The sequence below is a fragment of the Limanda limanda genome, chromosome 10, assembly GCF_963576545.1.
Source record: "Limanda limanda chromosome 10, fLimLim1.1, whole genome shotgun sequence".
NCBI lineage: Eukaryota > Metazoa > Chordata > Actinopteri > Pleuronectiformes > Pleuronectidae > Limanda > Limanda limanda.
In genome coordinates, this window is record NC_083645.1 from 226,827 (window position 1) to 298,915 (window position 72,089).

At 40.4% G+C, this 72,089-nt stretch overlaps 1 protein-coding gene across 1 annotated transcript; it reads right to left on the reverse strand.

Moving 5' to 3' along the window:
- Positions 1–1,934: 1,934 nt before the first annotated feature.
- Positions 1,935–57,412, reverse strand: LOC133011872 (storkhead-box protein 2-like). Its single transcript, XM_061079791.1, has 4 exons — positions 56,426–57,412; positions 18,641–18,793; positions 4,422–6,786; positions 1,935–3,291 (listed from the first exon to the last, which is right to left on the reverse strand). Exons 1-4 carry the CDS (start codon positions 56,763–56,765, stop codon positions 3,087–3,089), a joined length of 3,063 nt encoding a protein of 1,020 aa, XP_060935774.1. The 5' UTR covers positions 56,766–57,412; the 3' UTR covers positions 1,935–3,086.
- Positions 57,413–72,089: the final 14,677 nt, after the last annotated feature.

Sequence of the window (72,089 nt, forward strand, 5' to 3'; positions counted from 1 at the left end):
TCTGTGTTCATATGGAATAAAACACCTGCACGTATAAAAAAGGCAAGCCTGGAGAGAGTGAAATCTGATGGTGGTTTGGGTTTACCTAATTTTTTATTTTACTATTGGGCAGCTAATATTGTCAAGCTGACATATTGGATCACCATGTTCGCAGATAAGGAGGGTCCGGTCTGGACTGATATGGAACTGGGAGCTACACTCCCAGTTTCCCCGATTTCGGTCCTAACTGCCCCTCTCACAGTAAATATCAAAGCACCTGGACTGAACTCAAATTTGGTGGTCCAAAATTCGATTAAGATCTGGCGTCAGTTCAGAAAACATTTTAATTTGACAAATATATGTAGCTTCTCTCCAATAATGTTTAATTATCTTTTTGCACCATCTCAAATAGATCAGGCATTTGCAGTTTGGCACAGAAGGGGCTTGGTCTACTTTCAAGATCTCTTTACCGATGATGGCTTTGCATCATTTAAATTTTTATGTGAAGATCATAATCTACCAAAGTCTCATTACTTCAGGTATCTTCAGGTTCGAAGTTTTGCCTCTAAATTTTTCCCAGGGTACCCATCCCCACCCTCTAAAGATTTACTGTATTCAGTGCTCAATGTTAATCCACTCAATAAAGGAGCAATATCAAAAATATATGCTTTAATTCTGGATAACTGCCCTCATTCGTGGGACAAAATTAAGGCAGCATGGGAGGGAGAGGTTGGAGAAGTAATACCAGAAGACACCTGGAAAAATACCATACAGCGTATACACACATCTTCTTTCTGTATCAGACATGGCTTGATTCAGTTTAAGGTTGTCCACAGGTTGCATTATTCTAACGACAGACTGTCTAAATTATACCCTAATGTTGCACCAGACTGTCCTGGATGTCAATATTCTCCTGTCTCTTTGGGACACATGTTTTGGTCATGTCCATCATTGTATGGCTTCTGGTCCTCAGTCTTCCAATCACTCTCAGCAATACCTGGCAAAACACTGCAGCCTGACCCTTTGATAGCTATCTTCGGTGTAGTAAGGGATGAGCTAAAGCTGTCCCGTCTCCACAAAAATGCAATTGCCTTTGCATCATTGCATGCCCGATGTCTGATTCTGCTGAATTGGAAGGGGAGAATCCTCCTGCCTATGTACATTGGATTAGAGAGGTGATGTTGGGATTGGCTCTGGAGAAAATTAGATATACAGTACATGGGGTGGAGGTTAAATACGACAGAACCTGGTCACAGTTCATGACACATATCAAGAGCTTGCCTTTTGCCTGAATCCTTGTTCTTACTTGTTCTTATGTATTTATTTTTTCTTCTCTCCTTCTCTGACTGCCGTCTTAGTCTTCTCAATGCTTGTATTCTGACTATTGGGACTTTTTTTTTTCTTATGTTAACGGTCCAGAATGTTGGTGTTATGGCCATAATGATCAACACAGATTGGTTTGAGTCTTTTTTTGTTTTTTTCCTTTGAGCTGTCTCTTTTTTGTATTTGTCTATATTTGCTTTCTTCTTTTGGTGTTCTGTCTGTCAATGTGATTCGTGAGTGTTTTTGTGGATATGTTTGTGGGATGCCACCTGGCTGGGGTGGGGGGTGGGGGGCGGGTGCACAACTTTTGTAAGAAATGCTTAACTAATGATGTCACTGTTTTCAGTATGGAAAAATTATAAATAAAGTTGAAAAAAAAAAAAAAGAAAAAAAGATTGTGTTAAATCCACATATTAATCATCACGCAGTTATTTTGACAGCCCTAGATATAACACAAACATTTTGATGCATATAAACGATTTATCACTATATCTTTGATCACTATAACCGGTTTCCAATGTATATTGAATATAGATGTTTATTACAATTCCTATAGTTATTTAATGTCAAATTCACCCTATGAATTAATTAAGTTGCATCTCTGCACTGCTGTAACACAGGAATTTCCAGAGTAATCAATAAAGTATCTTTTATTAAAACCACACCTGGCCTGCTACAATAGTACAGTAGAGAAAACATCTGTCAGTGAACATTAGAAACACTCGCTTGAATGGCAGAGATTATTTCTGGCAACCAACAGAAAGCTGAAACATGATATATCTTCATCTGTTGAATGAGCAGTCAAGTGGGGGGCCAGAAATGTGGAAAATATTAAATAATTTCAAATCAAAATCTTATCCCTGGAGCTGGTCCTCAGGTTTCCTGTAAAGATGGAGGAGATTTAAAGTTAAAACTGGAAAGTATGTTGACACAGTTCCGATGGGCATCGGCACATTAATGTTACAGAGGGTTAAGCCTGGGTGACAGGTTATTAATTTGAAAGTCTAAGCACCAAAACCTTGCATTTTGGGAGGGATGATTCATTCAATGTGTATTTGTTTGCTACACTTTACAGGGTACCTCTTAGTGGAGAATGCTAGAGTTGGATTAGTGTCAGTGTGTGTACCATTAGTAACAGAAGAGCAGCATCTTTTAAATGTGTATACCTAGTCACACATAGTTAGATGTACTGATCTGGAGCAGCTAGAATGGGAGTGGAAAAAACATGACCTGAGATTACAGATTATACAAATATCACACACACACACACGTTTGTACAGCTATTTAAGTGTGGACACTCATTGGCATGGTGCATTCCCTAGCCCCTTACCTTAACTATCCAAACTAAATGCCTAATCCTAGGGGTTACTTTAACCTACACCTAACTCTAACCCTAACACTGAGACCAGTCTTAACCCCCAGCCCATTATAGGGGCAACAAAGTGAGGACCGGCCAAAATGTTTCCACTTTCCCAAAATATTTTCACTCCATTGGTTTTAAACTCAAACTGGTCCTCACAAAGATAGCTGTACAAGAGAGTGCGCCCACACACACGGACACACCAATGTATGTGAAGGAACATAACAGCAGTGTAAACAAGAGGCTGTACAATGACTGCCCAGTGGCCTGTTAATTGTGTGAGTATGTGTGTTTTAACAGCTATAGTTCCACTGGCTAAATCCATTTGTTCTTCTTAAGGTGTAACAGTCCTCGGGTTGGAACTTAAATTTTCTGGCCCTTGTCCATTGGATTTCAGCATCCCACCCAGCCTTTAGTTCTGTCCCTAGACGCTGGTGATTGATGCAAGGCAGGCGCTGGGCTTCTGGAGTTTCTCTGGTTGGGTGCTGGTAGGTTCTGTGATGTTACGGAAGGAGAAGGGGGGACCGTTGCCAGGAGTGATGCTGAGGTGTCCAGGACTCAATGCCATGTTCTGACGACGGTTACTCTCCACTATGGAAGAGGTGTTAGATGCTAGACTCTCCCTTGTTCTGTTAAGAGACAGAGAAACTCAGTGACAAATTGTACAACACTGAAAAAAGCACTAAAAGCTTCCCCTTCTGCTGGAAATAAAGCATATGGAAATTAAAATAGGAGTCTAGATCTCCTAACCCTAACTACTATGTAGAAGCTGGATGGAACACTTTTCCACAGCTTCAAAACAACTGTAAAAAGTATGGCCATCATTGAATGCTTTATCCAATTTTTGCTTGTGGTTTCCATGTTTTATAATGCTGCATATTTTTTGGATGTACAAGAGGATGTAACAGGCAAAGATAAGATAAGATACTAAACTCAAGTCGAAGTAAGAAATGATAATAGGAGTTAGTAATATGGAATAAGGCACATGATATCAAACATTATACAAAAAACTGTAGCATCACATGAATATTAATTTTGCTGTGTGTATTGTTTCTCAGTGTCCGATAATCAGGGGTCCTCCCTGCAGAAGGGGAATGAGTTACACAAGACAGACATAAAAAAAACATATAAGGATATAAACTTTAGGAAGACATACCCACCATCCCCACTTGGGGTGAGGGTGACACTTTTTAATATACATAAAAAATATTAGGCAGTTTTTCACATCGAACACAACAATGTCAACACAATTATTATTATTTCTAGTACTGGTGCTATCATTAATAACATAATTACATATATAAGTAACAGAAGTTTAATTTTCATTATAACCACAATTCTGACAGAGCTTAAATATGACTGTTACACCACTGTTCCTGGCCTCTCTCTCGTCTCTCTCTCCCACTTTTCTCCAATCACCACAACTAGTTTAGGCAGATGTCCGATTACATTGAATCTAGCTACTCCCTGTTAAAAGTTTTTTCCCTACTGCAAAGAACGGGACATGATGCTTTTCTTGCAAAACCCAATGCAGTTTTGTCTGGGGCTAAACATCATCAGCTTACCTTAAAACAGATAAAACAATTTAATGCTGACAGTGACAAAAATTAACCAACTTTTGCTCAAAACCAATTAGTGAAGTCCCTTTAAATGAATACATGAAAAACTACAGTGATAAATGTGCATGTTCAGTGCAGGTTACAAAAACTACAGTATCAGTTCTAAATGTGTGTGTGTGTGTGTATCTACAAGTTCTCACCGTGGAGAATTGAATCCACTGTCAACTGTGATGGAGCTTGAGTCCATACTGTCCAGTCTAGCAGAGTGGGCTGACTGCTGGTTCTGACTGGACTCTGGAAGCCTCTCTTTAGCACTGGCGAAGGTGAGGGTTCTTTCAAACCGCCTCTGTAGGTCCCTCTCCTTCTCTCTCTCCAAGAGCCACTGCATGGTACCTGCTGCACCCCCTCCCATCCCAACAATGCCTCCTCCAGCCTTCTCATCCTCTCCTCGACTTTTGGTCCCACTCTCCTCAAGTTCATCGTCATCTGAGACATTGTAATAGTCGAATGATGCCTCTGCAGTACTGGTCGTGGGTGCAAGCCCCTGTGGGGGGGTAGATGTTGTGGCCACCAAAGGTCTGGGCGCATCAAAGGCCTCCTGGGAATCGAGTACATTGCAGGATGAGGACAGGGTAGAAGAGACAAGGGCAGGTGTTTTTCTCAGGGAGCTGTAGCCAGGCAAATGTAGGCCAGGAGGAGGTTTGAAGAGAGTGTCTTTACTAAAGATCTCTTTACGTTTCTCCTGACCAAAGGAGGCACTGTGGGGAGGCCGTCCATTCGGAAGGGCCGGGTCAGGGTTAGTGAGAGGTATAGGAGGCAGGCTGCCACCTTTAGGTCCCACCCATTTGTCCTCCTTATGGTCTGTAAGGTTGGGTGTCTGTCTGTCTGTCTTCCTGTTAGAGTTACCTACTTTGAATCCATCATGGCAACTTTTGCCCAGAGTTCCCAGTGGATTTGCTGTTTTGAGAACAGCATCAGAGGAACCAGAGCACTGAAAGTAATCATCAGGAGCAACAGAAGTGGGCAGGGGTTTCGGTGAGTATGCTGGAAGGTTGTCCCTGCTCTTATTCCTCTCTAAACTCCTACCAGCATCCAACCCCAGAGAATCCCCAGCAAGCTTAGCTGAGGTGGGTGTGGAACGAGAGTAGTGAGAAGAGCTCTGATTGGCTCGCAGGGTACCATCATCAGTATAGTAACGGTTCCGGTCATCATAATAATCAGGTGGTGCGATCAACCCTGCTCCGAGCTGTCCCTTGGAATTGTCCATGGATCTGGAACGTTCCTTGGCCTTGTCACTCCTTTCATTCCTGGATTTTCTCTCCTGGGTGTGCGAGTGTGAGCGGTGGACTTTGGAGTGGTGGGCTGATGGGCCATGGCTTGGCTCTGGGAAAGGCATTTCCGTTCTTCGCTTAGCAAGCTCTCCAGACACATCCCATTCCGGTGTGACAGGCAGGTGAGAGGCGTCAAGAATGTTGGGGTTGCTGTGTGCAAGGTGAAGACGAGCCCGCTGTCGCTCCATGGCCAGACCGTGTTCCCTTGGTGACCGAGCCAGTGAGGATGAGTAGGCTCTATAGTCCCTGTCAGCCAGCTCAAGGTGGGATGCATCACTTGGCTCACCATGCAATGCCCTTGTTTTACTATGTGAGCGGCTAAATTTGGTCTGTGACTGCTTCCTGTGTCTACCTCCACTTCTCCTACTCCTAGAGCTCTGATTGGCTGAAGAGGCTTTACTTCTTTGAGCACGCTCTTCTTCAAGACGCTTCATGACGGCTGTGTGCCTGGCAAGATTCTCCACAGTAAGGTCAGGGTTGATTCTGCGGATAATCTCCATCTCTACATGACGTGGCAGCTGGCTGGGAACCTCCTCATCATGGAGTGGCCACTCATCAGGGGGGAACTGTGCCGAGAAGGTCGCAAATTGCTTGGTCTTATCCTTCTTAAAGCTCAGACGGAACAGCTTCAGACCAAATTTACGACTGCCTGTAACACTTCCTCCACTGGCTTGTTTCTCTATCTCTGCAGTTCCTCCTCCTCCTCCCCCATTGCCCCCCCCCCTGTGCTTGGTTAGAGTGTCCGTCTTGAAGGTGAACCCGAGGGTGCTGCGGCTTCTTTCTGTGCTGCCTCCTGTTTGCTGGGGAGGTGTTTGTGGAGAGTACACTTCCCGGTGGTCTATGGGGAATCGGCACTGTAGGCTGGTGTGTTGGCTTGGAGGGTCGTCTCCACGGTAAGGGTTGCTGTAAAAAGAATCTCCACCTGCGCCACCTCCTGCACTATGGTTTTGGCTAGTCTTAATCTGTGTTTTATCACACACGCCTCCAGAAGTGGATGGGGTGACGGTGCCAAAGAGAGGTGAGGTGCACTGTGTCTGCTGGTGTTGCTGGTGTCGGTCAATGGATCTCTCGTCTAAGTGGTACCACTTGGAGCTGGTTCGGATTAGGCTGGGTGTGATAAAGTAAGTCTGTGGGGTTACAATAAAATATCCGTCTGTTGTTGGGTAGATCTTCCTCTCATGGACCAGCATGCTTAGTGTGTGGTGCAAAACCTCCTCTGTTGGCGTAGGAACACCTAAGAACAAGAGATAATAACAGGCATTTAGAGCAGAGGCATTTCTCACAGGTTATTAGATTAAACTGAAAGCAGTCATACCTCAGAAGATTTTTAACTGATAAAATTATTAACATATGTAAATTTCAAAGATTTTGTAAAACCTGTGCTGCCAAAGGTACACATTGCAATACCAACATACAACCAGCTTAGATGTATTCTACATTTGTTTTGTCACTCATCAAGTGGTGACAGGTGCCACACACAAATAAATGTATGTGCACTAAGAAGTATAAAAACAAGTTAGATTCATTGTTAAACAATGAATGTCAGAGGACATCAGCTGATTCGGTGGTCCATCATGTGGCCCAGGACACAATTGTGTTCACTCAGCAAAGTAGTGTGGCCACATGCATATCAGATCACCTTTAAATGTGGTCTGAGTGATCAGAACTCAGGACGCATTGAGGATACATTTTGGTGCATTCACATTAGGGATGGGAATAATTAATCGACGATCGATTAATTGATCATTAAGAATTTCGTCGATGACATTATTTTTTCCTCGGTAAAACTGATGCATGTGGCAGGAGGTCGGAATATCCGAGTTGCCCTGAACGCAGCACAGCGAGGATGTTAACAGCTGGAGGAAGCAGCCTGGAGCTAGCCTCCGCTGCTCGGCTTCATGTCCGCACACGGACCATCAGTCCACGGGGAAGGGAACCCGGACAGACCCGGGTCTGGGTGAGGGGTTCCAGGAGTGAGGACGTGACAACAACCGGACTGAGAGAACAGCAGCGCATATTTTCAAGTGTAACCATTGAATGGATCCCGTTTAACTGCTACAAGAGTTGTTCATCTTGTTATAAAGATCTCAGTGAGGAAACACGCTGTGTTTTTTCTTTTCACTGCATTTTAATATAGCCTATAAATAGTGAATTTTAATATAAAAATATTAATGATTAATCGAAAATCGATCGTTAATTCTCCCGACGATCGATTAAGACAATTTAATCGAATGCCCATCCCTAATTCACATATTGACTAAGAGCTGTCCACTTGTGATTAGATCAATCAGCTATTAATACCAAGTCTGAATGGGGATTTCAGCATCTGAAAATCAATTTCTGATCGCAGAATTAGGGGACTGTTTCCAACCATTTGTGTAACTTTCTGAAAATAGTCTCAGATGCCGCAATTGGTCAGTTGTGTAGTATGGCTGAATGATGAATTGCATTTGCGATTAAAACGCGATATGATAAAACGCGATTTTCTAACCGCAACTTGCGCGATTACAACGTTCGAAAGAGAGTAGGGCACTGGGCTGCTGTCCTCACCCGCAGGCAGAATGCCGCGGGACAACAAAACTCCTCTGCCCCAGAAGATAGCGAAGCAGGCCTGCATCCCCTACAGGGATCTCAAGTCTTCGGTCAACGTGGCGGACACACAGAGCGAGCTCATCTCGCTGGTAACCGTGGTGCGGGCGGCTGACCTGAAAATCGCTCCCCGGAAAAGCAAGCCGAACTCCGGGGCGGCGGGGCTCCAAAGCCCCCTGGTCACCTACATGCACATCTGCGAGACGGAGATGTTCAGCATGGGGATGTTCCTGCTGAGGCCCGGCGCCTCCATACCGCTGCACGACCACCCGGACATGAACAAGATGCTCAAGGTCTTTACACCGCCTCATGTCTGCTGTGTTGTGGCTCAACACACACTCGGTCTGTTAGGTGACATGTGTTCGAAAGGGTTGAAAACCAAAGTCTGAAGAGTGGGACCATTTCATTAGCTTCAGGAAACTGTTCATTCATGCAGTTGTACCTGTGCATTTCTCCGTTTTATATTTATAATTTAATTTACTTTTACAAAATATTTGCATATTAGTAGAGGCAATTTCTATGTTTCAGTTGTGTGAAATGTTACTGACTTGGGAGCAGCAAGACACCTATAATTTAAAATTATTTTTTTCTTAAGATGGTAAATTTTGCACACAGTGTTTAAAAAGTGCATGCCTTGTACTTATACTTACAATGACATTTTAAATGTCTTAAATGCAGAGTGGCAAAGGCACCGATTTGTTGTTCTTGTTTCTGTAATGAGCAGTTCAATAAAATTGTAAAATGTGGGAAAGAATAGTTTACACTAAATGTATCAAATATTGTGTTGGTCATATTTAAATCATTCATTACGTTTTGTTGGGAAAAAAAAGAGCATATTAAATCACAATTTTAATATTGCAATTAGATTATTTTTCCCAAATTGTTCAGCCCTATTGTGTAGTGTGAAAGTAGGCAGGATGTGAGCTCACTCTCTTGCTGCACACAATTACCTCAGTCATTTCCATATACTGTAGCACCTTAACCATGAATATGGAAAAAGAACAAATAAATGTCTTGTCCCTATCTATTACCTCATTCAAACTCAGTATATTTACATGCACACTAATATTCCACTATTATTCCTAAAATGAGTAATTGTGTTCAGAATTATATATGGTTGATGTAAACAACTAATTCAGTTGTCATCTCAATAAGTAAAACTTTTCCGATTCACTGACATTGTTTGGGTTTTAGGAGTAGTCTTTGGACATGAATGCAGTGAATTCAGGATATGTCTTATTTTAGAAATTTGTAACAGTTTGCAGCACACAGACTCACCTCTTGACGGTAAGCTCTATGAGTTATACACAAAATAACCAGACAAAAGTTTGCAAGGTTGGGGTGGAGATAAATACCAAAAAGAAAAGCCCATATTTCTTTACAGACGGAGAGACACACCAATTATGTAAAATTATGAATTGTATTGTGAGAAATGTCAGAATGCGATAATTTCAATTAAGTGGTTGAAGGAATGTATGACTCAGTATACAATTAATATAATAATAATATAAAGTAACAAAGGGTGTATCCATGGGACATAAGTAATCGGAGTTTATCCAAGTATGCCCAGCAACAGGTTTCTTAACTGGAATATTACAGAATAGTTCATGTCATTCTCCTTGTTAACGGTTTCTTAGAAATCATTTTGAAGGATAAAAAATAATATTTTGTGCATACAACTGTTGGGTTATAGCATTTTCTGAGCAGGTACACAGGCACTGATTAGCTGATTTATGAACCAGTGAGGAGTACATTCTTTGACAAACTTCAATTCTCATCGTATCTTGTCCCTAGGGTCGGTTTCTTCGCATTTTGTTCTGCTCTCTCCTCCTTTGTCTCCACTTTACAACCCCCTCTCTGTCTCTTCCAAATCTCCAGCTGTCTCTCTCTTTATCAGTCTGGAGGTGTTACTAGTAGTTACATCATAACAGCCTTTCAGCCCAGACAGAATGATGCAATGCCATGCAGACAGACTGACAATCTGCACACATGTTTGTGTGCATGCCTGCATATGTATATACACACACACAAAGTGTTTGCCTATACCTCTTGATCCCCAATTTGTTGATTAGAACAGGGGTTTTCAACTGGTTTTCAACCACCGTTCTGACTAGAAAGTAATCCGCGGCCCACTGATGTGCCTACGCGCGCGTGCCTACCTGTGTGTGTGCGTGCGTGCATGGGGATAGAAGGAAGTTTTAAAGGAGACATATCATGAAAATTCCACTTGTAGTGCTTCTACACATTAATATGGGTATCTGGCATGTCTACAGTCCCCAAAACTCTGGAAAAAAACAACTCCTGCGATTTGTTATGGTTCCTCTATGTCAGAAACGATACGCTTGAGTGCGTGCAATGGGATTACGACCGATAAGTACGTCATTGTCGAACCATGCCCATGTAGGGAGTCTCGCTACATGGCCTTGGACCGCCCCCCCACCATCATCTCACCGGCTCCGGGGAGAGACGGCCCGGCTCCGTCGGCGCCGTCTCCCCCCGAGAGATGGTGGAGCTAGCATTAGCATTAGCCGGGGCTCCGTCGGACAAGGAGACGGCGCTCCACCGGAGCTGGGCTGGTGGAGCCCGGGCTCCATCGTCTCACTGGCTCAGAGTGATGGAAAAGCGACCCTCAGACAGGCGTAGCTCTGGGAGGAACCCGGTGCTTACCGCGGCACACACCAACAGACTTTTGCCTATTCTTTCCGTGACATTGCCTTCAAATATGAATTCAATCCATTTCGCTCCTGTGTCTTCTGAGGCTGGGACGTTACGTACAGATCTGTGCGGATCTGTGCAGCCGACCACAGCGCATGTTGTGTGCTTCCCCAGCGAGGCTTTTGTGCACCTTGGGAAACCGGCTTCCCCAGCAGGCTTTGACCCGCCTGACTCTGGTTCAAAATGATATGGTTGCAAGATTGTATCTTCGTCTCCATATTTCTACAAAGGTAACGGATGGCAAAAATCAGGGCGCGGGCACGTAATTTACCCTCGACACTCCACATTGAACGGAGCAAACAGCGGAGAAGTTCTTGAAGATGGATGACATTAAATTATAAATTGAAGTGGATAAGTACAGTGAGCTCTATGATCCTCGGCACATGTTGTATAAAGACAACACCAAAAAGGACAAATGTTTGGACGCTGTTGCAGTTAATGTTGGAGCAACAAGTGACTATATGCTTTTATACTACTGGGTCAACGGGTGAAATTATTAAGCTGCCCGGCGCTTCAGCGTCCGGTGTGAACAGCCAAACGCCGGCGCTAGGGATTAGCGCAGCGCGGCGCTTCGGCGTTGCTTCCGCGTCCAGTGTGAACCCGACGTAAGCAGGTGGCAGTTGGCATGTGCTCTCCCCTCCTCCACCACCCCTGAACTGTTGACCTTTGTGCTTCAGAGACATTGGTTCTGAACTAAATACTGCAGGACTGAATAGGCAGAACAATTGCATTTTTATATTACTTCAGAAAAACATAATATATAACTATTCAAGATGTAGAGATAATTTTCACAGTATAAATTCCGGTTGAAGATATGCCCAGTGTTGTGCAATTTCAAACCTCCCATGAACTAGTTCAAAGTTCAGTTCATACAAGTAAACCTGAATAGTTCACATTCATAGTTCAGCATTTAAATTCTGAACTAGTTCATAGTTCAGTTCATTTCATAGTTTTAAGGTGGAAAGTGAGAATGAAAAACTTTACTTTACTTTTGAATTTAAAGAAAACTTTATCCATCACTACTCCTTGCCTTTTTTGTCAGAATCTTTATCAGACAGTGTGTAAAAATCCCTCAGATAATAATAAGGTGCATCAGATGTAGTTGCTGAGTCTGCGTCTCTGCTTTCACTTGCCATTTTTATATGAGACCGAGAGCTGTTGTCTTCAGTGTTGCCAACTCCTCAGTAAGGAAAGTAGCTATTGGCTGTCCTAAAAGTCGCTAGATGACGTCATCGCCTAATTTGCATAATTGTAATGGTCGCTGTAGGACGTACAAAAAGTGAGAAAAAACACCCTAAATATGTTTAGAACTACAAATGAGCTTTCTTCTAAGGAGTCGTATTGCCTTCACTTGAAAAACAAATTCTGTTTTTTTGAGATAATTATCTAGGAAATTCCAAGATAAGTTCTCCAAAAAATAAAATACAAAACTTCTGTTGATTCTTGTTTTTTTGATTTTTGATCTTGCCATTGAAATAGGCCATCACTTCCCAAAATAACTTCATGACTTTAATGCTGTATCTAGTTCCACATACATAAATCAATGTTCTCCTGTATTGTTAAATCTTAGAATATGAAATTGAATCAAAAGGCTGTTGGGGTGGAATTGCTAGCTCTACGTCCAACCCGCCTCCTTTATCCGGGCTTGGGAACGGCAAAGTGATCCAAAAGAGAGACTCTGGCAGAGAATTTTTTTCTTTTTTCTTAAGTTTGGTTTAGTTTTCAGGGCCCTGAAAGGGTTCAGTTTCACCACGTTCCACACTAGAGGTGTGGAAATGTCTTGATTCTAAGATGCATCACGATGTGGACACTGCATCGATGAAGAGACTGAACTCAATGACTACTGTTTTCCAGTGACAGTGAAGATACATTGACACTTACATCTCGCTCTGTAAGCCAGGGCAGGATCAGCGGCGACTTTGCGCATGCGCGATTAATTTTTGGTCTGGAGGACGCGTAGCGTGGCTCTCCTCACTGCTCTGACTGCAGCTGGGACTGCTACACAAGGCTACTGAGAGACTGAGGCTACTAGGAGACTGACCGGCTGTGAGTGCTTTAGGACGGCGGAGGGGCTCACGGCAGCACCCGCTGCGCGTTGAGGACAGTAACTGCAGAACGATACGTGGTTTCACGTCAGTCTCCAAAACACCAGAAAGTCTCCTATAACAACAGAAAAAGTCGCTAGATTTGTTGCTAGTAGCTGTTGACAAAAAAAGTTGCCATGAGGATTTGGAAAGTCGCCAGATTTAGCAACAAAGTCACCAAGTTGGCAACACTGGTTGTCTTGTGTTGCAGGTATGGCCTGCCCCTTTAAGGAAAGTTTGTAGTGTGTGACGTAGTGCACCTGGGTATTGTGGGAAAAGGTGCTGAAAGTGTGTGTATAACGTCTAACCCGACCACCTAGAGGTGATGAGTGTTCTCCTGCTGTATAACCGTCTCCTCCTCCTTACTCAAGGAGTGGTCCGGACGGCTGGTTACCGGCCAGACAGCGAGCCAAAATAACCCGTGAGCTGAGCTCCCACCTACGGTTCGGCTCCGAGACACTGGCCAGAGAAGAAAACACTTGGAATATGTTGCTTGTTTGGTCTGCATTTGTGTGCGATGAATCATGGGTAACGTAGTGCGAAATCCAGTTAGTTGGTTTAGGTTAGGCTACATTGCGGACATTTTAGGGGTACTGAGCAACGACATGGTGCAAGCATTCGATTTAGACAGCGTCTCTCGTCACGAGAAGTAAAACATTCCAAAACGTTTTAGCTAGACCTCAGATAATATTGTAACGGACTGGTAGTTAGGTTTATGTTCTGTTTGACTGCTATGTGTTTGTTCTGACTTATGTTCAGCCAAGTACACTGTGTTAAGTATATTTAAGTATTGAGATGTCCTGAGGGTCAGTGAATAGGTCGGGGTGGGGCACGTGACAGTTCTAGACCAATGGCTGTGGAGTTTTGTTAGATGGCAGACTGTCATTGGCTGATGAGTTGGCGGGTCAAGGGTGAATGAGGAAGCGGAGTTGAGAATACGGTGGTGGATGTTAGGAATGTCGGAGTTACGAACAAGAACTGTGTCGTGTTTGTTGGACCTTAATAAAGTTACACATAAAGAAAGAAGTTTCCTGTCGTCTATAATCGAGGACGCTACAATATTAACGTGTTCACCATTCAAATTCATTGAAAGAAGCTTTACTCTGTCTGTTTTACAGGCTAGAATAATTTAAAAAAAAAACAGAATCATTACACATTTACCACAATATTTACCTGCTCAACAAGAATGTTAAGATTAGAATCCCTCTCTTAAAAGCCAGGACCTATAAGTGGGCGGGCAAACTTCTACTCTGCAACCATACACGTGCACACATCGACATCATAGGGGCCTGGCTCGTTTCTACCTCGAGATTAAGTGGCCTTTTTCTGGGGTGCTATTAATTTTTTTTATTTTTTATAAATGAATATCATACTCCTTTTTTTGCACAGCTTCCCTGTCAACACATATACAGTTGCTATCAGAAATATTCAACCCCCTCACCTCAAAAGACATATGATGTGATGATGAAAGATAATTACAATAAATGACCTCTCATTTATTGATAAATATTTGAGTTATTTTGACAACAGAAGTTGACTTAACTTTGAAGTTCAAATGAAAAATTTAACTCTTTTAACACATGTGCATGTGCAGTATTATTCAACACCCAGCTCCAGTACTCTGTGGAGCATCCTTTAGATTTTATAACTTCTAACAAACGTTTTCGGTAGGTGCTGACAAGCTTCTTACACCTCTTGGTCGGAATCCTTGCCCATTTTCACTTACAAAAGCCTCTAGCTCAGTGATGTTTGATGGCTTTCGTGTTGCAACTGTCTTTATTAAATCCCACCAAAGATTTTCAATCGGATTTAAATCTGGTGACTGAAAAAGCCCCTCCAGGATCTTTTTCTCAACCAAGCTTTGGTTGACTTGGAGGTGTACTTGGAATCATTGTCTTGCTGAAATATCCAATGATCCCCAAGGTTTAATTTGTCAAAAGAAGGCATAACTTCCTCTTTAAAATGGCCTGGTATTTCTGGGAATCCATGATGCCAAGTACACGATCAAGATTGCCAGTTCCTGCCGCAGCAAAAAACAGCCCAACATCATCAATGACCCACCATCAGGTTTGACCTTGGGGATGGTATTCTTCTGGTCATAAGCCTGGCCTTTCGCACGCCAGACATAACGCTGGTCTATATGTCAAAAAAGTTGCAGTTTGGTTTCATCAGTCCATAGAACTGTCACCCAAAACTCAGTAGTGTTATCCAAATTCCTCCTGGCATATTGTAGTTGACTTTTGATGGAAATCTTCTTATACCCAAGGCCGAAATTCGTATTAAATAATCTCCTCTCAGCTTTTGTGGAAGCTCCTTTGTCTTTCCCATGATTGCAAGTAGGGGTGCAACGTTTAGTCGACGTCGTCGACAAAAATCGATGACAAAAATAGTCGCCGACAAATTTACTCGTCGATGAATCGTTGGTGACGTCAAAGCGCGTGTTTCTCGTGCCGCGCAGCGGAACTAAACATTGTTTTACCGGAGGTGCTGATGGAAGCACCTGAGGAGTGAGGCATCTTGCTCCCTTCCTATCTCTGAAAGTCGCGCATGTGCAATAGCGACAAATCATGGGCGAAAGGCGGCGTCTGCTGCCTCGCGCAACACAAAGTAAAAAGTTCGGGAAAACTCCACTCTTAACAGCCCGAAAAAAACTACCTGCAATATCTGTGCGGCGGACCTGCTCTCCATGGAAGCAGGACACGCGCATGTGAGGAGGAGGCACGTGTGACATCGTAACGGAGATGATGCGGACTCGCCTGTCAGATGTTACATATAAACGTATATACCTGTGCACAGGATTCTAGAATCCATTACAAAAATATGGTTTAAACTTTTTTTTAACGGGTTTAAAAGCGAAAAGTTATCCTATTGCCTGACAAACGTCTTTTTTTAATCACAATTATTTAGTCCGAAGAAGACTGTAGTTTTGTTTGTTGATGTTTTTATTAATGTTATTATCCCTGTCCTTTTTTGTTGACACGAAAAATGGATACTTGATTTTTAATTTATTTTTAGTATCAGTATTTGGCCTGTTCTTAGTTCACAGTAAAAAGGGAAATTTGAATTTAAATTATTTTTTTTAATTAGCACTTTACTTTGCCTGTCCTTGGTTTTAAATGGACAAAAACTTGATGTCTTTGCTTTTGTGTCAACAGTACCCTTATATGCAGCAAAGTTTATTAAAAGACATTTTTTTGAATGAAGTAATGATATTTATTTGCAGTCATCACATGCCTCGAACAACCTCAAGCTAAATTTAAAAGCTGCTGGCTAAATAATTGCAATTGAGAATTTGTGTCATTCATAATCCGATTAGTCGATTAATCGTTTCAATAATCGGTGACTAATCGACTATCAGAATAGTCGTTAGTTGCAGCCCTAATTGCAACTCACCTTGAATACCTTCATGGTTGGGGTTTATATATGCATCACAGCTGAAGCAAATAAAGGATCATTATGGAGTTCACAAAGGCTTAATTATGTTTCCACTTTACTTTAGGCCTTAAAAACAACAATATTATATAGGGGTTCAATAATTGTGACATCTTAACAAAATATACTGTTACACACAAATACTACATCATGCATTTTCTCTGTTGATTTTATGTATCACTCAACTCATAAAGAAGTCATCTGAAGCAGAATCTCACTCTTTATTTGATAAATCCTTAAAATCGTTGGGGGGTTGAATATTTCTGATTGCAACTGTACATACATATGTATATGTATGTACACATCGGAAAATTAGACTTAGTCTCTACCCTCCCTCCCACCCTCCACGTCTCCTGCAAAGTGATGAGCACAGAGTTTTGGACATTTCTTGAGTCTTAGATGCATCGCCACATGGACGACTCTGCAACAATGCAGAAACAGAAAATAATGATTCATGTTGTTTTTAGTGATGTCCCGTCGCTGCATAATTATAACACCGCTGCTTCAGGACCAGGACAGACTTTCATTATAGATCCAGTCGTTCTGAGTCAGCGTCTGTCAGAGTATCCTTCCTCCTCACTACTCTAACCTGTGCTCATTTTACACCTTAACAAACGCCACCGCTGATTACAAGTTATTAGGACACATATAGGAGTGACGTTTACTTTGTGTTTGTTTGAATTGCTCTTGAGTTTAGAGACACGTTTCAACCTGCTAACCGCTTTAGACACAGCGCATGTTTGAACTCCATTGTTGCAGAAGAAGCAATGCCCCGTTTATCCAGGAACATAAATATGAATTCATAAGGTATTTATAGAAATCAGTTCTAAGTGTGATGATTAGAAAACATCTGAGGAGCAGAGTCAATCAATCAATCAATCAAATTTTATTTGTATAGCCCACATTCACAAATCACAATTCGTGAATTTTGTATTTGACTGATATTATTAACTAATATTAACTGATAAAAAAGCAGCCATGTGCAGTGATATAGGAATTTGTGGATGTGATACATTTAAATACATCAAGATGCATCATTGGTTGCTTTGTTTTTGTCTGCTCTTGTGATAAACCTAGTGAATACCAGAAAAAAAAATTGTCTCTGTGTGAACTGTTGAGTATTTATCAATTGCTTGAGTGCGAGTCAACTTATTCTGCTCTTTATTTCGTTGCCCGATCAGAATTTCCGGATTTCTGAATTGTTGGTTGGACATATGGCTGAGTTCTAAAAAACTATCCTCTGATTAAAATTGATCTTAATTTTAATGATCCAATACCGATTAATAAAAAGGATGGATTGACCTGTTAATATAAACCCTTTCCCATTGTTTACATAAAATAACAATATTTTGGTGAGTTGTGTCTCATCTCCTCTCCCAGAGTGAGGCGGAATGCACTCTCACACACTCAGGTCCCTGGGGCAAAATAATTTTAGTCAGTCACTTCAGTTACTGTCGAAAAACCAAAACACTACACAGTGGACAACCTAGCCAAAGTCTCCTGGTGTAAACAGTTTGCCCTTTCACTGAAGCAAACACGTATCTTAATTAATCTTAAGTGTTGTGTTTAATTGCAGCGTTTAATCACAGCTCCCTTACTGGAACTCATCCCTTGCATGTGTGCTTCCGCACAGGTGTAAATAGGTTTTGTGGCGATTGTCTGTGTATGACAGGTTGCACCCACCAATCTGTTGAAGGACTGGGAGGGGGCAAAACGTTCCAAATGTTAAATATTTATTCAAGAGCAGTTTTGTTGACAGAGCCAGATAGTCCATTTTATTCATCATTTTGGTGGTGTGTGGTTTTTGTATTTATGTTTAATTTATTTAGGATATTAAAATAGCACTACTTATCCATCTATTCTTCTAAATCTGAGGAGCAATGCCTTCAAGAGATCTTTGCAAATAAAATTATAACAATCATAACTACTAGTCTGTCAGAGCTGAAACCTGAGGGAACACAACTGTGCCTGGTGTCTCTCTCCTCCCCCTCCCCCCATATCTCTCTCTTCTCTCCCTTCTTGTCCACCCATCCCTCCTCTCCTCCCCATTTTTCTCTTCTCACCCCAACCGGTCGAGGCAGATGTCTTGACCTGCTTTTATGTGCCTTAAGTTAATGTATATTATGATTTAGCGCTATACAAATAAAATGTAATTGAAATTAATTTCTTAATAATCATAATTGGCATATCCAGGGCCATTCTCAAGCATCAGTAAGCATAAGCTGGTGGCTGGCTGTTGCTTGATGGTGGTGTGTAAACTGGTGTTACCTGGAAAACATGTCTGCAGGTGTTCAGTTAGGGCCTCCTGAGTGACAGGCCTATGGGCAGAGTTCATCGCAGAGACAGCCAATAGCAACACCTCTCCCAAAGGAAAGAACTGCGATTGGCTGATGGGGGACATACTGATGGGTGACACATCACCTGTGAAAAGACAGAAGCCAGACAGTTAAGCTTAATGTTGCACTTCAACTTGATACCTGACCCTGTTGCATGATGAGGCATCCTCCATATGTCATGTCATCACTCTAATTCGCAATTTCCTGTCACATCCCTACTTTTATCTAACCAATGATCTCTGAGCAGCTGTGACCAGAGAAACTCTGTGTTTTCACTGTTCACGTGAACGGGGGTGGAGCCCCGCAGCCTGTGTGTGCTGTCTGGGAATGATCACACACACACTCCTGGTATTTCAAAGGACGTGAACGTGACGTTCATCATATGAAAAGTGATTCGTTACAGAAAATAATTGCGCCATTCACAACACTGTACAGGGAGATTACGAAGGGACTGAAGAGCCCTATGATGTCTGCTAATAAAGCTTATAGAAAACTATTGCATAACATGTGACGTGCTTTGCCAGCATTAATACTTAATATTCAGCATAAAAGAAATATACACCCATAGGTGTTTTGCAATTAGAAAAATAAAACTCTCAGTCCTCGAGTTTTAAAGAAGTTTTTATAGTAGGACACTGTGCATGACAATTTACCCATGAGCCTTAAATGTACCGCCCGCAAATTTAATACTTTTTAGCGCTGGTACTGTGTGGCTGGGTTCACACATCGAATTCTCCTGAATTTCCACGGACTATATGTACTAGGAAGCCAGGCGGAGAAAGTCCGTAGAAACTACGGAGTCTCTCACTCTGACATTTGCGTTTACACATAAAAAATAGATTTTAACTATAAGGGCAGACGCCAGTATATTGTATAAGAAAGCATGTAATCTCCGCAGCAGAATTACTATGATACGTCCTGCCGCTGCCTGCCGGTCCACCCCTCACTTGAATGCTGCATAGAGTTCCCATGTTGTGAACGTGTCTAAGCGGAGTATCTCCTGTTTGTTCATGTGTGACAGATATAGTCCGGACCCATTTGTGAGGACATATCCAGAATTCATGTTTGAAAATGGCTATAGACCGATCATACTGTAGTACGTCATCACAAACACTTGGCATGAAAACTCAACAAAAGGCATCAACTGTGGACTTTGAGAGTTGCTTGTCAGAACGCATCAGCACAAGTATATCTGCTCGACGTAAAGAGGAGACATTTTGTGGCAGAAGCAGCCGTTAGATTAAAGCCATGATCCCTCCATTTCCACTACACTAGCCACTCCAGACAGACAAGAGCTTACAGGACGGGGAAAATAGTGCGGAGGAAGAGACAGGCTGGCAAAAAACACCTGTGATGCAGAGAAAAGAAACATAGAGATGAGATAATAACAAGAGCAAGAATGATGAAGCATCCATCTTCCATGTCTCTCTGTAAGCAGTGGTAGTAAACAATTAGCAAGGAGCCTTTGTCTACCGTGTTAAACCACACCCTCCCCCTTTTTGTCATGCTCGCCCTTCACTGGCTGCCTCCCTCGCTCTCACCCTCCATTTAGTTCTCCTACCTTTCTTCAACACCTCATTCTTTTTCTAAACCTGTTTTCTCTCTGCTATAGCACATTTCCATCTATCCCTCTCACACACTGTCTCGCTATGTTAAGCTAAGACGATAAACTGCCACTACATTCTCGCCAATGAAGACAGACAGACATACAGACTCATACCTTGGCTGTTAGTATCCACTCCTATACTAAAACAAAAGTCCACGGGTGAGCTTTTCAGTGTAGCTTCCGATGGCAGCGTTGCTCTGTCTGTCTCACAGACGTACTCTGCCCCCCCCACCCCCTTCCTCACTTTTTCTCACACACGTATTCTGTACCCTCTCTCTCTCATACACACACGCGCGTGCACACACGTCGTCATTCTCGGTTCTCACCCTCTCACACAAAAATATGCATTCAGTATAGGGATACCCATAATCCTTTGCGCCACACAAAGACATGGGGGTGTGACCAATCAAACACTGCCTTACTGTGACCGTGTTTTTTTTTTTTCCTCCCTCACTGTGCAATGACCACTGACTTACATGCTGGTGGGTGGGCTGCCAAGAAGGCTACCATGACAAAGCAACCCCAGCTGCCTTTTGCTGCAAATCAGCAACCAGGTTTTGATAAGGGATTTTTTTTCTAGAATGAGAAATAATGGAGAGAGGGAGCCAGTAATTGGTCTTTGCCTATAATTTTGTATTCCTTTAGAACCCACTTCTTGTGGCTTTTTTGGAAAGGATGGAATATTTCTGTACAGGTAACAGTTGGGTCACTGACAAATTTAAGGAAGAGTTCACCTATAATGGAAAATTCCTTCATTATCTAACTCACCACTGTCGATTGGGGGATGGGTGAAGTGTTTGAGCATAAAACACCTTTGGAGTCTCAGGGGTGAACAGTGCTGTAGTCAAATCCAATACAGTTGAAATAACTGGGGACTCCTTATTCAGACATAATAAAACAGAAAAAAACACAATATGCCTCCATACTGCTTGTTTGGTTTCATCCAAGTATCCTGAAGCCCCAACATTCAAATTCGACTCAAAACGGCATCATTTACACCATATTTTAAGCCTAAAAGTCCTATATGAAAGTGTCGATGCTAGCGAATGTAGCGATGCTTACGTGCACCTCACGTGTGCCCTTCGGTAAGGGCTTGTGTGCAGTGTCTGCGTGTGTTTCCGGTGTGTATGTATGAACATTAATACGGTCCCAGAGGATGATATCAGATGACATTTAACCCAAAATGACACCCTTTCAACTGGAATTTGAATGTTGGGGCTTACAGACACTTGGATGACACCACACAAGCAGTATGGAGGCATTTTATGTTTTCTTCGGTTTTATTACTTCTGAAGAAGTTGTCACAGTTACTTCACTTGTATTGGATTTGGCTGCAACACTGCTTACCCCTGAGATTCCAAAAATGTTTTGTGGACTCAAACGCTTAACCTACCCCTCCATCAGCATAATAGTGAGTATGAGAGCATTTTTATTTTCTCCTTTAAGCTTTCCAAAATATATTTTTTAAAAACCTTTTTAATATAGATGTAGTACATGTTTTTGAAGCCAGACAAATGGGTTTAATCAAGTATCCTTTGTTAAATAAGTTTTAAAATTGCTTATATTAATTAATTTACATTATTTTTAACTTCACCAGGTGGCGCAACCATGTTTGTAAAGATATATATATTTTCAAACAATTTAAGTGAAATTGTTGACAAGTATCCCTTAGTGTCTACACTACCTTACCCATTATTATTTTTTTGTATTCACATTATTTTAAGGTTTTTGCTTATTTGCCAGGTATTCAGTATTAATTATCAAAATTTACATTTAAATGTTAAATGGTCTGTATTTATATAGCACTTTTCTAGTCTTGATAACCCCTTAAAACGCTTTATAATACTGTTTGCCATTCACACAGACATTCATACAATGCATATACAGTCCTGCTCACCATTATTGGCACCCCTTCTTTTTTTACATAACCTGTACAATATCTTCAGAAATAAATGGAAATGTACCAAATTTATATCGGCAGGATCTTTTTGATTATTTTTTTCAACTTGCATATTGTAATTTCAAAGAAGAAACAGAAAAAAATTCATATGCAGCAACAACGGCAACCCTCTTTAATATTTGGTTGCACACCCTTTGGCAGTGATGACAGCCTCCAAACGTTTCTTGTAGCCATCTATAAGCTTCTTCCCCTTCTCAGCTGGTATTTTCTCCGTCTCTTCCTTTGCAATTTGTTCAAGCTCTTGAACGTTTGCAGGGTTCTTTTCCCCAATAGCAGATTTCAGCTTGCCCAAAGATTTTCAATCGGATTGAGATCAGGACTCATTGCTGGCCATTTTAAAACAGTACATTTTTTTCCTTTTCAACCATTCCTGCGTACTTTCGGATGTGTGCTTTGGATCTTTGTCTTGCTGGAGGACCCATGATCTTCGACTCAAACCAAGTTTTCTTACACTGGGAAGGACATTTCACTCTAAAATCTCTTGATAATTCCCTGATTTCATGATTCCTGTGATACGGTCAAGGCCTCCAGTACCAGATGCAGCAAAGCAGCCCCACAGCAATATAGATCCTCCACCATGCTTAACTGTTGGTAGGGTGATCTTTTCCTTGTAGGCTTCATTGCGCCGTCTGTAAAAAAACTGTTGTTCATTGCCAAAAAGCTCTATTTTTGTTTCATCTGTCCACAGAACATTTTCCCAGAAGGACTGCGGTTTGTCCAGGTACTCTTTGGCAAAGATGAGTTGAAACAAATATCAAGAAAACTAGAAAGGAAGTGGCACTCCAGCAACAGTGTTGAAAATCTCCTAGACTGGAAGAGTAGTGTTAAAGAATATAAAAAGGCCCTCCACAAAGCAAGAGCTGCCTATTATTCAAAACTAATAGAAGAGAATAATAACAACCCCAGGTTTCTCTTCAGCAATGTAGCCAGGCTGACAGAGAGTCACACCTCCACCAAACCCAGTATTCCTCGATCCCTAAATAGCAATATCTTTATGACCTTTTTTAATGATAAAATTCTAACTATTTGAAATAAAATCAACAATCTCCTGCCCTCAATTGGCACTAATACCCACCCAACAACAGAGATTTCAGAAATGGCGGAGAGTCCTCCCCATTACAGTATTTACACAGCTTCTCTCTGATCACCCGTGATCACTTTGCCAAAATAATCTCAGGTTCTAAACCAACAACCTGTATCTTAGATCCTATTCCTACAAAATTACTTAAAGAAATTCTGCCCCTAATAGATAGTTTGTTACTTAACACAATCAATCTGCCATTATCATCAGGTTATGTACCACAGTCTTTTAAAATAGCTGTAATCAAACCCCTACTCAAAAAACCCACCCTAGACCCAGAAGTTTTAGCCAAATACAGGCCAATATCTAATCTCCCCTTCCTGTCTAAAATCTTAGAAAAAGTTGTAGCGCATCAGCTGTGTGAGTGTGCTGCGTGAGTAATATATATATGAAGACTTTCAGTCTGGGTTAAGAGCCAATCACAGCACAGAGACAGCCTTGGCAAAAGTCACTAATGACCTTCTAATTGCTTCAGATCAGGGACTTGTGTCTGTCCTTGTTCTGTTAGATCTCAGTGCAGCATTCAACACTATTGACCATCGCATTTTATTACAGAGACTAAAAGAGTTAATTAACATTAAAGGAACCGCCCTAAACTGGTGTAAATCTTATTTTTCTGATTGCTCCCAATTCGTACAAATTAATGATGAGTCATTTGTGCGCACCAAAGTTAACCATGGTGTCCCATAGGGCTCTGTGCTCGGCCCAATTTTATTCTCATTATATATGCTTCCACTAGGAAACATTATCAGGACACAGTCGGTAAATTTTCACTGCTATGCGGATTACACCCAGTTATATTTGTCAATAAAACCTGAACAAAGTAATCAATAAACTAAACTTCGAGCATTTCTCAAGGACATAAAAACCTGGATGACCCGCAATTTTCTCTTATTAAACTCAGATAAAATGGAGGTTATAATACTTGGTCCTAAACACTTAGAGAGACATTATCTAATGATAAAGCTGCTCTAGACGACATTGCCCTTGCTTCCAATGAAACAGTCAGGAACTTGGGAGTGATCTTCGATCCTGATTTGTCCTTTAATTGTCACTTAAAACAAATTTCTAGGACCACCTTTTTCCACTTGCGTAATATCTAAAAAATCAGACATGTCCTTTCACAAAAAGATGCAAAAAAACTAGTCCACGCCTTTGTTACATCGGGACTGGACTATTGTAATTCATTATTATCAGGCTCCAGCAGTAAGTCGTTAAAGACTCTGCAGCTTGTCCAAAATGCCGCAGCACGTGTCCTGACGAAAACCAAGAAAAGAGAGCACATTTCTCCAGTATTAGCATCGCTACACTGGCTTCCTGTTGAATCTAGAATAGAATTTAAAATTCTCCTCCTCACCTTCAAGGTCCTTAATAATATGGCGCCTTTTTACCTTAAAGAGCTGATAGTACCTTATCAACCAATTAAAGCACTTCGATCCCAGAATTTAGAAGCTCTGGCTCCTACTCTAATAGTAGAGTAGGAGCCAGAGCTTTCAGCCATCAAGCCCCACTCCTATGGAATAATCTCTCACTTTCAGTTCGGGAAGCAGACACGATCTGTTCGTTTAAGAGTAGGCTTAAAACCTGTCCGTCCTGGGAGAGGGATCCCTCACATGTGGCTCTCTCTGAGGTTTCTACGTATTTTTACCTGTTTTTAGTAGTTTTTCCTTACTCTTGCTGAGGGTTAAGGACAGAGGATGTCACACCATGTTAAAGCCCTATGAGACGAATTGTGATTTGTGAATATGGGCTATACAAATACAATTTGATTGATTGATTTAATTGAAAGATCAGTCGTTCCTTTTTATGTCTTTTCCTCAGCAAGGGTGTCTTCCTTGGCCTTCGCTCATAAAGCCGTTTGGTTTAGTGTGCGGCGTATGGTACTTGTTGAAACCATGACCCCAGACTGTTCCAGGTTGGCCCTCAGGTCTTTGGATGTTTGACATAGTGTTTTTTCCACCTTTCGCACCAACCTTAGATGACTTCACTCATCAATTTATCTCTTCCCCCCACGTCCAGGGAGGTTCTTGACAGTTCAATACTTGGCAAACTTCTTAATGACATTACGCACTGTTGAAACAGGGATACCAAGGTCTTTGGAGATGGCCTTATACCCTTTGGAGGTCTTGTGTATGCTAATAATAGCCCTTCTGATGTCCTCAGACAACTCCTTTGTCTTCACCATTTTTACAAAGGAACAGGGAATAACAGGTGGCTTTTTAAAACACGGAAGTCATCATTCATTGGCGAATTAATGTCACATGGGCACAGACAATTTACCACAGGTGATTCTCATTTGTGATTTACCACAGGTGAATGTTACCATGTGTTTCCACACTGATTTACAGCAAAGGGTGCCAATATCGGTGACACAGCAAGCTTTAAGTTTTTCTATTTTTCCCCCATTGTTTATTGTTTTAAATTGTTGTTTATCTTTTGCTCTTTTGTATCAAACACGAATTCTCTGTAGAAAAAAGTTGTTTTACTTGATTCATGTTTTTCAGGAGATATTCCACATTATGTACTTGTGTACAATAATGGTGAGCAGGACTGTATGGGCAGCACTTTTTTCTATAAGGGCCCTTCAGAGTTCAAGGACACTTCAGAATGCAGATGGGGAAGACTTGGATCGAACCGCCAACCGCTCTATTCCTGAGCCGACTGAAAAATAATAACACAAATACAAAAACTAATGCATTCATTACAATAACTATTTACATTATATTTATCAACTATTTGTTAACTTTAACCCATTATTTATTGGTTTGGATGAATATTTTACCTGGTTGCACCACCAGAAGAGTGTCAGTTGTGCCACCTGTAAAGAAATATGCTAAATAATTGGTTTTCTTTTAAAAACAGACGTGTTTAAGTCCAGACCAGACCAGAAAAACACACTTTTATAAAAATGAAAGTAGCAAATTAATCAAAAACAGGACACCTGACATCAGGTCATATAAGATACATAGCAAGTGCTGCCTTTTGTGGGAACAGACTTTAACTCTTAACAGTATTCATAGTGGAAGGCAAAGAAATTATAGCATTGTACAGGGGCTGTACATATAACAATAAATGCTTTTAATTCGAACTGTTGGGTTTCTCTGTAATATTGTAAGGGGTCTCCCTTACTACCTATAGTTCAATACAATAAAACAGAAACATGTCTAAACCCATTGGAAAAAAATACAATATCAAATATCAAAATTAATCCAAAATATTAATATTATACTTTTATACTATTTTTATCAAGTTCATACAGATACTTTTGATATATAACAAAGACACTAACCCTAACCCTTGGCACTTAAATTTAAAAACTATATATAAAATGTATTTTTTAAATACTTAAAAAGGGGATGAAACACTAATGGGATGTACTGGCAAAAAAAGACACACCAAATGTAAAAACTTATAATGCAAAGATGACAAGAGCGATGAAGGTGATTGAAAATTAGAAAGACAAAAAGACATTGAAAGATTTTGGTTTTAGCCTTCAGAGCTGAATAACCTACACTTTCTCACAGATAAAACAAACCGGTAAAGATGTTCAGAAGAATGACATTCAATTAGAGCATCATCGGGCAATATATATACAGACGTGGACAAAATTGTTGGTACCCTTCCATTGAAGAAAGAAAAACCCACAATGGTCACTGAAATAACTTGAAACTGACAAAAGTAATAATAAATAAAAATGAACTGAGAATTAACTAATGAAAATCAGAGATTGTTTTTGAATTGTGGTTCAACAGAATCATTTAAAAAAACAAACTAATGAAAATGGCCTGGACAAAAATGATGGTACCCTTAGAAAATAATTTGAAAAAATAATTTGACTACAGGGACAAGTTAAACTAAGGTGTGTCTTCTAATTAGCATTGCAGGTGTCTTCACACTTGTAATCAGTCAGTTTATTTAAAGGGTGAAAAGTAGTCACTGTGCTGTTTGGTATCATGGTGTGTACCACACTGAACATGGACCGCAGAAAGCTAAGGAGAGAGTTGTCTCAGGAGATTCAAATTTGTTTTATAGACAAGCATGTTAAAGGTCAAGGCTATGAGACCATCTCCAAGCAGCTTGATGTTCATGTGACTACAGTTCCACATATTATTCCGAAGTTTAAAGTCCACGGGACTGTAGCCAACCTCCCTGGACATGGCCACAAGAGGAAAATTTACGACAAAATGAGGAGACAGATTAATACGAATGGTAACCAAAGGGCCCAGAACAACTTCCAATGATATTAGATTATAACACCAAGGTCGAGGTCCATCAGTGTCAGATCGCACCATCCGTTGCTGTTTGAGCCAAAGCGGACTTCATGGAAGACGACCGAGGAAGACACCACTGTTGAAAGCAATTAATAAAAAACGAGACTGGAATTTGCCAAAATGCATATTGACAAGCCACAAAGCTTTTGGGAGAATGTCCTGGAGCTTTTTGGCAAGTCACATCAGCTCTATGTTCACAGACGCAAAAATTAAGCATACAAAGAAAAGAACCGGCTCGGTCATGCTCTGGGGCTGCTTTGCTGCATCGGACACAGGGTGTCATGAATCTGTGCAGGGTGCAATGAAATCTCAAGACTATCAAAGCATTCTGGAAATGTGCTGCCCAGTGTCAGAAAACTTGGTCTCAGTCGCAGGTCATGGGTCCTCCAACAGGATAATGACCCAAAACACACAGCTAAAAACACCCAAGAATGACTTAGAGCAAAACATTGGTCTATTCTGAAGTGGCCTTCTATGAGCCCTGATCTAAATCCTATTGAACATCTGTGGAATACTTCATGCAGTCTGGAGAAGAGACCCTTCAAACCTGAGACAGCTGGAGCAGTTTGCTCACGAGGAGTGGGCCAAAATACCTGTTGACAGGTGCAGAAGTCTCATTGAGTTACAGAAATCGCTTGATTGCAGTGATAGAAAATATTCAGTTAAGGGTACCATCATTTTTGTCAAGGCCATTTTCATTAGTTTGTTATTTAAAATGATTCTGTTGAACCACAATTCAAAAGTAATGTCTGATTTTAATTAGTTAATTTTCAGTACATTTTTATTCATTATTACTTTTGTCAGTTTCAAGGTATTTCAGTGACCGTTGTGGTTTTTTCTTTCTTTACGGAAGGGTATCAACAATTTTGTCCACGTGTGTATATGTATACAATTTTTTTTATATGTATGAAAAGAAATTAATAAATAAAGAACCACACACGTAACAAATGATTTTAATTGAATAAATACTCAAATTTGGAGTGAATACTGGAGACTCTCAACGAGAGCTATGAGAGTTGGAGGCATTCCTGCATAATTACCCATCTCTGAACCTGCTTTTATCTTTAGTTTTTTTAGTTACAGCATGTTCAGTTCCACATCTTCTCCTTTCACAAACTCCTCTTAAAGGGGACCTATTATGCTTTTTCTTACTTTCAGAGGTAAATAGAATGTTACAATGCTGGATTGTCAGATTAAACGTTGTCAGTTTCCAAAGATTTGAGAAATGCATGTTGGAGTAATCTCTTTGAGCCACAGGGAGCAGCGTGTTTCTTTTGTGGACCCCTGCTTTCCAACTGTTTTTTCCACCCTCTTGTTAATCTGACGTCAGATTACCTAGGACTTGCATATTTAGGCATCTGATCCAGGCAATGGGAACATAAACACACCCATCCAGCTCAGGGACGCACCTGAGCTCAGTCTGCTTAGCTCAGAGGTGTGCAACTGTTTGCCTTTCCTAAAGAAAAAAAACACCAAGCAAGAGTGGCTAATCTTTATCTTTGCGAGCCAAAAACAGGCACATGCAGCTGTCTTTATTCACGCAACTTCACAGACAACTCTTTCATCGACAACATGAACCTGGATTTAAAGTTAGCTTTCTGCTGAAAGAAAGGGCTGTTCCCTTTGTAAAAGGGTGGTGCCAGGATCCCAGAAATGCAAGTCGTAAATTAAATATCAGTTAAATGTTTGTTTTGCCCAGTCGGTCTTAATTGCTTCTGAATAAATTTTCAGAACAGAGAGTGTGAATTTTTTTTTAAGGTAATGTAGCTGTAGTTATCTCTGGGGCCTAACATTGATATGCATAAACGTAACACATTATTTTTACAACGGCGGTGAATGTAACAAAGTTTTTATTCAGCTAGTTGTTTGCATTTTGGAGCAATTAAAAAATCTGCTAAACTCGCTCTTAAGAAGCTATTGGGGAGGGTGAGGAAATAAGGGCAAATAAGGCTGTGTAGATTTCATTGTTGTCGGTGAATGGATGAAAATAATTTATTGTCTGGTGAATTCACAGTAAGATTAGGCGTGATGGCGACGCAGCAAAGTGTGGAGCTTTTTACTCTTTCAAACATGTTGTGCACACGTTTGAGAACATCTAGGATATCATCATTATTTCCAGCATGTGAGAAAGTGTCTTACACGGACAAGAGACACTTTCACACCATGTCTGGAGTTAAGATGTGAAAACAGATTCACCCTGCTCTTTAGTCAACAATGCTGCAGCTTCTGATACAGCACAGTAACAAAATTATACTACTAAAATTAGTTTATAAAATAAAACTGATGTCTACACCTGTAAAGAGTTCTCCACTTCTGCTGGATGTCTGCTAAGAAACCATAGCTTGAATTTCTGGAAGAAAAGGAGTGTTATGACGCTGAGTCATATTGTTGTTCTCCCTCCCTGCCTGGGGGTGGTGCTGTTCCCCTGCTCTGTGGTTTTCTGTGTCTGTGTTTCTGGTCCGGCAGGTGATTGGAGGATGGGCAGATGGAGCTGACTTTAAAAAGCTCATCTGCCGATGCCGGTTGCCTTTGTCTTTGTCTTTTTCATGGCTCCCAACATGTCCGTGCATTCGTTTGCTGCTCGTCTTTTTTGGATATAGGGAAGTTAGTTTGGTATTATTGATTGTTTGTTTGTTTTTTTGACTGTGTTCTTCCTGATGGTATGGTTTACTACTTGATAGATAAAAGATATCACCTATTGTTTTGGACTGCAATTCTGTTGTGGCACTGGTCATACTTGGGAGTGGGGTAAGAGGGAAGCCTACTTATGGACAGGTTGCTCCTAGGCTGGGCGTAACAAGGAGGACGTGGATGAAATTCTTTCAAATATCCCACAGCTCCCTGGTGACTCCATGACAGAGCCATCTCAAATAAGGGAAGGTGCTACTCTTACAAATTTAGTTTGTGGGTATAATTTAATTAAGCAATTATTTTTGTCCTGATCCTATAGTGCAATTGAGCCCAATTGTGACTACAAAAGATGTAAAAAAGTAAATTGTGTTTGAGATCTGCTTTAAAGACCTCTTCCAGACCTACCCAGTATGCAAGCAGGAATGTAAGCTGCAACGGTGGAGACTGGGACCCTTTGTCTCCTTTAGTCAGCTATGCCCAAACTGCCAGTAAACCAGGAAATGGCAGAGCCAGGGGAAGCACATTGTCGGAAATCTTCAGTTAATTGCTGCCATTTATTTTACTGGTGGATCCTTCATCCAAGGTAGACAGGTATTGTAGCATGCTAGGATGTTTGCCGATTACGTAAAATCTCCTTTAGTTTTGTAAATTATCTGTGTATATATGGCACTTTTCTAGTCTTGACGACCACTCAAAGTGCTCTACTGTACAGTTCACGCACACACACAAAATATAAATATCTACAGGTGAAAAATAGCGGTGACACACACGTAGAAGACAACAAACTTGACAGTTTGTGGTGATAAGAGCTCTGTAGGGTTTTGATTGAGGTTAAAGTCTACAACAAGATGAAAAAACTGCCTTGAGGTGTAAAGCATGGTGGTAGAAGGAGCATCAGACAAGCCAGGATCTTTGGTTCTCTGAATTTTGTTTATGTGAATAGAAGGGTTAAAAAAATCGTCAGAGACTGGGCAGGCCTCATTGAGCCAGGTTTAAGTCAGGGCGGTGACACAGGCGTCTCGGAAGACCCTATCCACCTGACACTTGGCATAAAATAAGTCCCTTATATTTCAGAAGGAATGGGCATTTGCCAGTATGATGGACAAGAGAGGGGCCTGAAAAGACGCTTCTTCAGTTTTGTGCATTCACGTCCAAATTTCCCTCTCTTACATGGATGGATTAGCGATGCGGAAATACCTGCCCTTTTTGTGTTTCATAGGACAGACGATAGTAATTAGAGAAGAACGTCCCAGCTTTAGGTGAGTGGGTTGTAGCCGTTAACCCCTGGTTGCAGCAGTGCTGAGCTATTAACAATGATCCAAAGGACATAAGTGTGATCCAGATAATTTTGCATTGTGATGTAAAACTAGACAAGGGTAATACTCTCGAAAACTCACAAGACATCACAAAACAAGACTTGAGATTTGGGACACGATCGGTAACAGCAAGACAAGAAGGCTGACTGCCTTATATAAGATCTGGCTATATTTGCCCAAATCACTTCTGTAATTAGGGGCAACTGGTGGTGACAATGTGAATTTTATCAATTGTACTAATTGGTTTAACATTTTAAACACTTTAATTGGAGTTAACAATTACCCACATCTTACATTAAGCCGTTTTAAAGTTGCAGTGTGTACAATTTAGTGAAGTTGCATGTTGCAGCTGAACACCCCTCACCTCATCCTCCCATGACAGAGAACATGACAGAGAACCTATGGGAACCTTCAGTTTTCATAAAAACTCAAAGGGTGTTTAGTTTGTTCAGTCTGGGCTACCACATGAAGCATGGCGGCCTCCATAGGGAGGAGCCCCCCTCATGTCAATAAAAAAGTTTTTCAATATAAAAGGCTCATTCTAGTGTTAATAAAACAACAATTTGTATAATTTAGACAAAACACACTTGTGAGAACATTAGTAGGATTATTTTATATAAAATTTCTGTCAATAGATCTGTTTCACCTAGATCTTACACTCTGGACGTTTAACAGATTTTAAGTGTATCTTTAGATGGAATGCATTGATTTTGATGGTTATTGGTTTTCTACTCTGAGTTGCTATGTAGTCAGTTCATGAACAAATATATCTGTAGTTGATGAAAGGCCAAAAAGAGGGATTTATTATAACTCCTCTGTGCATTGTCCAATCAGCCTCAACCCTCTTTCACAAAGAGTCCCGCCCTGAACAGATCCATAGGTCAATATTGACTCATCATTACAGTGCCATCTGCCTGCGACAGGAAGTGAAGCGTTTTATACTTTGATGCTCTGCTACTAGCTTCTTTACAATATACAGCTCAAATGAGCTCAGACAAGTCATAAAACCTTGAGGTGCGGTAAAGGTTGATCCTTTGCCATGGAAGAAAAAGTTCTCATAACTTCACTTTACATTGTCCAATTAGCCCCCAAATTATGTCACATGATCAGAGTCCAGGCCTGATCAGCTCCATATGTCAATATTGAGTCATAGTGCCACCTAGTAATTCACTATGAAACAGGAAGTTTTTTAAAACTCCACTGCGCATTGTCCAACCAGAATCTACCAAAATTCTGTCACATGATCACAGTCCCTGCCTGGACAGATCTATTAGTCTGTATGTAGTGATAGCTCCACCTACTAGCAACAGGAAGTAAGCCTCAGTTTATGACTTTAATTGAGGCAAAGCAACATTGCTGGAAAGCAATAGTTTGCCCTGTACAGGTTGACTGCATGGGTTTCATGCACCATCAGGTTACTCAAAGATCAGGGGATCCATGGACAAGCCCTGCACCAGACAATAAAAGAAACATCACACACTGCAGAATACTGCAGGCAATAGCTCTGGATCAGGAGGTTCCATCCCAACTGGGCCCCAAGATGCTCGGAACATGCACCTAGGTCTGGTCAACCTGTGGTGGGCCTGACTTAGAAGAGGATGTCTTGTGATTAAAAGGCTGAAACACCTGATGATATGCTAGGCATTGATTAGTGAGGTATAACGTACGAGGGAGATTCTCCATCTTGTCTTATGTTCTGTAAGGACCTAGTATTTGTGAACAATACTTGGGCCTTCAGGTCTTTGTAGTGGCCAGCTACAATTTTGAACCCCCCCTCCCTCACAAACACACACATTTACCCTTTGCCTCAGCAATCCTGCTCTTCCCATACAAAGACCTTAACAATCTAGCCTCTTAATTTATCAAAGAGATCATAACACCATATTGTCCCAATAGATCACTGAATGGTAGTCTGTCTCTCTCTCTGCAAGCGGTGAGATAGAATTAATATCAATATAATAATAGTAATAATAATAACAACAATAATACCCCTGGGATCTTTGTCTGATTACGGTCTGTCAGTTCTTGCGTCATTCTGAAAAACTGGTGAAATAGTTTGCCAAAAGTCTGAAAAACTGCGGGTAAGCCTGGACCTGGTGCATTATTTGTAGGTTATAACATTAGTACTTGGTGGAATTCCGCTATCTTAAATGGTCTGTCTAATGCATCAGCTTAGTCTTTTGTTATTGTGGGTAGGTCTATATTATTTAGGAATATATTTTTATCATTGTAAAATATTCAAAAAGTGTTTCTTATATACTCTGGAGAGTTATTTTTATAGTTGCGATTATGTTTTTTCCTTCTTTTACTTAAGATGATTTGCAAGGAATTTCCTGGATTTATTGTTGTATTCATAATGTTCATGTTTTAGTTGTTGCAAGAGAAACTGTGTTTTTTGTATTTGTTATTTCAGAGCATTCCAATGTACGATACTTGTTTGTTTAGATTTTCTTCTGTTAGAGCTATCTCTTTTCGACTTTTTTCCCCCCGATTGTTTTAATAGGCTTTCTCTGTTTTGTTCTTATAGTATGAATACAAAATTATTTCCCCTCGCATTACTGTTTTGGTGGTTTCCCATAGTAGTGAGCAGTGAGTTACTAAAGCGCCATCTGGTGGATTGTTTTTGGGATTGAAGCACTTTGTTGAAGAACAGTGGTCACAATAACTGAAAATACATGGTTTTCACTACGATCTGCTGATAAGCGGTTGGTTTGTACCATGCTGGAGTTTCATGTTTTCTCCCTACACACTCTGACCTGACCTGCACTCACGTATCAACATGATCAACACTGAACATCACATAATGATCGATGTCAAAACATCAACATTGATCAAAAATCTCTCTCTCTCTCGCATGGTCACAGTGAAACCAAAGCGATGTGATGAGTGCTTATTAGTTAACGCCAACGTTGGGATTTATAAAAACAAACTTGACGGGAAAATGTGCGTATTTCTACGCAAACTTAGACCCACCCTTACAAGCGTTTTGGGGAGACGGGAAAACGGCGACACAGACGTGAGATGGTGAACTGCAGCAGATTATTGATCCAATTCAGAATTTACATTAAAACCAACAGTTTTTCTCGCGCGACGTATCTGCTCCACACGAGCCTTTTAATTAAAAAAATATAAAACAACTTTAAGCAAATTAGGTCCAGATTCGATTTAACAGCCGAGTTACGGTGCCGAGTCATTAATAGGTTTTAATAATATCTTCTAACACTGTGCGTGTATAATCAGATCGCTGCAGTGAACGGGACTGAGCCACAGAGCGCACAGAGCACAGAGCGCACTGGAGATTACTTATAAGAAATGAGGAAACTTTCCAAATAATATCCCAGAGGAGGTGAGGATCCACTGATGAGAGGGAATCAGTCCGATGCTCTAAATAAATAAATACTGCCGTGACACCGGTGCGGGGTTCTGCTCGATGTGTGCATGTGAATGGAAGGACGAGGAGGAAGCGAGGATTCAGCGATTTCTGATCTCACACATTGTGTTATCAACAGCAGCGGCAGAGTATCAGTGTGTTTTCTTTATAAGTGACATCACTGCTGTCCCATAAAGTCGCTCTTCACCTCCACCTCACGAACAAACACCTCAATGTCAGTGTCAGAAAGTTCCGCTTCCTTTTCACATCGCTTGATGCGGTGACTCCCTCAGGACTCACAGTGGAAACCCATTGGTCAGCAGCAAAATTGAATATTCATGCCGTGCTTTGCATTTACCATTTATGGTTGAAAGTGGGCGTGTGGAGGGTCCACGTACGAACGTTTCCAGGTGGACTTTGATTTATAAAGCAAACATTGCGTACAGGTGTGCGTGCGCACGGTTTTATAAATCTGAATTATCTTTTGCGTACGCCATTTCCGGCTTTTGTACGTACGTACACTTTTAGTATGAAACCTACGCACTCTTTTATAAATGAGACCCCTGATCGCTGAGGAGCTGCAACCTGAACATTCATGTTCATCATAAGAAAATGTATTTGTTCAGTTCATCGTTCACGAAACACTGCACACGCGTTCGCACACAACACTGTACAGAGAGCCACTGCAGAGGCGCTGGAAAGCCGCATGCAGCTCCAGAGCCGCAGGTTGCAGACCTCGGTATAGAATGTGGGGGGACACATGACACACGTAGCTTCTCTTCCCAGCTTCTCCTTCATCTTCTCCCTTCTTATCACATAAAATAAATAAATTTCTCATCAATACTTGTTACGGACTTGACCTCTTCCCCGGAGTCCCTATGCCTTATCGTTCGCAGATCCAGGGCAGCGGCTGCGGCCACATCGTGGATTATAATGGTGGATCGCTAATCAGAGATCGTGATAGTAATGGCAGATCCCGTATCGTACTGGCTGATCTTGATAGTAATGCAGATCCTGTATCATCTGGATCTTGATTGTGGCGTGGTAGCTGCTGACCGTTGACTATGATTACAACTTCTTGATATATAATATGTCTACTCTGATATCTATTAATTTACCTTCCCTAACCCTAACCCTAGGTTTGAGTTTTTCCTTACTCTTGTTGAGGGTTAAGGAGAGAGGGTGTCACATCTTGTTAAAGCCCTATGAGACAAATTGTGACTAATGAATATGGGCTATATAAAAATCTGAAATTAGACTGATTGATTGATTTATGTTTTCCTAATATCATGCAGCCCTAATCATCACAACGTATTAGGACCTGATGAGTACATGAAGAAGATGCATAGAAACATAATGAAAAATGAGTCGTCAACATTTTGTGCACACTTAGAACACGAGACATGACAAGTCTTGTTTTGGTTATGTGTTGTTTATTTTATTTATGTTTTATTTATTGAGAATATTATTCTTATTCAAATGTCAGACTGAATATTCTTGAGAATTAAAAGATCATTCATCTTTGAAAGGGTGTACTTGTAGGATTATGCTCTAATATTTTAATTGTTTCAGTGGCATGGAATTGTAAGAAAAAGATAACAATAATATAATTTATCACAATAATTTGTGGGACAATATAACATCCAACTAAATGTGTTATCGTGACAGACCTACCTTAATATCTTTTATAATGTACCAAGTTAGAAGTTTGTTTGCACAGCTTACACCTTTAATTCTCTTGAGAATTTTCTTTAATACCCAAGCAAAATTGGTATTGCAGACTGAAATATCACTGAACCGGTATTAAATTCAACTTGGAAATAAATTTGAGATCTTGTGAATCGGAATCCAATAGATTTGGGAAATCAGTGGTGTTACCCAGCCCTAATCATTATGTACTTAAAGTAACAAAAGTAAAGGGCCAGAGCAGCCAATTTCAGATTGGGATAAGTCTTGAGGGAACTAACTGTGTGTGTGTTTCTGTAAGCATGCTCAGCTACATCTCTCCTCACACACAAACTGAGATCATTATATTTATTTAGTTATCAATCAATGGTGTTGGATCTTTAATCCGTATCGATTGGGTCACTTTAACATTGATATCCTGGCTGTGCGAGTCATGTCTCGTGGCAGGTGAACTGCATGTGCACAAGTTTAGTGTTTATATACATGGCTCATAAACTCTAGAGTTAATCAACATAAACACAAAGTAAATTTGCAGGACTGTACGTGTCCTAATAAATTCTGATTAATGTTAGAGTAAAGAAAGTGCAGGTCAGTGGAGGAGTGAGATGAGACTTGCCGACTTTGTCAATGCCGGACAGTACCAACCAAATCATCCTGGTAATTATAGATTAAATGGTAGAAGAAACCCGCTGGAATTTTATCAATGTATTCCATGAAACCGTTGATCATTTCATCCTTGGCCCAGCAAATTTGAATATGGCGGGCTGCCACAGTCTAGATACTTACAGTGGAACAGCTTGGGACAGAATCATTCCTTTAAAAATGCTGTTTAAATCATTCGGTTATAGTGATCAAGTATTCTACTTACAGTGGTCATTTGGAGTCTTTCATACATGAAGTGTCAGGTGAAGACACTGTAAAAATTGGTGATACAGTGAAGGTATCTGACTCGTTTGCAGCTTCCAACACAGGGCCTTAAAGAAATGTTTAAATATGTTGAGCCCAAAAGGGTGCTTTTAGGCCGAGATTAGAATAGAATAGAAAGATTTGCATATTATGTTCCTGTGTTAGAAGAGAATTTGAGAATTTGAGAGTCAGATTTTTGGCAGGGACTCATGTTAGGCGATCTTAGTGATGTTGTCTGTGACAGCCATGATGGTAAGGTGTTTAAATCTAAAACATTTTTTCAGGGAAAACCCAACTTGTCTTAAGCTGGTTTTACACCAGGATGCATTTGAGGTGGTGAACCCTCTAGGTTCTGCAACAATGAAGTGTACTTCTCACTACTAAATTGTTCGATCAAACGTCGATCACATGCAGCTGGCTTTGTTGTGTAGAGAGAAGGACTTCAAAGACTTTGGCCAGTTGCTTGCTGACTTTAAAGTACTGGAGAAAAATGTGATAACATTGGCAGAAGAAACTGTTGTTAAAGGAAGTATTTACTGGATGGGCAAAGACAACTTGGGCTCACATTGCATTGGGGGCTTTACTGAAAATTTCAGTTCGGCAGATCGGTCACAGACTGAAGATGTGCCAGCTGTTCAAGGAATAAAGTTCAGGTCAGTGTTTAATTCTTTGACACACTTTGTTTGCCTGCCTGGTATGCCCGCCCCTCTTTGACATGACATTTTTAGGACGTTCTCTCTTACGATGTTGCACTTTACCTGAGGTATTTCATGAAGTTGATGGTGCAAATACTCTATTTGAAAAGGGGCATTAAGCAGTTCAAATATACAACCACAGATGCTTCCTCCAAGCCATGGTGTCAGTCTTAAAACACTTTTTTTAATACTATTGACTATTGATAATTGGGGGTAGAGTGCTAGATCCACAAGATGATGTGTGGCAATTAACCCTACAACTGAAAACCATATTTGACTTGATTTGTGCTTCCAAGCCTCAGGTTACTTACTGTACCTGGATGCTCTCATTCAGGAATAGAGCTTTGATTCCAGGAAAGAACTGTTTCATGTGACTTGAGACCGAAGCACCATTACTTATGCCAATATCAAGGATTGATTCTGAAATTTGGCCCAAGTATCACATTATGGACTATGCGCTTTAAAACCAAACATAGTAACTTTAAAGATGTGCAAGGCAGTTGAAGAAATTTAAAAACCTGTCTGACACTCTTTCAGAAAGACATCACATGTATCAGGCCTATCTTTCAGCTGGGTCAGTGAGTCCACCGGTCTTACAAATAAAAGACAGCTTGCCATTTGACTCAGAGCTTTACAGTGAACAACTTAAAGATGCAGTCTCACAATTAACTTCACTGAAATAAATACAAAGATTCCTGTAGATGTGCAATATAATGGGATAACATACAAGAAGGGCTGTATCAACTAGGAGCCGAAATATCTACCCCTCTCTGAGATTGTGGATAGTCAGCAAGAAAAAAAGAGAAGATGAATAAGATGTTTGAAGAGAGGAACTACAATAAAGATGACGGGAAAAAATTGGTTCAGACAACCTATTACATGCAGCGAAAAGAAATCAACAAGGGGACAAGCATCCAGAAACTCAGCCAAGAGTGGCCACTTTTGTTAAAGGAAGCTGGCATATCATAACACTTTCAGGAACTTGGTGGGAGTCTAATGGAGTCCGTCCTTGCCAATGTAGACAAAAGGGGGAGATGCCTATGAAACTTCCTTTAAAATTGTTGATGCACAAAACCAAGTCCTGGATGCTCTTCTCACGTTTCAGATTGAGAGAGGCCATTTGGATGGTTGCTCGGAAGAAATCAATCAGATAGTTCTTCTTTTACTGTCTCATTTCTGGTAAGAAAGAGGAGAACCTGTTCCATTGTTTTGTTATAAATTAAGCTACCCACCAGTTAAAACAAGTCCAGCTGAAATAATTAATGTATTAATCAATTAGTCGACAGAAATGGCAGAATTAAAACAGCAACTATTTAGATAACTGCTTTTTCATGGTTCACGCTTCGCAAATGTGAGGTTTTGCTGCTTTTCCTTTGATTGATTTTAATAATTTGTATGCATTTGTAATAATTTGGAAGTTTCGACTGTTGGTTGGACAAAACAAGCATTGTTAAGGCTTCACTTTGGACTCTGGGTAATTGTGATGACATTTCTGAATATTTTCAGATTTTTTACAAACCAATTAACTGATTGTTTAATGGGAAAAATAATCATTAGTTGTACTCCCATACAAAATAGTTCTAAATGAGCTTCACCTCAATCAACAACAACAATAAGATCAAGCTTTTACCAGCATGACTAATAATAATTTAGTGATATATTGTATAATAGTATTAGGCTGACGTTGTCATTCACAATTCTAGTCAGAATATGAGTCTGAGACCGCTCCATTGGGCTGTGATTATGGGGCGTGTTTCAACCAAACCAGGGAAAAAAATGCCTCTTCGCTCCATTGGATAGACCTACAACCAATCAGAGCAACGTAGTATGTGACGTATGTTTAGCGACATTGTGAGTTATTTACTAAGTCAGACAGTCAAGACTTTTATCTTACCATAAAAAAACAACACAGCGTGTTTCCTCATTGAGATCTTTATTACAAGATGAACAACTCTTGTGGCAGCTAAACGGGATCAGTTCAATGGTTACACTTGTAAATAAGCGCTGCTGTGCTCCTAAGCCCTGATGAGAGCAGCAGCTAGCCGCTGAGAGCTAGCTTGATTTGACGGCTCTCGACCTCTCAGTCCGGTTGTTGTCAAGCCCTCACTTTCAGAACTCCTCACCCAGACCCGGGTCTGTCCAGGTTCCCCTCCCCGTGAACTGACTGTCCGTGTACAGACATGAAGCCAAGCAGCGGACGCTAGCTCCGGGCTGCTTCCTCCAGATGCTAACATCCTCACTGTGCTGCGTTCAGGGCAACCTCGTTCAGGGAAACCTCCTGCCACATAGCGAACATGCAATAGTTTTATCGATGAAAAAATAATGTCCACCTCGTCATGCACGCCGAGTTGCATCGCCATGCCTTGATCGCGTTTCTCTGTTCCTCTTTCAAAATTAATGCGCTATCGATGTCTTCTAAAACAGACTCAATGGCAGCACCTACACATCTCAGCTCTCCAGCGGCAGGCATGTTTGTGGAAGTCAACCCAAGCGCTGTTTGATGACGTAGTTTATTACGTAACTGCTGATCACATATCTATGGTTGATCATCTGTCCATCATCGTATAAAGCCAGCCCTGACAATGTGATTGGTCCGCACAGCTTCTGTTCGGAGCATAATTTCTCCTCAATGGAGCGACTCCAGACCGAACTTCCTGACCAAAACATGTTGTGGGCGGGGCTAAGTTTGTTTGGCACCCAGGCTATAATAGTATCACAGTCATGGGGACATTTTTCTGCATCAAGGAACTTTTATTTTTAATACTTTAAGAACATTTGATTGATTATACTTACATAATTCCAGAGTATCTTTACAGTGTGGTATTGCTTATTTTACTTAGGTAAAGGATCTGAAAACTTCCTTTACCAACAGAGAGAAAGTACATTAAATTGTTAAAAAAATAATGATACAATTGTAAAACTTTCTTTTCTCATGTGTTAGGGCATGAGCTGGACCCTGTCAAAGACTACCAAGTTCCAATCAGAGTTGTCCTGCTGGTGGAAGTTCTCCTACCTGATCATTCAATATTTGAAGGATCAACTGTTTTTGCATTCAGTCGAGACATTTAACGGTTTAACAGGTTTTTTATCGTATATTCTTTCAATAAATATTGACTTTAGCGTAGTGTTATATATTGTGCACTTTTAGAAATTTGTCTACCAGAGTTTTAGTAATACCGTTTCTACTGTACCTAAACAAAATGGAACATCAAATAACCAGAAAATAACTTTTTTTTCCAATTTTGTTTATGTAGAATGTTCTTCTCATGTACAAATGTTATTTCTTATGCACAAGAGATTTTACACACCCTCCTGTCTCTGCACTTTACTTATAACATTTCATACAAACAACTACAGTGAAAAGGTGTATATAATGTACATTATATGTACATTTTTTATTAAATTAATTGGTCAACAAGCGACTCTGCTCCTCTGATGTTTTCTAATCACTCACAATTAGAGCTCATCTTTGTAGAACCTGCTGAATTCATATTTATGTTACTGGATAAACAGGGCGTTGCTGCCTCTGCGACGATGAAGTTTAAACACAAGGCTGCTTCGTAATTTGCTGGAAGAACTTCAGTCTGAAGAATTGTGTGTGTGTGTCTCCTTTCTACAGCAGATATATTTGTGCTGATGCGTTCTGACAAGCAACTCTCAAAGTCCACAGTTAATGCTTTTATTGAGTTTTCATACCAAGTGTTTGTGATGACGTACTACAGTATGATCTGTCTATAGCTAGCAAGGTCGGGGCTGCTTCCTCCAGCTGCTAACATCCTCACTGTGCTGCGTTCAGGGCAACTCGGATATTCCGACCTCCTGCCAAATGAATTAGTTTTATCGATGAAAAAATAATGTCATCGACAAAATTCTTAATGATCAATTAATCGATTAATTATTCCCATCCCTAGTAACAACAATGGTCATAACAATAATTGAAAACTAGAAGCAAATTCCTCCTGCCGAGAAATTTGGAATGGGTGCCTTCTGCGGCCGGGTCGGAAAGTGACTTTTGTTTTTTTTCTGGGGGAAGAGACACATAGACCCAGAAAGGGAGAAAGAAAATGTACCAGTTAGAAAGAGGGAGAGAAAATGTACCAGTTAGTGAGACAGAGAGAGAGGCCGAGAGAGTGATACCCAGAGAGAGAGAAAGAGAGAGTGAGAGACTGGCTGGTATAAATGAGAGAGAGAGAGTGAGAGACTGACTGGTACGAGAGAGAGAGAGAGAGAGAGAGAGAGAGAGAGAATGTACCAGTTAGAGAGAGAGGGAGAGAGACAGACTTGCTGCTTTAAGAGAGAGAGACAGACCCAGAGAGAGAGAGAGAGACTTGTTCCAGAAGGTGGCGCTATCACTAACACTGCATACACACTCATAGATCTGTTCAGGTCTGGAATCTGATGAAGTGTGTGCGATTTGGGACCGATTGCTCAAACTGCATTTTCACACTTACCACTAGATGGCGCTATCACTTTCACTTCATACACACTTAAACAGGAATCTGATGAAGAACCAATCACATTGCCTTTCAAAATCGATGACAGTTGTTTATTTAAAGACATAAAAAAATTAATGTCTAAGCAATGCCCTCATCGAGACTTGACCTCTTGACCTTTGGGTCACTGTCCCTCTGCTATACCCACTGCACCACTATAAATAAATAATTACACACTAATATATCTGTTCAGGTCAAGAATCTGATGAAGTGTGTGCGATTTGGGACCGATTGCTCAAACTGCATTTTCACACTTACCACTAGGGGGCGCTATCACTGTCAATAAATACACACTCATAGATCTGTTCAGGCCTTGACTCTGATCATGTGGCCTGATTTTGGGGTTGATTGCTCAAACTGCATTTTCACACTGACCACTAGGGGCGCTCTCAGTAATACAGGAATGTGTTTTAAAAAATCATTGACAGTTGTTTACTAAAAGAGTACTCCCCCCCCCCCCCACTGAAAGACAAAGAAATTAAAAATGTTAATGTTCTTTCTTCAGTGGGATTTGAACCCATGACCTTTGACTCACTGATCCTCTGTTCTAACCACTACTCCACATATACTGTTAAACAACACCTGTGAAGTAGTTTCTATAAACATCTCACTGTCTCCCTTTCTCCCTATCCCCACTTTGCCCCCCTCCCTCTGCGTGTGTAACACGCTGATTGACGCAGCTGGGACAGACAGAGAGTGACAGATTGCACTTCAGGATGACGTCCCGAACAAAATAGTCTAATTCAAAATCTATAACTCCTATCCGTGAAATGAAAACACTGTGAGCATCACAAGGTCTGGCCGAACAAGTACATGTCTATATTATTGTTCAGAGTCCGAAAATGAGGCCGTTCTAGCAGTTTAGAAACGTAGTTCTCCCCTTCATAAATCTCCTCCGAACATGTACATTGATTTCAATGGGAGAGACATTTTTCCACACTCTAGCGCAGAGATCAAACAAATACTTGTTACTCAAAAACTATAAGTCCTATCTGGAAAATGAAAACATTTTGAGCGTCACAAGGGTCACCACTACAACCAGATATATTTTTTATTCGCGAGAGCTCAGAAATGAAGCCGTGAGGGCAATTTACGTTTTATGAGACAGTTTTAAACTTTCCAGAAAAATCTTCAAATTTAACATGGGATTCAGTGAGAGGTGGCACCGGCACGCATATAAGCACATGTCCGAGTGATTTGAGAGTGACATCACTGCGAAGGAGACATTCTCACCACATCAAATATCTAAAAATCATGTCTGAGGACCTTTGTTTGGGGATTTGAGAGCAGTTTTAGTGCTCCCGAGATGCCTTAAAACAGGTCATTTTCGCACTCTCGCTCTTTAGGGCGAGAGACCTTGAGTCCCATTCGTCGTTTTTGGTCGCGTTATCGCGATCTTTGAGCGAACCGGGGGACGATTTAAAAATTTGAATAATAGCACACGATTCTACGTAATTCCGCAGGTTTATTTGTGGGTCTCGTTATTGTGCGACAAAATTTGTAGGAGGAGAAGCACGCCAAAAATAAAGACGGAAGAACGTATAACGTATATATAACGTATATTGCATGGCGTTGCGCCATGCAATGCATGGTGCCGCCCCCGGCACCATGTTTTTACAATCACATGTTTTTACCTATTAATTGTTGGTTCGAATCATAACTCCGGATCATTCCGGTCACTTTAACTGGATTTCCTGACTGTGGGCATCACGTTACGTCTTGTGTTGTGTAGCAGGTTTAAACATGTGTCTCATAAACTATAGAGCGAATCCAACAAACACAAAGTAAATGTCATTACTGTACGTGTCCTAATAACTTGTGATCAGTGTTTATTGTTAAAGTGTAAAGTGAGCGCAGGTCAGAGGGGGAGTGACGAGGAAGAAAACTCAGAGACTGACACAGAATGAACAGACCTTTAATGAGTGTCTGTCCTGAAGCAGCAGTGTTATAATTATTCAGCGGTGGAAACCTGCTAAAACAATGACTCTGCATCGATTATCCGCTGTTCCTGTTGTCTGTCAAAACATGGATAGGATGAGTTCTATCGATGTTACATCGACATGTCTTAAATATCTATTGAGGACAAGTTATATCTCAATAATTATCAATATTGCTTTATCCCCCAGCCCTAGAGCTGGGACAATAATCAGTTTTAATAGTCACAATAACTAATTTTTTTGTGGGGGGGGGGGGCATAGTAGTCAAGACACATCCAAATACCATCAAAGGCATGTGCTGGACCTATAGAAGACAGCAGTCCGCATACTGTAGCTCCCCTTAGGTGCAATTTAAGGTTTTTGCATTCTTTTATTTATTTCTTAAGTTAGTTACTCACTTACTCAAGACGTTTTTGTTATTTTTAGGACAAATTTTTCTTCCACTTGAGTGATTGTTTTTGCAAAATAACAGTACTTTTATTGGATTACAGATTTTGGCTACTCCACACACCTTTGTCCCCCACTGTATCTCTACATCTGAATGACGTGAAACCGCTTGAAACTGAAAGCTTTCAATAATACAGCTATCTGGGTGGGAGAGATTAAATGAATAAGACAACAAAGAGGAGCACAAAGAAGAGGAAAACAAAGAGGAGCAGGACCGGGCAGAATAGAGAGTAAGAAGCACAGAAGGTAGGAAAAAGGAGAAATGGTAGTCTCTTTACATCCTTTTGATTCGTCAAATTAAAGAATAACATCACACAGTCAGGTATTACAGATACAGCTCCTTTAAAAAACAAAAAGAAACAACCCTTATTTGTAAATCCTGCCCACTGCCCTGCCATCAGCCAAGTGACATTACTCCAACTGCTAGCAGAGTCTATATGAACATGTCATGTAATCATATATCAACTGAAAAATTACTTTTTTCACATTGTGCCACAGGGCAGAAAGTGGCAAATTCTGGTCACTCACTCACAGGATATGTATTCGTTCTTCTGTGCATTAAACATACCAATGAACCAGAAGCTTTGCACTCCATCCAGCAAAATCTTCCATTTTGACATAAAAATGTGTCTGTAATGATATTTGTAAAAGTAAATCAACCACTTTAAATGATCATCGATACTGCGCTCTTTTATAGCCTACTGCCTCTGTTCACCATTGATCAACTGTTCAAAGACCACGATATTTTAGGACAACTAATTATAACCAATGACAGGCCTAACTATGAAAATTTAGCTAAAATAGGTGTTTGAGGGTCCTTTCATTTTTAAAACCATTTTCAAATTGAATTACCAGAAAAGTTTGTATACTTTGATATACTTTTTGCAATATACCCCACCACTACTTTAATGTTAAACTATTTAGATCCTGTGATTGTTCTCTCTGCTCTCTACCTGATGCTTGTGTCCTGGGATCCCAATCAATTGTGGCAACTCATTCCACCCAACTTGGCAGGACCATCTGTGTCCACATACTGCTCCCTTTTTGATCATTAAAATATTAAATACAACTTTTACCTTATGTGTTATGAGAGATGTGTTTTGAGTTATATGTCAAGCAGAGTTACCAGTATTTTACTGTTTAAGTGTTTTTGTTTTTCTTTGTGCCATCTATGTTGAGTATATTAAGATTTTAGAAAATGTAACCTGACTTATACCCCAATTAACAATGAGCTGGTTTCTTTAAAGGGCAAACCCTTTACATTGGAATGTTAATTTCACAGTAGTAATATTTAATGGGATACCATTTATTTATTCAGCATTTTTTATGGAATAAAGTAGATATTTGTTTTAGAAAATTGTACAGTAAAACACCATCAGATTTAATGGTAAGATCTTTATTTATACAGCATTATAAGAGATTGTATACAGAATAAAGTAGTTTTTTATATTGCACATTGTAAAAATACTGTAATTTAATGGAACCAAATTATTTATACAGTATTCTTAAGGTACTTTCATGTTAATTAAACGGCAAAACTGTGTTTCCGTCAATGGTAAAAAACGGAATCAGACTCCAACCTTAACGTTAAAATCAGAATTACTAACAATTTAGTGAATCAGTCTGATCAGATTTTTAAAATATCCTTAATAAGCCTTGAAATTTCTAACATTGACTTTTTATGTATTTGTATTTTTTGACAATTTCAATTTCAGTACAAGTATTTTTCACTTTTATTTTCATTCCATTTATATAGCACCTTTCATGGGACCTAAGAACGCTTTACATATTTCTTTCAGGTTAGAAACAGATGAGAAAAGAAATAATGAATAGTACAAAACAGGATAGAAATAAACAGCAGGGTGGAGCATTAACTGAGGCCAAATGCCTTAGTGAAGAGGTGCTGCTTGAGGAGTTTTTTTGACGAGAGATTCACTGTTGCGTATTTCAGCAGGGAGAGAGTTCCAGAGGGTGTGGGCTGCGACAAAGAAGGTTCTGTCTCCAAAATGTTACAGTTTGGTGTTGGGGGTGGAGTGCAAACCTGAGTTTGAGGACCGCAGCCTTTTGAGTAGAGTGTAAGGGTGGAGGAGGTCAGTTAAATATAGTGTGGTTAGGGTGTGGAGGGATTTATAGGTAAAAAGGGATTGTGTATTTAATACTGGCCTTTATCGGGGGAGCCAGTGGAGGTGAATGAGGGCCGGTTTGATGTGCTGCTAGGGCTTAGTGCGGGTGAGACAGATTTGGTGACGGATTTGATGTAGGATTGGCAGGAGAGGGTGGTGTCAAGAATGACGTCCAGGTTGCGGACCTCAGGGGATAGGAGGATGGATCAGCCGCCGATGTTAAGGAAGACATCTCCAACCTCCTGGAGCAGAGCCTTGGGGGACACAACCATGAGCTCAGTCTTATTACAGTTCAGTTTGAGAATGTTTGATCTCATCCAGATTTGAATGTTCAAAATTCAAAGTATATATATATATTCAAGTTGTTCAATTTCAGAGGCCAAAATTTGAGTGCCAAAATTCAGATTAAACATCCGGGATACCAAGGATAAGCAATCGATTGTATCACATCGGACCAAACCTCCGGCCGACCAAGTCATGTTCTTGTTATCATGTGATGCGCAAGAGAGAATCACCAGATTCACTTCTCAATCACTTCTCTCACATTTACTCTGATTCTGTCATCATTAGTCAATGGAGAGGTTTTTACACCTAAATGTTTACTGTTAGTTTGTTTTTAATATGGCCCGAGCACCGTGCAAGGACATTATTGCTTTAGCTTTGATTATTAGTTTAGAGTCCACCGGGTTTAAGGCCTGTTCTACATTAACAACCATAGACTGTATCGGTAACAACAGACCCATAGGAGTTGATGTCCGGTTTGTTTGGTGGGTAAACTGTTATTTTTAGGGCTTTCAAAGTTGACGCATTAATCTATGAGATTATTGTGGCCGAGATTAATGCGATGAAATATTTTATCGCAGTTCACACAACTTTGTTTACTTCCGGTGTGCGTTTACCCCTGATACGAAACCGCCACATGCCTGCAGTTAGTTAGCTATGAGAGGCCGAGTTGAAGATGGAGTGAGCTGCGGACTGAGCACTTCAAACACAACCCGTCAAATGATCTAGAGTTTAGAGAGCAGGATGAGTTGCTAGTTCAAGATGTTGCCATCCAGTGGAATACTGCCTTGGAGATGATTGGTGGTCAGGAAGGCAGCACACACATGAGAAGCTTGCAGGAATCGCAAAGAAACACCTGTCAACCCCAGCTACCACAGTGCCCTGTGAGCGGCTGTTCTCACTCTCAGGTCATATTGTCCAGGAGAGGCTCCAGAAAAAGTTGCCTCTGAGATGACAGACCAACAGAACTTTTTGATTGATTGTCGGTATTCTCAGATTCAGTTTAAAACTTAACAATTAATATATGGATCAGCTTCAGCAGTTGCAACCTTCACAGGTAAGTGTGTACCAATGCGACGTGAAGAGTCCTCAATTGTAAACAGTTGGAACTGGACAACGTGAAGCCTAGGATTAATTGTGACTTGTATAAAAAACGTTTACTGCTGTTAACACTTTAAAAGTGTGTAATACAAACCCTGTAGTGTTTAACCTCTGATATTTATGATTAAACTGTACTGTGATTTTTGACCATCCTCACATTACTCTATATGACACTATATATTATGTATATTGTATATTAGACTATATCTGTACAGGAGCAGAGTGCCTGTCTAATTCCACAAACTCTCCATTCTCTCTCAAAACAGTACCCAAGGTCAGGTTATATATAAAGGGCCAACCAAAAGTTCATTGTAGCGTCTACGTTTAACGACATTCAGATCTAATTTAGATGCACCAGACAGAGAGGCACCAACTTCAACTCTAGGCAACTTCAACTCTTTTGCGTATTACACAAGTGGCAAGATGTACGGAGACAATGTGATTTAGGAATGCATACTTTAGGCTAAACTATCCAATAGGATCCAAAAACCTACATGTAACACAGAGTGAAAGCAATTCTAGCCATTCATGTATCTGCTGTTGGAATGTGTAAAGCAAGTAGGAGAAGATATGTGCGGATGCCGTGGGAGATATCTTCAGACTTGGGGGGTGACAATACTCATGTTACTCTGTAAGCGTTTGTATATTGTTCCACCTTCTGGTCTCCTTGATGCATCAGTTGTACATTAAAATCTTCTGCATAAGACATCGGCTGCTGCCTGAGTTCTCATTTCACCAGCTTCCAGAAAACTTCCATAACACTGTGCATGTTGCTGCTGTGACTTTTTACCAGATGTGCTCCTTAGAATCATGAGTAGTAAAACAGAGTTTCATACATTAATTAACTTATAATCCATGAAAAATTAAAAACAGTTGTTGATCAAGTTAAAGATGATCTTCTCTGTAGGATGATAAATCTGTGAATGAGTATAATTTACAGGAGAAATGTTAAAAAGCACAATAGTAAGTAGTATTTTATATAAATCTTACAGCACTTGATGCAGTCGTCTCTTTAGTGTAAGAGTAAAGTCCAAAGCCTTCAGGAACACAAGCTGCTCTTACATTTAAAATGTTTAACAGTGTAGTGTTGTGCGTTGACTGTTATGATTGTGGTGGAGGAAAGATGCAAACAGTCCAGGAGCCATTATCCATCACAGCACATCTAGCAGCTCACATCTGTTTGTCTGTACGTGTCTTCGTGTTCTGCAGATTAAAACACAGTGTTAGAAAATATAAATATGTCGACAAGCAGAACATCTAGCATAGTTCTCAACAGTCGGACTGCAGTCCGGACGGGACCCATAACCTGCTCTATACAGACCCAGACCTGTTATTTGATTGTGACGGACCGCTTTTATTTTAACCTGCGCACTTTTTTTCGCATTTACTGTAGTCTTATTTTGACCTGCTCAGCTTTTTCCATCTTTACGGTAGTGAATCCTGGCAGCACAAGATAGAGTTCACTTCACTGAACAAGAGACAGTGGGAACAAAGGACAGTTTAAGCTGTTTAGTTGTTCATGTTTGTTGGGATTGTTTATATGTGAAATGTATTTATATAATAAAAAAAAGAAGAAAAGCGAAAACTCAAACTAATAAATAACTATATTATTTATTTTTTCAAAAATAAAGCATTGTAGTGGACATGTGATAATACAGAATTCACCAAAGACTGTTTCTTTGGTTTACACTAATTGATTGCACTATGTGGTTTGCACGCTTACACACCCTGTAAGGAGCTGTAGGGTTACCAAGTTAACAAGGGCACTTGGGGTGGTTAAAAGCGGATGTTTTGGTGACGCCCGGGAGTTCTGTGTCTTGAAATGTTTGTGAAATAAAACGCACGCCGAGAGGCGCACAAAATGAGAAGATCTCCGGACTACTTTATTCCCTCGACTGCTACATTGGTGACCTTATTTTCTCTTGACGTATCCATAGACGAACATGGCGATGAACGCAGTCTCGCTTAAACTCCCAGAGTTTTGGGAATCGCAAGCATCGGCATGGTTTGCTCAGACTCTATCATATCAGAGTTCACCACAGATGTACAACATGTGGCAGGCAAGCACAACCCGGTGGCTGACTGCCTGTCCCGAACGGTCACTGGAGCCATCCAATTTGGTGTGGACTATGATTGCATGGCAGCAGATCAAATTTCTGATCCAGACGTTCAGGCACTGAGGAAGGCTGAGACAGGACTGAGGTTGGAGGATGTTGCTTTTGGTGCTGCTAGCACTACACTCCTATGTGATTTTTCCAGAGGCCAGACACGACCAATCGTTCCCACAGAATGGGGACGACAGATTTTTGACGCTGTCCATGGCCTGTCACACCCAGGAAAAAGGCCTTAACAGAGGGTAGCTAAGCCTCCACAGCGGGGGCGCCCTCCTTCTCACCCCCCGGGCCACCGCACAGCCCTTCTTGTTCCTCCAGTTTAACCCCGGACTTCATCCCCTGCTCATGTTTTACGGAGCCGTGCAGGTCGGGTGATTCGAGCCGCAACGCATTAACTTTGTGTGTGAATTCTGGGGGGGACGCATGTACTGTAGTGGACATGTGACAATACAGAATTCACCAAAGACTGTTACATTTGTTTACAGTTATTGATTGCACTATGTGGTTTGCACGCTCACACACCCTGTAAGGAGCTGCGGGGTTACCAAGGTATAAAAAACGCACACCCAGAGGCGCACAAAACGAGAAGATCTCCGGACTACTTTATTCCCTCGACTCCTACAGCATTATATTTTAAGATGACTTTTTCAAAAGCTCTTTATTTTGTATGCAAACTTTATTTTACTTGAAGCAAGAACACAATTAATTTTAAAATGAGTACAGTCCAGTGTGAAAATTAATAATAAACATTGTTCATACAGACGTTGATACAACTACTAGGCTACTTTAAGATATTTTTTCTTGATAGACTGCTAAACTTGAATTTACACAGTGTTTGGATATTCCTCTAGAAAGATGCTTGAATTTTTCTTTGATTTTTCGTTTATTTTGTGGTTGGACAGCTTAATGTAGATTGATAAATTCCTTTTTACTCGAATGGAACGAGCTCTTGCACAAATCTTTATTTGGAGAGATATGGGGTTGTAAAAGGGAGATTAGCAGTTCAGATTGGGCTATTTTTTGTTGTGGAATAATGCCTTGCAGTGCATACTTTGTTATATAAATATAAATGGAGGTTTGGTTCGATAGACAATCCATTGCTTATCGTTGGTATCCCGGATGTTTAATCTGCATTTTTAATACTCACATTTTGGCACCTCAATTTGATCTATAGAAGTTAAGAAACTTGAACATATATTCTTTCTGATTCTGAATTTGTGAACATAGAAAAAAGTGAAAAATACTAACTGAAAAATGTGAATACTGGTAGCAGTGAATACAAAAATACAAATAAATAATTTCAATGTAAAAAAAAATTCAGAACTAGGAATTCAAAGGCTTTAAAATGTAAAAAGTGGATGAGACTCATCTATTTCCATATACTATTATCCTTTACCATAATAGTATAAAAAAGTTCTACCATATTTAATAGGGTGAAGTTCTGGCAACCACAGCTGGCAACCACAGCTGCCAGTTTTTTTACAGTGTAGATCTAAGCATCAACTACTTTTGATTAGCTAAGCAGCTAATATTGAGTTAAAGGCAAAACTCCCATGTACTGGCCAAATCGAGACAGAAGTAGTAGATCTGATGATCACCGCACTAAAACCCAACGAGCTTTAGAATGAGTTAACCCAACGACCTAATCATCACAGAATTAATGACATAAATAAATGCATGAATTGATTGAATGAATTAACCTGTGCTGCACAATTAATCTTATGACAATTTTTACATTCGTCTGTGCAATTATTTAACTGCAAGAAGCTGCGACTTAATTATGTAAAAAATGTGGGGGTGTGTGCAGCAGTCGTTATCTCTCATTACAGGTTCACTTACAATGCACCTCACTTGGCCCTCCCAGCTCATTTTGCAAACATTTCTCAGCTCTATATCACTGTTATGAACAAACACTCTGTACAGATCTAAACATTTGTCAATCTTTAGTCTTTCGGAGCTCATCGTTGTGACAGGCGAAGTTTTTGGCTATTTGACAGATTTTCACTCCGGTTCATTTCTGTAGTAGAGGAGATGCCAAGAAATCCTTTTCACTCATGAGTTTATTTCTTCTATGGCATCTGAACGTGAATCTGAATGTGATACGTTATATGGACACATGTATTGGGACTGCTACAGGAGCATTTATGACATCTCATTCTAAATCCATAGGCATTAATAGCTACAACAGCTTCCATTCTTCTGAAAAGGCTTTCTATAAGATTTTAGAGTGTGTCTGTGGGAATTTTTGCCCATTCATTAGAAAGAGAATTTATGAAGTCAGACACTGATGTTGGACGAGAGAGCCTGGCTTGCAATCGCCAAAGATGTTGATGAGGTTGAGGTCAGGGCTCTGTGTGGGCTAGTCAAGTTCTTCGACACCAAACTCGCTCTAGGTCTGAAGCTATCAATTATTTTAGTAATCCAGTATTCTATCGATTAATCAAGTACATTTGTACCGAGCTGGAGTTTCTGTGTCCTCCTTCACTCTGCTCTCACTTGAACTAATAAACACTCCTCACTAGTTAACAGGACCTGGTAAGTACATGAAGTAACTTAGTGTTTGTTTGATTCCAGAGTTTATAAGGCTGTATTTAAACATCATGAAAATGACTCGTCAACATTTTGTGCTGAGTGCAACATGAGACGTGACGCTCACAGTCAGGACTCAGTGGTAAAATGAGTGGAGCGACACACAGACATGATATGACCCAATCGATTCCTAATCAAACACATTACCGTACTTTTGTCACCTAAATCAACTAATGAACTGAACTTGAAACTTGTTCTTCCTAAGTGTGATCAGGCTCAACACTGCTTCTAAAGATGGACTCAGAGTCAGATTTTACATTCACATTTAATTGTGTAAAGATTTAGTTGTTTGTCTGATGACATTTTATGAAAATTTAGAATGAAAAAAGTTGTATTCAACCATCCTATATTTGCTAAAAAATAAATAAATAAACATTGGCTAAGATGCCCCAATTGTTTAGGATAAAGATTATCTTTGAGTTTGATTAAACATTTTTTGGTGTGGTATGTTTGTTAGATTTTATTTTTCTATCTTAATAACTATCATTTGAACTTGTCATCAATAAAAAACAAATCCTAAATGTATATATCAGCTACCCTGTGATTAATCTGATTAAAAATTGTAATCGTTTGACAGCCCTAATTGTAAGCAATTTTTTCTGTCATCCTGGTTCCTAAATATTGCACAGAGAGCCGATCTACAAACAATCGCCGGCGGTATATGGAATAAACTAAGCTTTTAGGCAAAGAATTTGAATCGATTATTTATATTAATCTTAAATCCAACATGTTCTCCACAAATTTCTTTAAAAATAGGCATTTTCCTTAACTAGCAGTGAAGTGTTTGAGTCCACAAACACTTTTGGAGTATCAGGGGGAAACCTTGTAGCTGGTTAGGGACCTATCTTCAGACGTAATAAAAAAACTGAAAAAACACAACATGCCTTCAGCAAGTGTCTGGAAGCAACGACACTCATATTGGACTCGAAACAAGGTAATTTACACTAAGTTTTAAGCCTAAAAGGTCCGCAAGAAGTGGCTAAGCTAGCGGACTAGCGGACATCTTATCCCGCTCCCACGTCTCAATTCTGTGTACATTAATACATATAACATAACAGTATATTGCAGATCCCCATTTCTCTCCTGCTTCGCGTTTTACTTTTTATATCTTGTATATATCTGTTTTTGCATTTTACTCTGTATTTAACTTTTATGTCTTGTATATATATTTGTTTTATATACAGTAATTTCTTTCTTATGTGAAGTACTTATTGTGTTTTTATGCTTAATGTTAAATGTACGCCCCTTTTTACCAAAGAAAATTCCAGGTAGGTGTAAACCTACTTGGCAATAAATCCTTTCTGATTCTGATATTAACATTTCCGGCAGTCCCTGAATGCACCTAGTCAGAAGAAATCAGAGGACATTTAGTCTAAAAACACGATGTAAATGACCTCGTTTGGAGTCGAATATAGAAATCGGGGCTTCTGGACACTTGAATGACACCACAGAAGCAGTATGGAGGCATGTTATGATTTTTCTGTTGTTTTATTACATCTGAAGAATGACTCACCATTGACTTCAATTGTATTGGATTCTGCTCCAACAAAGTTTACCCCCAGGACTCCAAAAGGGTTTTGTGAAATCAAACACCCCTCCATTGATATAGTGGTGAGTAGATAGTGAATTTTCATTTTCGGATGAACTTTCCCTTTAAGCTAATGAAACTACAACTACGCACAAAGGCATATAAACTCAATGGAACTACACAAGTAGACACATCTGGGTATATTGATACTATTTTAACATGACAAAAATATTGAAGTTGTTTATTTATGATAAATAATTAACTTAATCTTCAAATGTATTATTTTGTAACTCAAAAACCAAAACGTATATAATTGACTAAGACATAATATAGAATAGACACTTTTGTTTGAAGAATTACAGCTTTAGCCTAACTGGTAACAAAGTACTGGACTCTGCAGTTCCTCCTTATTTTCTCCGGAGGAGATGCATGTATGAACGCAAATGTCCCGAGTGAAACGCTCCGAAGTTTCTACAGACATTATCCGCCTGGCCAACTAGTATAAGGTCCGTAGAAATCCAGGAGAAGTCGATGTGCGAACACGTAATCACGAACAAGTAAGGGGGTTGATGACACTTCTAACACGCTACAGACTCAAAAAATAAAACAAAAATCAACAAACAATCGAAAAAAAAAATCTCCCAGTGAAAAAGCTGGGACACACGTAGAAAACACTAACGAAGATGTCAAGAGAGTTGGTGATAAGAGTCGGAGACTGTGTCAGGCCGATGTTAACATGATCATGTGATCTACGAAGCGGAGATAATATGTCACTTCCTGTCTCTGTCTGCACCACCTCTCTCCTGAATAACGCAAGAGATTTGTTACTGCTGTGATCGCGTCTGTGCAAAGAACTTTTTGCTGGGTTGTGAGGCAAACTCCATTGCCAAATCTCTTGATTTTACCTGGAGGTCATGTCTGAAAAAGGCTTTAGATTTCAGTGTATGACTGTGAGTGAGCAATGGAGTGTGGCAACCACAGGAATCAATACACGTTTCAAGGACTTCAGCTAAGGCCTGATTCCTCTCATATTAAGAACAACTAAGGCATTCAACATATGTTAAAGCTGGTTAGTAGCTGTGCAAGTCATGAGGCCTGACTTGACAACAGGTCTTTTTAGATGTACTGCCTGTGAAATTCACATCATTAATATTCCAAGTTAAGGCTAAAATCATCATCGTCCCCACCTAAATAATTCTCTCTTTCCAATTCACCTTAAAATTGGTAGCTATAAAGCCATGTCATTTTGTGGGTCTATGTGACTAATACATTTTACAAAAGAAAAAGCAGCACCCAAAACAATTACGTGGTACCAATGAAATACAAGCCACCTCTGCGTTTTTAATGACAGTTGAAGATATATCTCTCTATGATGCAACTGCTTCTTAAATTTTTCAGGCACTGACATTTCAGTTTTAAAGTCTGAATGCAAGAGATAAATAGTCCCACAGACTATGGCGCTAATGTTAGCCTCAAAATCTGGGTGCTGAATGGAGGCAGTAGTATCCCACAGTCTTAATGAAAACAAACGCAAACGCTCGGGCCGAACCCTAAGTAGACATGTGAGTGTAAAGGCCTTACCAAGGTATTTGATGGTGAATCCCCGAGGAGGATTGAGGTACCTCCGCATCCATCCATCCCTCAACACCTCCAGATGGTCCTCTTTCCCCTGGATCAGCAGCACATGCTCGTCTATCCAGCCCAGGAAGAAGGTCTCGGACATAGCCTCGGTAATCCGTTGGTTCCACACACGTTGCTGGCTATTTTCTGCTTTGAAATCGGCAAAAATATCATAGCCTGTGTGGTGCCTCGGCAATTCGTCGCTCTCTGACACCCCGGCCGCCCCCGGCGCTTCCCCAGTCTCGACCCTGGAAAGCACTATTGCCAGGGAGTGGGGAGCTATCTGCAAGAAAGTCTCCATTATCGCGTCGGGCTACTAGAGGTTTTCCTCTTGCGGTCTTCTCATTGCATTTTCCGATGCGAGACACATTGATCCTTGGTGAAAGTAAGATCGTCCATATTAGCTAGCACCGTGTAAAGCGACAAGCAACGCTCTTCAGACTACCGACATGTTTCCACGAAGCTAGTCCGTTAGCTCCGAAGCATTACACTGAACATTCATGCACCTTTCGGGTCCTTCTTCTTATACGGACGTGATATATCAGTCCGTTACCACCCCTGTATTTACTGGATATCCCCGTAAAGCACTGCCCACAACAAATGACAGCTGACATTTGCGATTTTCAATGTAACCCTCATAGTTACGTTAAGTGTCTGACATTACGGTTAGCTAACTGGATGCTAATGTGGAAATGAATTCACACGCAACAGATGCAGCCAGCCCCCTCTTCTCGTCGCCGGTCACAAACCCTTGCTCGTGGGACACCTGTTTGTTTGTTTGCTGCTTTTAAGGTTAATAAGCAGGCGATGTCAGCAGCCGTGGAGAACAGTGTCGTGCTGTGGCCTGCCACGCTCTTGTCCAGTGCAGGCGAGCATTGCAAGATGCGGGACGGTCTCAACTAGGTTCAGGTATGATGACGGCGTCTATTTTGAGCTCTGATACGAAGTGGTAATTATACAAACCGCATCTTATTCTTCTTCTGCGGAGGCTGTTGCTTTTTTACGGCGGTTGGCAAACGCCTTTTAGGTGCACTAACGCCACCTTCTGAGCTGGAGTGCGGATCAGAATGTTTTTCAGTCTACAAAAAAATATTTTGATTAGTCATGCTCAAGTAAGAAAAGAAAATATATATACTAAATGCCCAGAGTTCAATGACAGCCTTGTTTCCAGTTGCAATCTGATGTGATCTTTTTCCAATCTACTAATGAGAATTTGTGTTTCCTGTTGGTATTGATGATAATTAATTATTACATGTTCAATGGTTTCCTGTGTGTTACAGAAATCACAGTGTCCTAATCTTTCCCAATTCTTTTTAAAGCTGCCTTACTTAATGCCCTGTTTACTACACTCATCCTTACTATCTTGAGGTGATTCTATATTTCATCTATTGTCATTTCCCTCTGTCCCTTTTCGTCATTACTCAAGTTCTCTGAAATGTGTACTTTTACAAATGTCCTTGCTAATAATTCAGGTTTATCCTTATTTTCTTCGATAACATTACCTTTATCTTCCATGATAGGATATGCATTTCTTTTTATATTTTCAGCCATTCTGTTAATCATACCCCATACCCTGTCTAATGATGTAGTTCTAACTAGTGAATAAAAATATTTCTTCCAATAATCTCTTTTAGTCCTTTTGATAGCATTCCTGCTTGTTTCCCCTTTGCACTCAATGAAATATTGAAAATTGTGTGTATTCTTTAATAACTTGAAGGTATTATTTCTATTTTTATTGAATGGGTGCATTCTTGTGTCAACCATGGTACCATCTTTCTCCCTATTTATTCCCACTTCTTGGAACTTACTCTTTTGCTGCCCCAATAATAATGCTGCTTAATTCTCTGCTGATGTCATCTATGGTCTGATCTAATTTTACATGCTTAAATTTTATTCTGATAATAGTCTATATTTATCCTAATTTGCTCCTTCAAACTTCCATCTCCCTTCTCTATCATCCTAATCCATTTTCCTTTCTACACCCACCTTTATGAATATTGTATAGTGATCACTCCCTATGGTGCTTTCTTTGAATACTACCCAACTAGCTTTGTCTGCTTACAATTGTTTAACTCAAGTGAGATCTATAGCAGACTCTCTTCTTTAACCTCCTCCTTCTCACCCAAATTGTGCTTTGTGCATTAAGATCTTCATACAAAACAACATTACCCCTCATTTGTTCCACTACTCTCTTCAAGCTTTTCGTTCAGATTTTTTTTACATGGCTTAAAAAATGTATTATTGTTTAACTCTCTATCTTAATCCATATTTCTATGACTACCACTTATAATTATTGTATTGTCCTTAGCTGTCTATAATGTAAACCTTCTTTAATGAATATTGCACATACTCCCCCATTTCAAGTGTCACTATCTTTCCGTATAGTGGTGTGTCCTTTAATGATAAAGTCAAAATTTGGTTTGAGCCAAGTTTCATGAATGCATATGATATCTGGTTGTTTTTGAACTCCTCAATAATATTTTGTAACTGCTGACAATTTGCTATTAAACATCTAGAATTGTACTGCTGTCGCAAATTCTTCCTGATCCTGTATTAACCTCCTCATTCCAGCTTTGAAACATTTGTTCCTCTCGTTTCATTATTATATATCTTTACAGCCTCTGCATATGTCACATATCACTCTGATTTAACTTGTCAGAATGATCACTCATTGTTTTCTTTCTTTAAAAATACACCATAAGCTGCTCTGTGATTTCTTCCACCTTTTCATCATCTCACCGTGACATTTCTGACACATTCTCCATATGCATGTTCACCTCCACACATCCAACATCTTTGTTTTCCTTTACATATATTTGCAGTGTGTCCATATCGCTGACATTTAAAGCATCTCATTGGACGAGGCACATATTCCTGATAAAACTCATGTGACCTCATGTGGCATGTCCCCTCCTGGAGATACGCTTCCATTAGTTTACTTCTAATGAAAAAAAAAAAAAACCTTTAGATTGTTCATCATTTAGGCCTATTAGTCTCCTCAATGTGGACTACAAAATTATTGCAAAGGTATTGGCTCGGAGATTGGAAAACATCCTTCCGGAAATAATAAACCCAGATCAAGCGGGGTTTGAAAAATCAAGATATGGCACAGACAATGTACGTCGCGTTCTTAATGTTGTTCAGTATCTTATCACACATAAAAATCCAACACTTATAGTCTCCCTTGATGCCGAAAAGGCTTTCGACCGGGTAGAATGTTCTTTTCTGTTTCTGGTGTTAGCAAAATTCGGCCTGGGCTCTAATTTCATTAACATGATTAAAACCTTCTATTCAGACCCAATAGCCACAGTTAATACAAATGGCTTGATGTCTGATGGCTTCCTGGTGCACAGGGGATGCAGACAGGGGTGCCCCCTGTTACCTTTACTGTTTATACTATTTATTGAACCTCTGGCCGAGGTCATCAGAACTAACCCTGATATATTTGGGATTGGGGTGGGAGGAAAACCACATTATTTCCTTATTTGAGGTGATGTCCTTTTATAAACACTCCTGATCAAAATCTTAAGACCAGTTAAAAAATTGCATGAATTTGCATTTTGCACTGTTGGATCTTAGGAAGGTTCTAAGTAGAGCTTCAAAATGCAAAAAGAAGAAATGGGAACAAGAGACCAAAAGTTGTGAGCAGGCAATTTATTGAAAACAACAATTTAATTCAAATAGGCTGTTCATCAGCTGATCAAAAGTTTAAGACCACAGCTTTTAAAAGCCAAAATCTGTGCAAAAATTTGGATTCCATGTCATTTCCTGTCAAGTAATCACACTGTGAAGATCTCTTGATGGCAAAGGCAAAAAAGCTCACCGTCTTTGAACGTGGTAGGATTGTTGAACTGCATAAACAAGGCCTCTCACAACGTGCCATCGCTGCTGAGGTTGGACGCAGTAAGACAGTCATTTTGCATTTCTTAAAAGATCCTCAGGGTTCTGGAAAATCAAGTGGTAGACCCAAAAAATCTCACCGGCGCTGAGCCGGAGGATCCGAAAGGCTGTCCGTCAAGACACGGGACGATCCTCGTCCCAGATTAAGGCCATTATGGTGCTGACTGCAGCCCAATAACCATCAGACGGCATCTGCAAACGAAGGGCTTCAAAAACAAGAAACGTCTTCAAAGGCCACGTCTCCTTCAACGCCACAAAATTGCCCGTTTAGACTTTGCAAGGGAGCACTAAACATGGGACATTCAAAGGTGGAAGAAAGTTTTATTCTCTGACGAGAAAAAATTTAACCCTGATGGTCCTGATGGCTTCCAAAGTCACTGGCATGACAAGGAGATGCCACCTGAGATGTTTTCTACGCGGCACAGTGGAGGGGGCGCCATCATGATCTGGGATGCTTTTTCCTTCAATGGAACAATGGAGCTCCAGGTTGTGCAGGGGCGTCAAACAGCAGCTGGCTATGTGGAGATGTTGCAGCGGGCATCCCTCATGACTGAGGGCCCTCGTCTGTGTGGTAACGACTGGGTTTTTCAGCAGGACAATGCTCCAATTCACAATGCCCGTCTGACTAAGACTTTTTTCCAGGAGAATAACCTGCGTGTTCCCCTGATCTTAATCCAATTGAGAACATTTGGGGATGGATGGCAAGGGAAGTTTACAAAAATGGACTTCAGTTCCAGACAGTGGATGCCCTTCGTGAAGCCATCTTCACCACTTGGCGCAACATTCGCACTAGCCTTTTGGAAACACTTGCATCAAGCATGCCAAAACTAATTTTTGAAGTGATCAACAATAATGGTGGAGCTACTCATTACTGAGTCAGTTTTTGACACCTTAATTTCTGTTTTAGGTAGTTTTTTTTTTTTTAGCTGTGGTCTTAAACCTTTGATCAGCTGATGAACAGCCTACTTCAGTTAAATTGTTGTTTTCAATAAATTGCCTGCTCACAACTTTTGGGCTCTTGTTCCCATTTCTTCTTTTTGCATTTTGAAACTCTACTTAGAACCTTCCTAAGATTCAACAGTGCAAAATGCAAATTCATGCAATTTTTTAACTGGTCTTAAGATTTTGATCAGGAGTGTATATATAAACCTGAGAAATCAATTCCGGCAGTTTTGAAATCAATAGCCACATTCAGTGCCTTGTCGGGTTATAAGATCAACTTGGGGAAGTCGGTTGTTACACCCTTTAATATCCCCCAGGATATGTCCAGGAGGGGTTTTAAATATTTAGGTATCTCTGTCACCCCTGATTTAAATAATCTGTTTGAAACTAATTACTCACCTCTAATTCAAAGGGTTAGAAATGATCTGACAAAATGGGCCTCCCTACCAACTTCTTTCCTCGGGAGAATCAACACTATAAAAATGAATATTCTTCCTCGATTGAACTATTTATTTCAAAATCTCCCGTGCTATCTGACCTCAGCATTTTTTAAGTCTCTGAATTCTCATGCTGCTATATTTGGAACAATAAGCAAGGCTTGTCCTTGCCTTCTCTACAACTATACTATTGGTCAGCAGAACTTAAAATGATGTCAGATTGTTTTTTGAATAGGAAAGATTCCTTATGGTTGGGTCTTGAATCTCAATCTTGTTATCCCAGAAAACTTACTTCCCTTCCCTTCATCAATAATATTGATCATTTAAATCATCTCAAGAATAACATAATTGTTTATAACACACTACTAGTTTGGCGAGACGTTAGGAAATACCAGAATATTCCTCCTGTCTTCTCTTTCCGATCTCCCCTGGCTCTGAATCCAGATTTACCAGCACAGATTATGAGTATTGGTCTGATGGAGTGGGCATCTAAGGGCTTATCTAACTTTATGGACCTGTTGGACTCCGACTCTTTTAAACCATTTGAGCAAATCAGGGCTGATTTTAATATTCCTCACAAAGACTTTTATAAGTATCTCCACTTTATAGGGTCCCTTCTGAGGACAGGCAAGATTCGCATGGGACTGTCAGAGTTGGAAAACACAATAATTCTGGCTAAGTCTCCCAAAAAACTGATGTCAAAGATTTATGTTTCACTACTTTATTTTGAATCTTCAGGTTATGACTCTTTGAAGCCGGTATGGGAGCGCGACCTGGAGGTGATGTTTAATCCTATAGACTGGGACAAGATCTGTAGTGGGGTTTTCCCTAAATGTACCTCAATGTCCATACATGAACAGAACTTTAATTTTTTAGAACCTATTACACACCTGTTCGCCTCCAGAGAATGTTCCCTGACACCTCTAACCTTTGTTATAAATGTAAAATACATAAAGGTAAATTTATTCACTTGTTTTGGTCATGTGACCGTATTCAGACTTTCTGGGAGGGGGTACACTCTGTAATTCAAGAGGTCACGGGTAAAATATTTTTGCTGACTTCTTCCTTCTTTCTCCTCAGTCATACCCTAGACAATGTCTTTGTCGCGGACACCAATTCTTCATTGATAATTCTTTTATTTTTGGCTAAAAAATGTATTTTGCTGAGGTGGTCAACTCCTCAGGTCCCTACTGTCGATGTGGATATCACAGATTTATGCTAATTTTCCTATTGAGAAGTTAACCTTAACTCATGACCTTAACCACAAATCAGTCAAGTTTTGGAGGATCTGGGAACCGGTGCATTCCTTCTTACAGAAACCATAACTCATAATCTTTTTCTGGAAAGGGAGGCCTGACTGCCTTTTATTTTATTTTGTTTCATTTTATTTATTTTATACACGCTATTCCCTTGCCTGTCATTCTGCTGATTGTGTGTGTATGTATGTTTGTGTATACATGGATGTATATGTGTATATATATATACACTATATACACTGCTCAAAAAAATTAAAGGAACACTTCTTTATCAGGGTATGGCATGAATTCAATTGCACTTTTTTGATAATTATCTGGTCAGTTAAGTAGGAGAGGGGGTTGTTAATCAGTTTCAGCTGCATTGGTGTTGATGGAATTAACAACAGGTGCACTAGAGGGGCAACAATGAGACCCCCAAAATAGGAGTGGTTTTGCATGTGGAGGCCATTTCAAGTTTCTCCCTCTTTATCAATTCGACTGGTTTTTCATTAGTGTTGGCTTTAGCTAGAGTCATTATCTCTACTGGGAGCATGAGGAGATTTCTTAACCCTACAGAAGTTGCACAGATTGTCCAACTCCTCCAGGATGGCACATCCATGCATGCCGTTGCAAGGAGATTTGATGTGTCTCCCAGCATAATCTCCAGAACATGGAGGAGATTCCAGGAGACAGGCAGTTACTCTAGTAGAGCTGGACAGGGTGGTAGAAGGTCCTCAACCCATCAGCAGGACCGATATCTGCTGCTTTGTTCAAGGAGGAACAGTTTGAGCACTGCCCGAGCCCTACAGAATGACCTCCAGCAGGCCACTGGTGTGAATGTCTCTGCCCAAACAGTCAGAAACAGACTTAATGAGGGTGGCCTCAGGGCGCGACGTCCTGTGGTGTGCCCTGTGCTCACTGCCCAGCACCGTGGAGCTCGATTGGCATTTTCTATAGAACACCAGAAGTGGCATGTCTGCTTTTCACAGATGAGAGCAGGTTCACCCTGAGCACCTGTGATAGACGTGAAAGGGTCTGGAGAAGCCAAGGAGAACGCTATGCTGCCTGCAACATCATTCAGCATGACCGGTTTGGTGGTGGGTCAGTGATGGTCTGGGGAGGCATATCCATGGAGGGACGCACAGACCTCTACAGGCTAGAGAACGACAGTCTTACTGCCATTAGGTATCGGGATGAAATCCTTGAACCCATGGTCAGACCCTATGCTGGTGCAGTAGGTCCTGGGTACCTCCTGATGCACGATAATGCCTGGCCTCATTTGGCAAGGGTATGCAGGCAGTACCTGGAGGATGAAGAAATTGATGCAATTGAATGGCCCTCACGATCATCTGACCTAATCCCGATAGAACACCTCTGGGACATTATGTTTCGGTCCATCAGACGCCGCTAGGTTGCTCCTCAGACTTTACAGGAGCTCACTGATGCCCTTAGACAGATCTGGGAGGACATCCCACAAGACACCATCCGTTGTCTCATTAGGAGCATGCCGCGACGTTGTCAAGCATGCATAAAAGCACGTGGGGGCCACACAAGATATTGAGAAGCATTTTCAGTTGCAGAAATTGAGTTTTGGCAAAATGGACGAGCCTGCCACATCACTTTTTCACTATGATTTTCGGGGTGTCTATAAAATTGAGCCCTCTGTAGGCTGAAAACTTTTATTTCCATCAAAGATGTGGCATCCGTTTGTTCCTAAGACATTAAACTGTCCATATCAATATAAATATCCAACATAATTTTTTTTCACAATGAGATCTGATGTGTTTTCAAAGTGTTCCTTTTTTTGAGCAGTGTAATTTCAATTTTTCTAGTGCATGCCTTGCATCCGGCGGGCCGAGCTGGACCCCCTGCTCCAGTGGGTGAGTATTGTATTGAGATATTACATGGATTGTTTGTTTAAATTCCACAATAAAATATTATTTAAGTGCTTTTACTTCAAAACGCTGTGTGTTATTTAATCTGCTACTTGAAGTTTGTTAGTAATTATGAATCATCATTTTGTAGTAGTATTTATCATTCACGCCAAGTAATATGAACTATCCTTCTGTATTGACTGCATGACCCGACACAATGGTGTAAGTTTAATTGGGTAACAGGAGTGAAATTCTAAACTCTCTTCCTGCTCAGCCAATGAAGTAAGAGAACAGTTTGCGCTCCTTTTACACAATGGGTTAGACACTGCCCAGAGCAGCAGCACCTGACCCAGGAGGACAGATGTCTCTGGATGATTTTATAACTCAATTGATGAGACAGTTCATGGATGTGAAGCCACTGGGGTAGGTTGTATGCTTAATTTACCTTGTACATTCATGTTAGCTCATCTTCTAAAGTCAGTGCGTGAGTAGGCCACAGACTTCTTTGCTAGAATTAGCTTAGCTTGAACACAGACACCCAGAGAAGCTTAGATTTTAAAATCTCAACACTTGCTAGCTATTGTCATGCTAGCACATGTACAAATTAAATCTAATTGAATTTAATTAAACTGTAGGAAGACCACACTTGACAAAATATTAAATTAATTTACTGCATTAAATCTCTACATTCAGTCCGTAGTTTGCTTCACCACTGCTCGCTCTCTATCCATTTGGAATGTATAATGCAGTTATATGATGTTCTGTCTGTCGAACAGCAACATATCAAAGGTAGATGAGACATCATCCTCCGCTGTTTAATGGATTAACTTGGAGAGTCTGGAGAGGAACTAGTCAAGAACCACCCAGGTGAATTTGTGATGATTATTATTCAGACCATAATAATACTCTTATCTCCGTACAAATACTTTATTGGCCAACCACTCATATCCCTTTGTGTGGTTAAAAAGGACAAATATATTAATTTGCATTCTTCATTAAGGTTTTTAACTACAATTGACATTTAAAATACAGTACCAATCAAAAAGCCGTTGGGCCCACTTTTTGATTGGTATAGTCAATAGTTAAAAATAGTTCATAGTCTTCCAAGTTGTGATTTCAAATGTTTTTGACATCAATTCAGCAAGGAAGCCAAAGAGGACTTCTCTCATAATATGCAGGCATTGCATGCTAGCTGAAAATATGCTTACTTAAAGGCCTTAAGGGGTTAGTTTGGATTTTTTTATGTGTAATTGTATTAGGACCTTATGTCCTTATCAATAGTCAATGTAAAAAGTAGTTGGTAGTAAATGAAAAGAGCTTATTGGCAGGAGAGGTGGATGCAGGCTGGAGCGGCAGGGTGCTGGCTGGCTTGGAGATCCTGGAGAGACGAGGAAGAGGAGCCGAGCGATAAGGCACACCAAGGTTCTGGGTGAAGGAAAACACAAGGGTTAGAGATTATCCATGTGCAGTGTTGGGGAGTAACGGAATACATGTAACGGCGTTACGTATTTAGAATACAAATTATGAGTAACTGTATTCCGTTACAGTTACAAATTAAATAGATGGTATTCAGAATACAGTTACATTGTTGAAATCAGTGGATTACATGACGGTACTTTTCTGTTTCACGAGTTTAATCACTGTCTCGTAAATCCACCGGAGGCAAAGCCCCCAGGAAGCAGCTGGAGACCAGGGCTGCCGTAAGATCGCCCGGGCCCCCGGCGGCGTGAAGGAGCCTCACCGCGACCGGCTCGGGACCGTTACAGGCCCGGGACCGTGGCTCTGAGAGAGTTCCGTCGCTACCAGAAATCTACGGAGCTGCTGATCCGCAAGCTGCCCTTCCAGCGCCTGGTGAGAGAAGACCGACCTGCGCTTCCAGAGCTCCGCTGTCATGGTTCTGCAGGAGACCAGCGAGGCACGCAGGGTTCACACCGGACGCTGAAGCGACGCTAAAATAATATCACCCGTTGACCCAGTAGTATAAAAGCATATGGTCACTTGTTGCTCCAACATTAACTGCAACAGCGTCCCAATTTAATGTCATCTATCTTCAAGAACTTCTCCGCTGTTTGCTCCGTTCAATGTCGGGTGTCGAGGGTAAATGACGTATTCTCCGCCCCCCCCCCCCTCTCTTTTTATCTTTATGACTGCTTGTGTGTCTGTATGGAGGGGGGCATTTAATAATGTGATCGGTCAAATTGGTAAATTTAAAACTCCAGGACAACAGAAGGGGAATACAAACTATGGGATGCATGCTTTATCATTTATATCATATAAAATATGTCATCAATATCGTTCATTTTTCAGTGTGTTTCCTGGAGCGATACGCTCGCGTCAAGCGCAAAAAATAGACTCGACGCCGAAACGATCGCTGCACGGCGCGAGGCAGCCTTGGCGCAGGGCGGGGCTTCAGCCTCCGGTGGGACCGGTACAGAGGTGGGAGTGGATGGGAGCCGGACATCCAGCTGGCCCGACGCATCGGCGGAGAGAGATTTTAAACTGCTGCTGCTCCACTGACTATAACAACGCCGCAATCATACACTTAAAAAATGCAATACAAACCGGAAGTATTCCAAGTATTCAGAATACGTTACTCAGATTAGTTAATGTAATGGAATACGTTACAGATTACATTTTTGTGCATGTATTCTGTATTCTGTAACGGAATACGTTTTGAAAGTATCCTTCCCAACACTGTCCATGTGACACGAAAGTCGAGAGTTCTGCTGCGCACTGCTACCATAGTAGACCGAATAATCTGGCACCAAAGTGGTGAGACGACCAGATTCTTATGGAGGGGATGATGAGATGAAATTGGGAGCAGGTGTGGCTCGTCCGCTGCAGCAGGAGCCAGCCACGCCCCTTGCCACACAACACACAGGGAGCAAAACAGAAAGGAGGGAGGAGACACAACAACCCCAACACCACACCAATACACAATACTCACAAAAAAGGTATTTTAGCAAGTTAAAAGACCAACAAAACGCCATAGGAGAAATCACATATTTGTGTTCGCATTATTGTGTGACCTTGGAACTCTGAACTGTCCCTAAAACACTGAAGTAGCACAATAACACAAACAAACTAAGGATCTAGGCTGGCACCTTTTTTAAATGTCTAAAATACATTTGTTGCTGACCCTAACCAGAGCAGTTCATTACTGAGCTTCTGTGCTGCTTCTCTGTTTCTTCTAACTGTGGAGGTGCTGACTGCTATCTACTGTAGCTAATACACTGACAAAATACAAATACCCCATACAGCCACACATTTAATAATCCTATCAAACTGTTTAAGAGGCCTATTTGAAAATGGTTTAGTCTGACTAGGTGTTTCAAATGCACTGATTTAGATATGTTTTAATGCGCACCAGATTTTATGTGTAAAAAGCATCCCACAAGGGTTTAAGATAGATTATATAATGTGTGATATTCTTTAAGGAATTAATGAAATGTGCAATGAAGGGGTTGAATTCAGTTTTTAGATCCTTTATATTCGTAAAAGTACATAAGCATCAACAGACATGTGTGAGTATATTCATTGTGAAATCTTTATCTTGATCTTAGCAGCACAAGCTATGTAAATAAATGTAGTAGGATGAGAGTAACATGATGATAATAGAAATACTATATAGCAACTTTACCATTCAGATAGTTAACTTAAGTTTCATTGTAACTATCCTGCAACAAAAACAAAAAAAAATAGATGACCTTCAAGTTCATATCCAAAGGAGAGCATGGAGAGACAGACAGTCTTTTTGGGAAAATAGAGAATAATAATCACTACTGTTCAAAATCAGCTAAATTTAAAGCTTTAAAATTTAAAATTTAAAATTTTATTTTTTCATAGGTGCTCGGGCCCTAATAAGAAAAATCCTTACAATTTCAATAGGGCCTCCCACCTTTCGGTGCTCGGGCCCTATTAAGTTACATGCTGTTACTGTATTCATTCATTATTGGGCGGCTGTGGTAGAGCGGTCGTCCTCCAACCTGAAGGACGGCAGTTCGATCCCCAGTCTTCCCCATCTGCATGCCGAAGTGTCCTTGGGCAAGATGCTGAACCCCGAATTCCCCTTCATAGAACAACAAAAGTGCTAATAGATGCACTGTATGAATGTGTGTGTGAATGTAAAACTGTACTGTAAAGAGATTTGACATTTTATACATTTTATTATAGATGACATTATTTATAAACAAATGAATCCCGCTAAAATTAACTTAGTATAGATTTCGTCTAGCAGAAGTCAGAATGAAAATGACAAAAGTGCATAGTTTAAATATTTGTTACAATTGTATTCTAATCAAGTGCAGAATTCAAATACAATGAATGACAAAATATTTGGGGCAGCATATAGCTCACCTGGTTGATCTGCCATCCCATTGAAGATATGCCTCATCCGCAGCGGCCTTTTGCTGAATGTGCTCCCCCACACACACTATCTGCTCCCTTTCACAGCTATCCAAAATAAAGGCAAGAACCCCCCCCTAAAAAATTTAAATTAAAAGAATAAAAGCCAGTATATTCAAATATTTCTTTGTTTTGACAGTTTATTGATCAATAAGCAGTATTCACATTTTAAATGACATATTGTGCGCTGGCGGCTTACATTGCAGCCCCTCAGTAAGGACAACCGGAGAATCACATGTGACTGAAAAGAATGATTTGTGTTTCTCTAACACCAACTCTAGCCCTAGCATTGTCACAGGCACCAAACAAGATCATGCTGTATCATATGGCCCATGGAATTGCTGATAAGCCCCACCCCCAAGAACAGTATTTCCAGGAATCCCCCTTTCTGATAGGTCAAGGGATTCCTGGGAAAACTGGACCCCAGGAGAGAGGAGATACATCTTTTGATTTGATCCATTATTTTCATGACACCAACAGCAATGGATCCATTCTTCACATGCAGCACTGCAGCTGTTCATTTCACATTAGAAACATCTGTGCTTTTCTTTCCTTCTTCTGATAGTGCCACTTCAAAAATGGTTTCCGCATTTTATTAAGGTGGCTGTAGCTCAGGAGGTGAGCAGGTAGTCCATTAACAAAAAGGTTGGTAGCTTGATCTTAGTTTCCTCTAATCCGTGTGTTGAAGTGTCGTTGAGCAATATACTGAACCCCAAGTTGCTCCTGACAGTTGTGCTGACAGTGTGTGAGTGATGTGTGATAGAGAACGTGCTGCACATAGATGCACTTTATGAATGTGTGTAAATGGGCCAAACTGCAAAAAAGTGATCTTCAAGTCTAGAAAATAGCTAAATCCATTTACAATTTAAACTAATATCGATTACATTTTGTAAAATTAATAAATCTGAAAGGATTCACAAGCTGTAATTGAAGGCTTTTCACTGCAATGGACAATTACCGAATTGGATGATAGAATAGAATAAGGGGTGCCTGGTTGATATATGAGGCTATAAAGACTTAAAAAGACAAGCAAAGTGCTAAAGTGGATTTTCCACATTTTGGAAAGTTAAACCTAAATATATATAATGCTGACTATTTTCACACAGTCCACCATTTATGATAAAAAAAAATCTACAATGTTAAGAGAAACATATATTCAATTCAATTTGTATGGCGCCAAATCATAACATACATAATTTCAAAGCACTTGTATAGTAAGGTTGAGACCTTACATATGTGGGCGTACATCATCCTCGACTGGCATCATCATATCATTTCACATCATAATCCCTAACACAAGAAAACCAAATATCTGGTTCTTATGCACAGCATATATTAGTGCTATATGAATGTGTGTGTGTGAATGGGTGAATGCGGTTGGTAGTGTTAAACACTGGTGGTCGATAAGACTAGAAAAGCACTATATAAATAGTGTCCATGCACCATTTACCTACTGATTGATGCTGTTACATGACTGTCGACATGCTCAGATTGATATTTCTGTCCTCCGTCCCGAGCTACAGTGCTTCATCTCAGACTACCAACTGACCAGAGATGCAGCACTGCACCATGGGCCATAGGGAAGAGCAGGACGTCTACTGATAGAAAAAAAACAATGGAAAAACAGACAACATAAATTTAGTCAGCTGAGACAGTTTAATAATTCCATTAAACATGCTGCACATGAGCTGTCATTTTAGTGTAATTTAGTGAAACATTCTACTGGTGAATTCCTATCGACTGTTTTTTCATTGAATTATTTTTATCTGTATGACACAGGATTTAATTGTGTTCAGAATATGATTTAGAAGATGGGTATTTATCTTCCTCTATAATTATAACATCATTAGGGGACTCAATTCTAAAACATCGCATAACATTGGAATTTAAAATGAACATGCGCACAATAGCCAAAAATGGCGTACGCAAAATAAATCATCAGATTTAAAAAACTTTGCGGATGCACCGCTGAAGGCAATGTTCGGTTTCAAAATCCCAGTCCACCTGGAAAAGAGGGTACATATCCTGCCCTCTACGCTTCCACATTCAACATAAATTGTCAAACCAAAGCTCATCATCTATATTAAATGACCCTGCTGATCAAAGATTTCTTATGGTGAATCATGGCATCAACAAGCGAGAAGACCAACTTTTCCAACACCAAAATCGAGGTGCTTGTGAGTGAGGTGGAGGTAGTGCTGCTGCAGGTCTGTACTCAGTCTGACAATTTTATAATTTGATAATCCCATCCAAAAAGGCATTATTGGACTGAGATATATTTAAGATCACAGCCCCAAAGAATCTAAATCGGCTGATTAGTCAATCCTATTGGTCCATATTGCTTTACACTACAAGCTGTAGGAGGATAATTAAAACTGGGCCTGTTTGTCTAAATGATACAGGGGTGGCTCTACGATAAGAGCCACCGGCAAACACTACAGCAGCTTAGATAGATGAGTCCATGCATTGTATACATAACGTAACCAAACATTGTGTATCCCTACTGTTGGTATTGTGTGGTGGCTTAGCACAGTTCTAGCTTTAGCCCACCATCCACAGCTCTTATCTGTCAGTTTTTAGGTTGATTGGCTTGCATTTGTTTGTGGGATATAACAGCAGCTTATATGTGATGTTTTGTTACTCAGTATTTAATTACCTTATTAGGAAAGACTCTGGACCTTGGAGACTGAACAGAAGAAGTGGTGTAAATTGCTTTCTCAGGTCTCAGTATATGACATTGGAATATAAGTGGCATCTACTTCGGATTCATAACAAATGTACAGATGTTGTAATTGAACTCCCTTTCACACCACAATGAGAGACCTATAAAGAC

Coding starts and splice junctions, on each gene's coding strand:
- LOC133011872 (XM_061079791.1), bottom strand. CDS start 56,765: ATGGAGACTTTCTTGCAGATAGCTCCCCACTCCCTGGCAATAGTGCTT. Junction 18,794..56,425: donor ATTCACCATCAAATACCTTG/GTAAGGCCTTTA, acceptor GTCTTTTCACAG/GTGATGTGTCACCCATCAGT. Junction 6,787..18,640: donor CCTGCAGACATGTTTTCCAG/GTAACACCAGTT, acceptor TCTTGTTCTTAG/GTGTTCCTACGCCAACAGAG.